Here is a 62,720-nt window from a genome sequence, read left to right on the forward strand (position 1 = left end):
GGCCGCGGATGTTCAATATCGAAAAACTATTATATTAGTTTTTCCAAATTACATACCGTGGGTATTGAGTTTAACCCTGAGAGTGGGTCATTTGAATGATCTGTGTAGCTACATGACTCCTGTTTCAGCATGACTGAATTCATGGTGCCAATGGTTGTTGCTCACAACTGTTTGAAAGAGCTAACATCACACTACTCTCTAATATCCCTTGGGTAGTTGAAGTATGAAACGAGTACGCTACGCCTGAATCAATGAGATTTGCGAGTACTAACACAACCTTAATGGAAACCATTTGGTGTCCTTGTAGGGTCCCTATTGGGATCCCTGTGGACACCTTGTGGGGGTTCCTGTGGTACCCATATGGTGTTCTTGTGAAGTTCCTTTGGAAATCATGAGTTGTGCCTGTGGGATCCCCGTGGAAATCCTGTGGGTATTCCTGATGAAACTAATTTTTCGGGTGCGTAGAAACCCTGTGGGATCCCTGGGAAACCCTGTGGGGGTTCCTGGGGAAATCTTGTCGTTGTTCTTGGCGGGATAACCCTGTGGGGTCCCCCTAGAAAGTCCAAGTTTGTCCTAACTATTACTGTGTTTTTAATTAATAAACCATTATTTACGAGCAGACTGACTTATCAATTTTAATAATCTGAAAACAATGACTTTATTGAATAATGAACTCAATATATTTTTATTTTAATAATAATACCAACATGAGGCTGGCCACAATGATTATATCAGCCTTTAAAGTTATAATTATCTGGAATAAAATGAGCAAAGACGAAATATTAGTAAATACATAATGACCGACACTGAGGTTTTATACTAGTGTACGTCTATTCCCTGAGGGACTTTGAGTGACCAGAAGAGGGACCTACACAAAACATGTTATTTTGGACTGGGCAGGGGTTGTTTCTTTTATTTAGTACTGAAAATATATATACTTTTTTAAAAAGTTGAAGTTCTTTTGACATCGAGTTACATAAGCCAAATTGTAAGGTTAGTTTCAAGTCGGCAAGTAGATAGTATTTCCACTGCTGTTTATGTTACATATTGTTGGGAGTACAAGACGGATTTGTCATTGAGACGTTGCTTACGGCTGCATCAAGCTTCCGTCTCTCACATCCCCTCGAGTATGATGGTTGAACTGCACGCACACCCTTTCAAAGTTGGTGGCGTCCGTGAGATGAAGGTAAGGTCTGGAAGGTCAACATGGGTTCTAGACTGGTCACACAAGCCTCGATAACGAGAACGAAAAAGAAAAAGAGAACGTTAAAAATGCACGCCCTTGATTGGTTGATTAAGGGCATGGGCGGATTCCGAGTGGAGCAATTCAACCAATAGAATGTTTGCGCTGTTTTATCGTTGTCGTTTTCGTTATCGCTGCAGTGTGACTCGGCCTTTAGACATACACGGGTTCTTACAGGCCCAATTATTTCATTTGATACACTGATTTCATTGTGCTGTGACGTATAGTAAGCTTTCCATATGAGTGTTATGATTGTTCCGAGGTGATGTATAAGCTAATTGTACTTTTGACCGTCTGCATGCAGCGTACGAGTGCACAATGTTGTACTTCATGTAGAGTTGTACTCGCTATGTAGGCTAATTATTCAAGTTATGTATAGCCTACATAACATGAGAACCGACTGCGAATCTCCGGTTGAAATGAGTGCGAGATCAAAGGTCAGTCGGTCAAAGGTATACTGCAAGGTCATCGAAGTGTGACGTCAGATGCTTGGCTACTTGAAGGTGGCCTGTGTGATAGATCAACAGATGGAAAGTTGGTGGTTACGTACGACAGGGCAAAAAGTATTAAATTTGTGGTTAAGGAAAGACGTAACTGGACAGCATGATGTATGACCGTTTAACTTAAAGTACTCTACGGGTTATTAATCCGTAATGATAACAACAATAACTTATGCTAATAATAATCCGTAATTTGAAATAATAATCGTATCTCGGGAGTAAATTTTAATAAAACAATAAGCTCTTAAACTTTGGATTTTAAACACCCAAATTTATGTTTATCGAGTGCCTTTCTAAATCCGTATCTGTAGGCTTTGGTTTCATCAAAAGCCGGATTGAATCCCCGGTTCATACTTCCTGCAAATGCGAATGTGATACGAACTTTAAAGACGTCAAAAATTCGCAACGAAAAATTCGCAGCAGTTGACTGTGCTCTACTCCTGCGAAACAAAAACGGCCCCGTGACGTCAAAGTTTCATATCGCATTCGCATTCAGTCGCAGGAAGTTTGAACCAGGCTTTAACTTGTACAAAACAAAACTCATATGATTTTTAAGTAGCCTTGGATTAATGGAATATTTACCCGTACATATCACTGCTAGCGAAACTAAATTCTTGCTGATTGTGTGTATAATTAGGATTTATAAGTCCTCGGATGCTGGAGGATGGGTCTCGGTGGATCTCAGCGAGGTGAATGTCGTTGGACGGCCCCCGCAGGTCGTACCCCATGTTGACTACCCTCGTGATTCGACATTGTTCGGTTCTGTATTAGAAACAATAGGTAAAATAAGATTTTATGCTGGCCCGACGCCAGAAAACAGAGGTTGGGTTGGGTAGAGAACATCCTAGAGACACTTGACATGCATTTTAGGCTTATGAGTAAGGCACGGCGCCTAGAAGTCAAAAGAGGTTGTTTATTGGCCATATGGGAGACTTTGGAACGCTTGGTGACAGCAGTCTTACCAGGTAACGTTGTTCTGAGCACGCGCACAAAACCAATTGACAATTGATTTACCCTGCCACATAGAGTTCCTAAAAGCCCCGCTTTATGTGCGTTGCGCATACAAAACCGATCATTGTTTCAATATTGGTTTGTCTCTAAAATGGCGGCGTTGATGACGTCAATTAAGGTTTTCAAGAGAGGTGAGATAAAGGGTAGGAGACTGAAGTGCATCAGTACGGGTAATTTCAATTGGGCACAATAATTTGAAACGCTAGGTGGCAGCAGACTTACCAGGTTTATTCCATTATTCTCAGTAACGTGCGCATGCTCAGAACTACGTAAACAATTGACATTTACCTAGTAAGTCTGCTGCCACCTAGCGTTCTAAAGTTTCCACTGGTAAGAGCCCAATAATAATGTTACATGTTTGTCAGTGCATTATGAGAGCCAAAAGAATATTGTCGAAAAAGGGTATTTACAGACACAGAAAAAAAACCCAAGACTGCTCTTTTTTTCACTCTTCATTGTGGCCATCTGGAACTCCTTGTCTGTCAGCTTGATGAGGACGTTATTCGTCCTCCCTATTAAAAACCCACCGGGGAAGCACGTGTACTGTAGCTGTCTCAGCAAAACACTAATTCGTGCATAACTCTTTATACATCTTTATTTATTTAACACAACCTTCCATACATTTACAATTCTGTTGCACTTTACATAATTTCAAAGGATGGTTTTTAAAATGTTTAATATAATACTCGTCTCAATTGTTTTTCTAAACTGAATATTGGACTAGATTTTCGTCATTCGCAATTCACTCTTACTGCAGCTGCTGCAGTACTGTCAGTACACGTGCTAACTCTGTGTGATTCTGTTATGTACCTTTCATTCTGGCCTGCTCTTCGAGAATCATTGTTCACCTGTATAGTTCTTTTAATAAATAAACAGAAAAAATACCAATTCAGATTAGATGCTTTCTTAACACTTAGCAGTTCAACAATCCGAATTGAGGAGAAAGTATTGCAGGAATAAAAAACACACATTTCTGCTGGTCGACTTCAGCGACTTTATTTTGTAAAAGTAATTAGCCGTAACGTGGGGGTGGGGTGGGGTGGGGACGGGGGGGGGGGGGGGGGTTATCTCTGGGGGAAAGAATCTCCTGCCACACGGGCACAAAGACAATATGATAGTTATTTCTTTTGCATGCTGTGATGAATTGAGTAAAATAATAATGATTCATTAGCGCCTCCATGTCATGTGATATTCACACACATTATTCGGTCACAAAAAGCTCTTTGTTTTATCTTTTAGGACAGTGCAAGTGTTTCACTTTAAATAAACTGAAGTTCCAAAATAGCGATTACTTTGCCATGCGGTTCTGTCTTCATATTTTGACATTTTCGGACATTCTGTTATAAAATGGCATGTCTGTTATAGTTTTTCTCGTCTACAAACAGTATACAAATTAAACCCAGAAATAGATGCAGAGTGAATCTTTTGGGATTGCCTTATCCCAATATATCAATTTTAATTTAACCAAAGCGTCAAATGTACCTGCGATTTCTTCGAAAAGTAAAGATTAATAAAGCAGCCGATAGTACGACCAGTACAAAAGCCACAGTGCCAACGATGAAAGAAGACAATTCTGCAAAAGAGGGACGGTCATAAACAGGAATTAGAAACAAACACAAACAATGATATGCTTAATATATGAATGGCCACCTTAGGAACATCAACATTATGACGACTCCTTTTTTCGCCAATACAAAATTACAACGTGCAAACGCGATTTGTGATGTCTTTTCTGGCACAGCATCTCTGGGGCACAGATCTCCTGCCACACCGGCCAAAATCATATACCAATTATTTATCAAAACCAACAGAAGAAGATTTTCAAGAATCAAAGTATGGAAATCTAAATTAAACAGACCTATATTGCAAGATCCATCCGGGATCCACTCGCCGGACTGACCATCACACTTTACGGAGTAACTGGCGCCATTTTTCCGGAATCCAGCAGCACACCCGATCGAGACAACTGTAGCTTTTGTGTAGCAATCATCTGCCTCAACAATGCTCTCTGGGTATGTAACGTCGGGTCTTGGGCACATTGGTACATTACAGTGGGCGGTTGCAAAGTCTGAAAAGCAAGCCAGACACAGGGAACCAGTGATAAGATCACCGTCGCTACACTATTAAAGGAACACGTTACATTGGATCGGTCGAGTTGGTCTTTGAAAAGCGTTTGTAACCGTTTGTTATAAAATGCATATGATAAGAGAGATATTTTAAAAGTAGAATACAATGATCCAGACAAGTGTCACTCGAAATTGCGTGGTTTTCCTTTTACCTCGTCGACTAACATGGTCGGCCATATGAAAGTCAAATTTGTGGCGCCCATAAATGGCCGACCGTGTTAGTTCGCAAAGGAAAAGGAAAGCAATTTCGAGGCAAGTTTGTGTGGATCATTGTATTCTATTTTTCATCTTTCTAACCATATGCGTTTTATAGCAAACGGTTTCACACGCTTTTCAAAGACCAACTCGACCGATCCAAGGCAACGTGTTCCTTTAACTTTATTATTTCTTGGGGTGCCTGAGTAGTGTTTCTGGATAACTTGTTGGGTTTATGGGGCATTTCTCGGGTTCTAGACCGCTATACCGCTCGCAGCCGTTTTACACCCCAATGTTAGCTCCTAAAGTCCCTATTATTCGAATTCCGTACTCGAATACATTTGGACGCACTAAACCCATCCTAAGTATAGACTGGTTTAACGCCATTGGACACTTTCGGTACAGAAAAAAACCAAAAAGTTCACAGATTTACAAATAACTTACAGTGTTTACAGAAGGTAATGGTGAAAGACTCCTCTTGAAATTAAAATCCATGAAATGCTTTACTTTTTGAGAAACCATTAAAACAATATCAATTCTCGATAACGAGAATTACGGATTTATTTTAAACACATGTCATGACACGGCGAAACGTGCGGAAACAAGGGTGGGTTTTCCCGTTATTTTCTCCCGACTTCGATGACCAATTGAGCCTAAATTTTCACAGGTTTGTTGTTTTATATATAAGTTGCGATACACGAAGTGTGGGCCTTGGACAATACTGTTTACCGAAAGTGTCCAATGGCTTTAACTCGTCATAACTCGAGATAGGATAAATCCTTGAGCGTTTTGGCGGTTGCGGATCCCCTTACCACAAGATCTACAAGACGCAGAGATATTTCTGCTTTACGGGTCTTTGCAAAGTAGAACTTAAAATATTTACCGCGGAAGCTTTAATAAAAGAGATCAACGTCACCAACTTTTATTACCATGGGTATGTCTAAATGGTTCCCTTTTTAATGGGAAATCCCAATTCTATTGCGCAAACATTTGCTACGTGCATGGACCGCCTTTTGATCATAGGGGAAATCCCAAATCTATTGCGCATAACTTTTGCAAAGGCTAAAAGGGCCGCTAGCAAAAAGGAGGCCCGCCAGTGGACGAGCCCTATGGCCGTATAAACATTAAGTATAATTTATTCAAATTTATTTTCAAAATGACAAAAGTGTAAATTTTACGCTTTTTCTTCGAAGAAGAGCGAATTAAATGTTTTTTATTAAACAAAAAATATGGGTGTTAATTTTGAAGCGTCGACGATGAAGGCATCCTGAAGTCGATCAGAGCACACTGATCACAACGTCAATTTGTCAACCAACGGTTTTTCTCAAAACCAACACTACTCAAATCAAACTTTACACATGGTTTCATTGCAAATTGCATCTGTTTTGTTGGTAAATTTATTGTGCACGGTTATATCATGGGTATACTGCTTAAAAAACATTCCGGTCATCTTGATATCCCCCTTCAAGTTAATGTAACCAAACCGAGGCTGGAAGGAGTAATAGTCTGGTTTCTTGATGATGAATATTAGCATACATTACTGTTATGGGATACAGGGAACATGAAAAAAATGGTGGCAGCATGATAAGCAACGGTGGTTCGTATGTTCGTCAACATTCTTGTTTTCAATGACACCTTTTGGTTGTTATGTTTTAAATATTTCCCCTGAGTAGTTTCAAACAATAAAATAACTTATCTCTTTACCCATTCAAAAGATGATTCTTACTGTAGTTAATTCAGTCCCAAAGACAATTTATGGTAAACAAAAACTACTTCTGTGTTATACCAAAATTAAGTAAATAATGATTTAAAAGAATTGAAGATTACCTGCACCATAGTGGAACGCCAAAACCGCTGTATGTACCGCAGTCATCAACAGGAATCTAGAACCCATCAAGTCCTTTTCGAAGCCAACTACACGACAGAAAGTTCTCTTTAAATCTCACCTGAAAACCAAATCTCGTAAATTTCCTAAATATGAGCTACAAATTGTTAACTTTTACACCTGCATTTTGTCAACAATTATGTTGTTATAATGCAGTTATAAACATGGGTATGTTGTTTCCGGGTACGATGTTCGCGGATGACCGAGTTTGAGGCGTTACTATCACACAACAGTCGTAAACAATTACAAACATATTTCAGTTATAAAAAGGCCATAAAAAGGACACGCATCAATTTGGATAACCTGACTACCTTTGTAATGAAATTCACCTGCCGTAAAATGACGCATGCCACCCAGATACCCTATAGTGACATTGCTGAATGGTACTCCTTTACTGTGCCCAATGCTTACTTATGGTGCCAAATAACACATCGGATCCTTTTGTTGTTGTTACATTATTCCCTACTCTGCAGAAAATATATTTGGGATACCACCATAACAAAGAAAACGTTGTGATGTAGCTTTGTTCTATTGTTAAAAGTAGCCCCCCCCCCCCCTGATATCCGTTTATTAATCGAACTTATTAAAAGTTCGATTTATTTTTAATAATCAATAGTTAAATTTCATTCGTTTTTAATTGTCTACGTCTACAACAAATTGGCGAAACTTTGCTTGTTTACTTTCTTTTGTAAATAAAAAAGTAAAAATTTTGAAATCTTTTTAAATTGCACCTTTGACATGACATAGTTTCCATGTTGTTTTTGTTACTATACATGTGTGCCCGAATTGTTTATGTGCATCAAACTAACGTTGTGATGCTGCAATAATATTGTGCGTCCCGGTGTGGCAGGACGCGGATAGTCTGTCCCCCATTCGGCAAACTGTCTACTTCTTTTGAAAGCTCCCTCTTTTGAACCGTACTCCTCCAGCCCATGTTAATTTCCCATAATATCAGGAAAAGAATCTCCGGTGTACAGATTTCCCTAGTACACCTGCACTTCGGACGTTGGTTCCGTGTGTTGTAAAATAACCACGCTGGTGTTTAAAGGTGTGGTTTCTTTTAATTCATTTGAGTCAAAGGTTTTGGTCCCACAAAATGGCGGACCATGTTAGTTTACTAGGTAAAACAAGCAAACTTCGAGGCACATTTGGATGAATCTTTATGGTTTACTTTTAAAAACATCTTTCCAACATTATCAATTCCATAAAAAGGCCGTTAGAGCATAAATCGCTAAATCCAATGCAACGTGTCCCTTTCAGAGATGGGAATCGCCCCGCAGAGTCTGTCCCACAAGTTGGCTACAGATTGCGTCGGATCACCTTGTAAACCCCTGTACAGGCAGCTATACAAGTGGGTCCTCGTAATGGGAGACTTTGGGATGCTAGGTGGCAGCAGACTTACCAGGTAAATTTCCATTGTTTACGTAGTTCTAAGCGCGCGCACATGACCGAGGACAATAGACCTTTTCGCAAATACTGGGGCGCGCGCGTAAAGCTTGGAATTAGATGCATTGTGGTCTAGCTGGTAGCAAAATTTGATTCATATCTATCCCACAATGCACCTCATTCAACAGTCTGCGCTTGCGCATTGGTATTTGCGATAAGGTCTATGGATTTTACCTGGTAAGTCTGCTGCCACCAAGCGTCCCAAAAGTCTCCCATTAAAACAAAGCTCTGCATATTATATAGGGCCTATACACCGTAAAAAACAACGAGCAGTTTTAAAAGCAAGTTGGGTTTGATCAGATTAAACATTTATTATTTTTACAAGAATTTAAATGGCTGAGCATAACAGGTCAGACCTCTCTAAACTTTATCCACATTTTTTGATCAGTTAAAATAAAGAACCATATTCGTCGTTTACCTTTATGCTTGATGGGGAAATAGTTCAAGTAGTTACGTTAAATTGTACACAAAATATATAAAATACAAATTATAAATTTTTAAAATATAAATTATTTTAATCTGCGTTATAGATTATCAGAGTTGATGACACATTGCAAGAGCCCAACCAAAAGAAGAAAAAACGACCAAACAGACACACAACAACAAACTGCTCTGGGAGAAAACGAGCAAAAACAACAAACTGCTTCAAGGCACCTGGTTGGTATACCCCATCATAAAATGCATCGAATAAACATTGAGAAACTTTGGGCTCAATTGGTCATCGAAGTAGCAAGCAAAAAAAAACCACCCGTGTTGCAATACTAGGTGTGATTTCAATGCATACAAAACTACAGCTGTAGTCTTTTATTATTTCGAGTGAGAAATAACCTTTTTCTCAAAAACAAAAATACCTTACTTAAGAGGGAGCCGTTTCTCACAATGTTTGCTAGCAACGGCTCTCCATTACTCGTTACCAAGTTATTTTTATGCTAACAATTATTTTGGGTAATTACCAAAAGTGTCCAGTGCCTTTAACGAAAGCAATCTCTAGTTTGTCAGCCATCTTGTTGTAGAAAGTGAGATTGGTTCATGTATATCTGCTCATGCGGGTAGTCATAGTTCGCAATTGGGAACGGATTAGGAATGTCGTATTCCTCATCAGTGAAATCATCCTCGTCTGTAAAATCGTCGTCAAAATCATAATCATTGTTGTGCCCGTTTGCAATTTCCTTCCCATGTATAGATCCGTGCTCGATGGTCGGTCTTACTTTGTGGACAGGGGGACGTGGTGCTTGCTTCCCCTTTGGATTGGGCTTCATTGCTCGAACTGGTTTCTTTGAAGAATCCCTGAAGAAAAAAACGAAATCGAAGTTGTATAAGTACTTCAAGTTTGACGGCTTAATTATAGCAGCGTCACTTTGACTGAGGTTTTTGTTACTTCCCTGGTAGATTCACAAGCCCCAAAATGCCACAGTATAACAACACAAGAAATTCAACTGGTTTTAATTCATACCGACTGGTGTCTTGGTTGGATGGTAGCGATGGTCTGGTGTCCTGCTCAAACCATACGTGATTTGCATAGATTGGTTCTGGGATATCCGACTGGTCATAGGAGAATGCTGCGTTCACGAGAGTGACAGATGTAGTCTGCGCCTGCGCAGGTACGTCATTATTGGTGTCGTACAGCCTCGTCCTGTTAACACAAAGTGTCAATGTGATTTAGATATCAAAAACAGAGAGCGTTAACATAATTATTGCAGATCATTTACTGGGTTATTCTGATTTCTTAGTCTGACATTTGTATCACCTTAATCTGAAATAGCGCCCTCTAACTGCATACGAAAATGAGCCTTGAGGAGCAGTAAATGAACCCAGCGACTCGAAATCAAGTCTACAGCACAGTAACATACATTCAGTGACTCAAAATAAAGTCTATACTACATCAATATTTAACATTCAGTTTGCGTGAATGAAAAATGTATTGACGTCACGCATTAGCAGCCATTTTGTTTTGGTGACGAAAATGTAAGACAATAATAAAGTCATTGAACCAGACCATATTCATGACAGCCCCGAACACACTGGTTTATCAAATCAAATGGTGGAATTTATAATTGGTTCCTACCTTCGACTTCTTCGTACCATATAGATCATTGCAACAGTACACAGTAACACAGTAAGTGAGAGACTAGTCGCAACCACAATTGACAGCAAATCTGGAAAATACCACAACAAAATGTCCTCAAAATATAATTGACTAAATGGCAACAAAAGATTTTATTAAAATGCAAAAACAGTTAATACAAAAACCATTGCTTACCGTTATTGTATGCTTATTGCAAATAACAGAGGGTAAACAGTTGAGTGTTCATCCAATTGCTTATGTCTTTAAGGTATATGAGTATCAACCTTGCTGTTTTGAAAGTTGTTAAAGCGTATTTTCACTCCTTTTTGTTATGGGTTTGCGTTAAGTTTTTGCATAGTTTCAAATAGTTTGATACGGAGGATTCTTTTATTCGTGATGTGCCAGAAAGCCTTTGTTAGCAACATGGGTATTCTATGCAAGTATTAGCATAACATCCACGGGCGCCCTACTGTCTGCTGGTTACCAACAAAGCCGTTTTAAAGGAACACGTTGCCTTGGATCGGTCGAGATGGTCTTTGAAAAGCGTTTGTAACCGTTTGCTATTAAATACATAATTATGGTTAGAAAGATGTTTAAAAAGTAGAATACAATGATCCACACACATTTGCCTCGAAATTGCGTGGTTTTCCTTTTACTTTACGAACTAACACGGTCGGCCATTTATGGGAGTCTGATGGCCGACCGTGTTTGTCGACGAGGTAAAAGGAAAACCACGCAATTGTGAGTGATACTTGTGCGGATCATTATATTCTACTTTTAAAATATCTTTCTAATCATATGAATTCTATAACAAACGGTTACATACGCTTTTCAAAAACCAACTCGACCGATCCAAGGCAAAATATAATCTATTTTCAGAGCCAACACTTCCTCCAAAAGAGACATGGTTGTACCTGCAATTTTACTATAATCTATAGATTTCTTCTTATCTTTCACGACATGTAAAGCTTCAAACATCACTTAAAGTAGTAGTCCCACCCATCCGCCCGGGTAATAGTTAAAAAGCAGGACAGTTCTTTTCAGAACTGAGAAGTCTCCCGAACCCCGAGCATCTACTCCGCGGTAGTAGAATAAAGCAAGACAGTTCTCTAAGAACAAACTCTACCTGGCCAGTAGGTATACACACACATGGTGTCACCGCAAACCAAATATATATTACTTAAAGTTGTTTTAGTTCTCAAAAACGAACCTATATCGCAAGATCCCTTGTTGCTCCACTCGCCTGACGTGATATTACACGTTGATAAAAAACTGGCGCCATTTTGTTGGAAACCCTGTGTGCACGTGTAAGTCAACACCGTTGTGTTATCGTAGCAGTCGCCTGGTTTACCGTCATGACGAGCTCTATAGCTAAAGGCTGGACTCTCGCAAAATAAGCCACCAGTGCAATGAGCATCAGCCAATCCTGAACCGGCAGGGGAAAAAAAACAGTTGGTTGAATTTTTTACTTTAACAAGTTTAAATAATGCGCACATTTTAACACACCGTTGATCATTATAAGCCGAGTAGTTGTGAGAGCATAAAGTATATTTATTTTTAGGAACGATTTCAAAATCTTTATTAATAGTGCGACTCAAATAAAGGTATGCATTATTGTGTTTAAACTGGAAAATGCTGAACTTTTTTTTTTTTTTTTTTTTTTCTTCTTCAAATGAAGACAAGCTTTGGTACGATAATACTGGTAGTAATCTGTTTCAGGTGGTGGCTATGTACTTTGCAATCAGTTTGAAGCACACAATACCCAAAATACCTAACTCGTGACTTTCTCTCTCTCTGTGCCAAATTCCTTGAAATGCTTGTACTGTGATCATCAAAGGCACAACCTCACCCATAATACCTGTCGTATTAGCGTGGTATGTTCTTGATTGATCAAGACCCCATTTAAAGATGTCTTAAAGACAATAAACAAATGGAGGATATAACCTTTCCACACCCAACCTCATATTCAAATTGCATCTAAATTCAGCAAATAAAAGAAAGCTATTCTATGTGTACGTATTCAGGCTACTTAAGTTTAATCCTATGCACAATCACAGACATTGGGTCCTCGGAATACGACTGTTTATCTTTCATATAAATCGACCACAATCTTTGACCTTGTCCAATTCAACCGAGAGGTCGAGTCAAATTCGGGTCATAGATTGACAATCTTTCTACCATTGTTAAACATGGATTTGTTTAATACTCTATTTTTTCCTAAAGCATTAATTTTGTTTACAATATCAAGTAAACTATTTTATTATTAAAGTATTATATTTTAAAGGTTTCAATCTCTAATAATCATGCAGTGGTCTGACTACTAACGTCTCTTTATATTGATTGTGCGGTATTCTTCTGTTGGCCTACCCCTAGCCCCCCCCCCTACCCCTAGCTGCCAGCCCCCCCCCCCCCACCCCCACGCCTGTATTTGGTCTGGAAAGTAACACTATCTAAATATGTAAATATAAAAGTAAAATACGTTTTAAATCAACGGACTGGATGTGTTTAAAACTGAGCATTGTGTGGATTGTAAAAAAAACAAAAAACATTCGGATTTATAAGTGTTTAAAACAAAACACTTGAGACGCAACAATGATCAGCCAGTCACGAATTATTCCACCAACACTTGCTAAAAGGTTATCACAGCCAATGACATTTGTTTGGTTCTAAAAGCTGTATAATGAAAGTCATAATTGTTTCTCATACGTGAAAATAAATACCGCAAGTGCAAGCAATTCGGCGATTTTGACAATGATTATTACCATTACAGTTGTACCGAATTATAATTTATATTATATCATAATTCCTACATCACCAATAAATACAATCTTACCTGTAAAGAAGTATGAGCACACCGCAACGTGAATAACTGTCCTGATACTTGGTACGGACAAAGGGCAACACCTTCCTCCCCAAAGACGAAATAATCGAGACATATCTCTCTCTGACTCCAACAGATCGACGGGAACCTTCCCTCAACCCTTTCCGTCTCATAATAAGTTCAATCGCACTGCCCGTGTTTACACATAACTGTGTGCCACCCTATTGTGACGTAGTCCATTGTGAAAGTATACAGCATTGTGTTTTTGTCAAGGCTATTGTAAATCCATCTACCCGTGGAAGACCTATGCGTCAGTGATTCATGGAGGAATGTATGGTGGCCCCGAAGGGACATCGCATAACGCAAACGTGTGCGCACACGTATACAATATCGTGAAACAATTCGCGAATATGTGCGCACACGTATGCAATGTCGTGAAACAAATCGCGAATATGTGCGCACACGTATGCAATCTCGTGAACCAAATCGTGAATATGTGCGCACACGTATGCAATTTCGTGAACCAAATCGTGAATATGTGCGCACACGAGTGCGATTTGTTTTGCAATGTCGTGAATTTTATTGCATACTATGTTGCATACCATTAGGATGATGTCATAGTTGTGGATAATTTGTTACCGATCTAGGGAGTACTGTGGCGCTACAGCAGGCTCCCTCTGTAAAGCATGTGTGTACCCAGGAACTTGGCACCAGGCCAAGGACGACCACACGTCTCGCTTGCCTCACAACAAAGACTACTGCTGCAATGACTACCGCTTATCTCACTGTTGGAAAGAAACCCCCCAGATCATTAGACATTTTATTCAAAGGTATGCAACATGGTATGCAATAAAATTCACGACATCGCAAATAATATTCGCAGACGTGTGCGCACATATTCGCGAATTGTTTCACGACATTGCATTCGTGTGCGCACATATTCGCGAATTGTTTCACGACATTGCATACGTGTGCGCACATATTTGCGAATTGTTTCACGACATTGCATACGTGTGCGCACATATTCGCGAATTGTTTCACGACATTGCATTCGTGTGCGCACATGTTTGCGAATTGTTTCACGACATTGCATACGTATGCGCACACGTTTGCGATATGCGATGTCCCTTCAGGGCCACCATAGGAATGGCTACATACCGCGATCAAAGCAAACAAAAACAACACATCTAAAGTAACACATAAAGGGGGGCAATTCACTTGAGGGTGTGATGACAAGAATGTCCCAACACTAACGAAAGTTTCTTGTGTTTAGTTTTATTTAATTAATTCTAATTTTATGGTTCTACTCGACTTGGGTTTGTAGATCGAGCGCTATCTTGTACACAATGTGTAGTATAGCTAACTTCACAAAAAAGTTGTATATATATAACTTCCATTTAATGACCTTATATGGTAATGTGAGTATGGCTTCTACAACAAAGTGCCTTTTTGATAACAATATTTTGATCGTTGAAAAAAATTATCAATGAAACTCCAATAGAGGGCGGTATTCATAGATTTATGGTTGTAATGCCCTTCTCGAAAACAACCTCGTGCAGTTTAAGATATGTCTATAATCGAGAGGCCGATTTCACATCAGACAGCTAATTAAGGTTCGATCTTAACTTTGAATCAGCTAAGCAAAGTGTGACGCCACATTACAAATCAATGGTACAATTGACAGTTAGTCTTCAAGCCACTGGACACGTTTGATAAAATTGTCAAAGAACAGTAGTCTCACTTGGTGTATTCAAACAAGAAAATTAATGTATAAAAATAACAAGTCTGTGAACATTTGGCTCAATTGGCTATCAAATTTGCAAAAAAAATTATGAAAGAAAAAAACACTTGTTTGCACAATTAAATTGTGTGCTTTCAGATGCCTAAAAAAGGTTCGCAGATTCAAATTATTTGAGGGAGAAATGTCATCTTTCTACCCCAGGACATTCCCGGATATTGGAAATTGCCATCCTAAAAAATGCCCTGCTTTCTTGTTAAGGGTTCTTTTTTTTCGAATCGACTTAGAAAGACAAAAATTTCCCCATTGAAAAGTATTACACGACAGTGGTGGTGCAGACAAAATGCAGTCGGCTAACTGTACAAAAACAACTCTTATGATAGCACCCTCTTTTGAACCATCCTCCTCCAGCCCATGTTATTAAAATTCCCACGAGAACAGATTTCCCTATCACACATTTTTCTTATAGTTCACCCCAAAATCAGTTCCATATCCTTTCGGTATGTATATACAAAAATGCATATTAGTTAATAATATTGTACAATAAACCACTCTCGTTGCTAAGGGTATGTATTTATGCAACCCATGCCTGTTGAGGGGTATTCTGCTTTCCGTTTCTACCGGGAGATTCGAGTCGCCTCCCCGGTGACGTGGCTCCGTTTTCCGGTAGGGTGCCTGCTGATGCCCGCTGCTGGTAACCACCTTTCGTTCCTATTAACTCCTTAGGTACAACTTCTTCAGATAGTGCATTGTTTTCTGAGAGCGCACGTGATATTATATCCATCATTTCAGTATCCTGCGTTGGGTAGATCTTGTTAACTGAACTATAAAAATAAAAATAAATACAAAATATTTATAAATATTTTTTACCGATTTTTATATTCAAATTGCTTACTTTTTTTCTTCAAAAAATGAACGTCATTATTGTTTTTGTGCAATGAGCTCTAACATTATCATGGAGAAATATTAAATAGTGTATGTTTTATACATTGCCTTTTCTCATAAAGGGAATAAATGATACATATGAACAAAGGAGAGAAAGAGGTTGATATATTTTAACCTTTTACTGTGGCAGAAGAGCATCAATAGGAGAACGCACAGCACCACTACAAAGAACGTCATCAAACTTAAAGATGCAACAACGGCTGGAAAAATAAAAGAATAAACAATGTTCGTTATTTGCCTCAGATAAAAAATAACAAATAAATATCAAATGTTAAAGTTTGAACTTCGAAGAAATATAAATTGTTTCTGCATTTTTGTGTGCATTGAAGTTTAAAAGATATCCTACTGTATAAAGTAAACTACTCCTATATCTGTAACTATACTACTCATATGATAGTATTTTTAATTTAAGACTCCTGTGAGCTGAGCTACCTTGCGTGTCACTGCCATGTTAACTTCAACAAAAAACATGGCGGCGCTCAGAGGGTGGACTACCTGACGTCACAACCAGAGTAGACTTGTGCATGTCGCACACTAATACAGTACACCTTTTAGATGTAGTATATAACGAAACTGTCTATGGTTTAACTTGACTAAGCCTATCGAAGACTTATCTATTTTATACTCACTCATTTTGTCAAAAATACTCGGTGCATTTGAAACTAGGCTGGACGTCGCACCTTCTGATGCCAACGAAACATAATCTGAAGTTAGTGTTGGGCTAGTTCCACTAATAACATCATCTGGTGCAGTTGAGTCAACTCCAAAAGTAGTAGATTTCTGGTCGTAGTGTAACGATGTTGATACACTATCTGAAGCCGACGAAACAAAAGCTGATGTTTGTTGTTGGCTAGTTCCACTAACAACCACCGATGTAGTTGATGTAGTAGAGTCAACTCCAAAAGTAGCTGAATCGGTTTGGTCGTAGTGTAACGATGTTGATAGTATAGCTGAAGCCGAAGAAACATAGTCTGAAGTTTGTAGTTCGGTAGCTCCACTATGAACATCATCCGATGTTGTTGATGTAGTTGGGTCGTAGTGTGACGATGTTGACACTATATCTGAAACCGACGAAACATAATCTGAGGTTTTTTGTTGGCTAGTTCCACTAACAACCACCGCTGTAATGGATGTAGTTGAGTCAACTCCAAAAGTAGTTGACTCCGTTTGGTCGTAGTGTGACGATGTTGACACAGTGTCTGAAGCCGAAGAAACATAATCTGAAGTTTGTTGTTGGCTAGTTCCACTATTAACATCATCCGATGCTGTTGATGTAGTTGATTCAACTCCAAAAGTAGTTGAATCCGTTTGGTCGTAGTGTGACGATGTTGACACAGTGTCTAAGGCCGACGAAACATAATCTGAAGTTGCACTAATAACATCATCAGATGTAGTTGATGTAGTTGAGTCAACTCCAAAAGTAGTTGACTCCGTTTGGTCGTAGTGTGACGATGTTGACACAGTGTCTGAGGCGGAAGACACATAATCTGAAGTTTGTAGTTGACTGGTTCCACTAATAACATCCGATGTTGTTGATGTAGTTGATTCAACTCCAAAAGTAGTTGAATCCGTTTGGTCGTAGTGTGACGATGTTGACACGGTGTCAGAGGAAGACGAAACATAATATGAAGTTTGTAGGTGGCTCGTTCCACTAATAACATCATCCGATGTTGTTGATGTAGATGATTCAACTCCAAAAGTAGTTGAATCCGTTTGGTCGTAGTGTGGCGATGTTGACACGGTGTCAGAGGAAGACGAAACATAATCTGAAGTTTGTAGGTGGCTAGTTCCACTAATAACATCATCCGATGTAGTGGATGTAGTTGATTCAACTCCAAAAGTAGTTGACTCCGTTTGGTCGTAGTGTGACGATGTTGACACAGTGTCAGAGGACGACGAAACATAATCTGAAGTTTGTAGTTGGCTAGTTCCACTAATAACATCATCCGATGTAGTGGATGTAGTTGATTCAACTCCAAAAGTAGTTGAATCAGACGATGTTGACACTGTAGTTGGAGACTCCCTTGAATGAATGTGTGTGGTCTGGAGTTCAGTTGAAGCTTCGTCAACGGTCGTCGAGACAACTGTAGATGTTGTCCATGTGTTGAGTGTAGTCTCATCAACACCGCTGCTTGTCTTCGACGGCGCAGTTGTAAAGAGAGTTGGTGCATTTGTTAAATCCGTAGTTACTGATGGCTCGTTGTTAATAGTAATGATGTCAGGTGATAGCATAGCTGTAATGGCTTCGTTTGTCGTCATCAGAATTTCTGAATACAGGAAGAACAAATAATTATTTAATCATAAGTAAATGAATAATTCGCCATACAGTTTGATCTTGTCTTGGGTATTTTTACATTAAAAACTAGTGTGATTTTATCAATTTGATGGCTGGCAATTTGAAGTATCTTTCTAAACAACCTCGTACACTAACTGTAGAGCAGACTAATTGACGTGGGTCCGGTTCACGTTGGGCCTGGCACTTTTCTGGGTCAGATGACCCGGAATTAGTGTCAAAAAGACCCATGAATGGGTCGAACTGACGCAGAACCCAAGTAAAGCTCACATTTTCAAACCAATTTCCTGGTGGTCAGCCTGGCACCCGGAAAGCAGTCATGACTGATCAGTGAATCTTTAGTGTGAACTACTCTGGCGTTAGTTTGTACCTTATCATTAACCGTGACTTAAAAATGCAAAACGAAAAATGTAAAAGTTACCAGTGCACGAGAAGTTGGTCGGACTCCACAAGGCGCTGTGTAAACATACAATGAGTTCATCGCCCTCTGGTTGGTACCCTTCTGCGCATGACAAGATGGCTACTCCCCTGTACTCGCTGGAGACAACTGTGACGTCAGCATTCGGTATGGGTGACGGTTGACTGCAAGAAATGACTGAGAATAAATTCAGACAATTATAAACTAGAAAAATTAACACTGTTTGTTTAGATGATCTTCCCGTCAAGGAAAATCCCACGACAACGACGACGACGACGACGATAACGACAACGACGACTACAGCAACATCAACAATAGCAACAACAAAAAAAAAAAAAACAACATCACCAAAAGCAGCAACAAAAACAAGAACAACAACAACAACAATAGCAACAACACAACACCAACAATACATTGTTCACAACTTTCATTAAAACTATACCTCTGCAGGTGGTTTTCTCCCCACTCCATTGTCCACTCAACAGACACGTCCTAGTCGCAGACCCTTCTAGTTCGTACCCGTCGTCACACCCGAACACAACTACGCCATCTACGTTGAAAGTGCCATTATCTGCCGTCCTATGTCCGTGTAACGGTTGACCTGGGTCACCACACGCAGTGTGAGGGATATCTGTGGACAGAATGATAGGTCAAGGTTATGGGAAGTTTGGGCTGGTGTATGTTTTTCCTGATTCATACCTTTTGCAAGGTACGATGTGACTTTGGACACTTCGTACCTTGGACAATTCGTACCCCTTTTCATCTCGAGACACAATTCGTTATGGAGGAATTTCGTACAATTTCGGGGTTTCTGCATTGTGTTAAAGACAATGGACACTATGGTAATTGTCAAAGACCAGTCTTTTCACTTATTGTATCTCAACAAATGCATAACGTAACAAACCTGTGAAAATTTTAGCTCAATTTTTAATGGTCGTCGAAGTTGCGAGATAACTATGAAAGAAAACACACCCTTGTCACACGAAGTTGTGTGCTTTCAGATGATTGACTTCGAGACCTCAAAATCTAATTCTGAGGTCTCGAAATCAAATTCGTGGAAAATTACTTCATTCAAGAGAATCACGGGGTAAAGCACACCATTCTACGGAACGTAAGCGCAAAATTCCGCGGTATTAAAGTAGAGTCATCAAATCGGACTCGGGTCAAAGGAGCCCAAAAGGAGTCAACGATGAAGAAGATGCTCTCACCATAGCGACAAATGAAGTGGTTTTCCTGGACGCATTCCTGGTTGTTCCACTTATAGCTGGTAACATAGGGTGATTCCATACAGGTTTCTTGTTCCGAATTGGGTTCGCCCGGGAACCATCCTGGCACGGTAACTAAGTCGTCTAAGACAATTATGAGGGGGAAAAACATCGTTATGAGAAAACAAAAAGGAGATTAGATAGATATACACAAACTTAGATCAGGAGAGAAATTGAAGCTTGTCATTCCTAGTCTTTGTCCGAGAATTCAATATCTCATACTCGTAACGTTACTTTACGTAACGTAACGTAACGTAACGTAACGTACGTAGGGTGATAAATCGACAGATGGCGCGCTTTTCTTCTTGAATTGATTACGGTTGACGACTGAAAGCTGTTTTTTATGCATCTGTTTGAAATACACCCATTGAGAACAATGGTCTGTGACAATAACCAAAAGTGTCTAGTGCCTTGAAAAAGAAGAGACAAAAAATTGTTAGTTAAAATAAAAATATAAATCTTACCATCAACCCATCGCCATGCTCGTTCAGTGACCGTCTCATCAACCTTAGCCCCGATCCACCATTGCGCCTTTGCAAAGTCACTGTTCAACGTGTCCACGAGAAAATCTTGAGCGTTCTGGTCCTGGATTTCCATCAACCATCCGCCGTGATTTGTGCACAGACTCAGGGCGCTCGACCACGTTCTTGAACTGTCGATAAAAACGAGGCAGAAACCACGGTAGTCGTACTGGCTGTAATTGTCTAGAGATGCGATTTCGCACATAGAGCCTGTTGAAATTATTGAAGTTGTAGGAAGATGAAAGCAAGTTATTTAAAGGAACACGTTGCCTTGAATCGGTCGAGTTGGTCTTTGAAAATTGTTTTGTGACCGTTTGTGATAAAATGCATATGGTTAGAAAGATGATGTAAAAGTAGAATACAATGATCTACACAATATTATATTCTACTTTTAAAAGATTTTTCTAACCATATACATTTCATAACAAACGGTTTCAAACGCTTTTTATAGACCAACTCGTCCGGACCAAGGCAACGTGTTCCTTTAAAAATAATAAAGATAAATGTCCCCCTCCCCCCCCCCCACACTTTTTGTGTTTTTATTTTAGGAATTCCGGACGATTATTTTGTATTTTTTTTTTTTTTTTTTTGCTCGGCCTTTATATAGGTTTTGTATTACTTTTTTTTATTCATCTCTGCCTTGTAAAATAGCCTTGCCTTTTGGTTACTCCTTCAGAAATTAGTGTTTTGGCTTTGTACTGTTTTCATGACCTATGGAAATAAATGTGAGTTTGAATTGAAAGTGAATTGAATTATAAAACTCACTGAATTGGCATATAGCATTCATACTAGATGCGCAGTTGACGTCATTCCATTGGTAGCCATGTGAGTTGCCGTTTGCGTCGGTGAATGAGCTGAGATGGATGCATTGTTCAGTTCCCAGGTTGTTAGGTTCACCAGGAGCCCAGGGTAAGAAGTTTGGGAACTGTTTGCCTAAAATGAGAGAAAGAAATAATAGTGGGGGGTCACTTCCTGGCCATATATATCAAAGCTGTATATATATATAGCTATATATAGGATAAAGCTATATATATATGATATATAATTTCTCTGAAGAAGGTCCGGATTGGATCGAAAGCTAAGGCCATCTACCCTATTCTCCTCTGAAGAAGGTCCGGATTGGATCGAAAGCTAAGGCCATCTACCCTATTCATTATATATAATTTTGTATAATATCTTATTATAATTGTTTATTATATGATTTTATAATTTCAGAAATACTTAATAATGATTATTCTGTGCTTAGCAAGTTTTATTGTGCTCACGGGCTTTATGAAGTTTAGCCCAGTGTGAACGATGTGGTTAAGATATATGAATAGTGTAAAATATAGTAGTATAAAATAGAATATAACAGGGAAACCTTAGCATGTGTTGACAGCGGTCCACGTAGCAGAGCTTAAACTTACTGTTCTCCCACACCCATGGTCTTGCCTCTTTGCCACCAATCCAGAAATCACTACTGCTCGTCCTCTTCAGTAATTCTACCTCGAGGAATGATTGCAAACCCACGCTGTCGATTTTGACCAGTGAATGTCCGGACGTCTCCTCACACTTTAGCCTAGCGAAGTCCCATCCGAGCAACTCGTCTTCCTTGATGAAGAAGCAACTCGTCTGGTATTGGAGACTGTCGGTGGGACATGGGGCTGAGTAATAACAACATTGACGCCATCTTAAAGAATTTCCTTGTTTTTTTTTGGAAACGTTCGATTGTTTTATGTATTGAAGTATAAGATTTAGTTTAAATAAGTGTACAACCAGATCTCTGCCACTGATGTAAATATTATCAAAACTGGAAATTGCACACAAGGGGCTTGAAGAACCACACAGTAGTAAATCAAAAGCAAATCCAGAACTTCGCAAAAACAATACCCATTATGAAGAAAAAAAACACAGACATAAACAACTTTATGTCTGTGGAAAGAACCACAGGAGGAACAATTAAAAAACAAGCCTATGTCACGAATGATCCCAAGCCTGACACTAATTACACTTGACTCAAGTCCAAATTCCGTGAGAATCCTTTTATTTTCAGTCCCATTGAATACCCAACGTCAAAAAACTCTCCTAACCAGTGCCGTGCCGAGGGATAGGGACTTGAATCTATACTACTGGTATCCACAGATTGAAGTGAGTTCACAGAAAATCAAAACCCTTTTTGTTTTTTAATACAGTGAACGATTTCAGTAGATTAAAACATCCTTTTTGAGAACTCATGAAACGATTGTTCTTACGTCTACAGTAGAGGCTAAGCTCACTCCATGATTCATTGGCATTACAGGTACTTGTGGTATCTCCTTCAACTCCATAGCCAGCATTGCATGCATACGTCACTACACTGCCTGCCGTATAGACAACGCTAGAGGGCGTGCTAAGAACACTGTGTGGGGGCACTGGAGGATCTGGGCAACTCACCTCTGAATAAAAAAGGATAATCAAAACAGTTTTAAAAACATGTTCTATCTATTTTCAACCCCCCCCCCCCACCCCCCACCCCTTCTGTGTTAAAAGGGCATGCAGTAGGCATTACAACATTAAACCAAAAGCCAAATAGATAAAAAAAAATAACAAAATTGTACCGCCTCAAGTTTGAAAAATTTACCAACTTATTTTCAGATTCTGGGGTTGAACAAAGAAAAGTTTACTAGAGTGGGACTCGAACCAACGACCTCTAAGGCTATATATCCCTGTTGGCGGTCTGCCTATTAAAAATTGCTGTTAATATCTTCGTTTGGGTGCCAGTCAGAACCCTAATACTACTGTAGACTGACAAGGACCGCACCTTAATTACCAAACAACCTGGGTAACATCAACCAGGGGATCTCCATTTGACTTTTTGTTTTAGATATCAATATAAACCACAAGGGAAACTGACTGGGTAATAAGTTAATAACTTTGGGGTAGAACAACGCAAAAGGTTCCCCTTGTGGTTTATATTGAAATTATTCTTTGAGCAAAATATTTTTAAATCACAGCAACAGAAATAGTGATGACGTCATGTGAAAAAATGAATCAGAAAAAATATTCACGACCGTATTGTTTGTCTATTAACCTCGACTTTCAGAATAGTCGGTCCTAATTTGAAAATAATTAAAGTGGCGGGGTCGAGACGATCAATGAACGGAAAGTACTTGAAATAAATGATTTTCTGTATTTGCTTTATTAAGGAAGGATTCGGTGTTTACCAAGCATCCAGTTCGCCACAATTTGTCTTACAGCTGGACTGAACAGACGACTTTATGCTGAGCTCTTATAATCAGAAATCAGAAAGACTTGATGTAACCGAAATCTTTGATTATTTCAAACTCGTAATACTGCCATACCCAAGATATTTCCACTGTCAACGATTAATGGTGGTTCCAAATAATATTAAGATGGCGACACTTGGCGTTTGCGAGATGATTATTTTGTTGGTCTGCATCTTACGGGTTCTCCAAGCCGCCTGTCCTCCCGGCTGGTTAACTTGGCAAGACTCTTGCTACATCTTACTGCCTCAGAAGATGAATGGGATTGATGCTAAGAAGGCTTGTGACCGGCCCGGAGTAAGTCTTGTTTTCCCAAATTCGATGGAAGAACACAATTTTTTATGGGAAGAAATGAGTGCATGGATGAGAGAATTAGGCGCCAGTTCGGGTGAGCTGCAGCTGTGGATCAACTGCTACAGACAAGATCACGAGCAGCCTTTCACTTGCTCGGATTATGAGGGAACTTCGAGTTTCAGAAACTGGGACGATAAAAGTAATGAGCCTAACGAATACTGCGCAAGAATGGCAGGCAGTGTAGGAGGCAAGTGGGCAGACCAAAGTATGTACTAACAGTTATTTTGTTGCTTGTGAAATGTCGGCTCTTGCGTACAGGTGCCGTCAGCCAAGCCGCCGTTACATTCACGTACCACAGCAGTGTCTGCTCAACCATCAGATCAAGAGCTATCCGGTCAAGGAGTCCAATGGGTGTGGTCTGGCGTGCTGGGCGGAGCCTCTCTGCCGCTCCTTCAATCTCCGGAAGCAAGCTGATAACAACATCAGGTGTCACCCCAACCATGGCAGTCGTAAGCAGGCTGATGTCACTGATATCAAGTTCGAGGAGAACTGTTACTTCTATGATGAGCCGTAAGATGTTCAGATCATTGCGCCGCATCACGTCTTGAAACTGTTTCAAGTCCTGAGTCAGTGAGAACCGTTACTACTTTGAGCCGTAAGATGTTCAGATCATCGCGACGCATCACGTCTCGAAACTGTTTCAATCCTGAATCAGGATTGTCCAATCTAACTGATAATAACATAACTATAGTTCGTAAATTTCTAGACATGTAAATGGTTTTACTATTTTCTTGACGACGAACCCCTGCAGTTCGAGTCAACTAGACAATTGGATAGCATTGTGTGTGTTTTAGTTCAGTTCTAGATCGATGTAAAAATAAATGTGTAAATGAATTTAGAGATATTGTGGTAAATAGATAACACTTGTTCTGGTGTGTAACTGTATTTTTTATGACCAAACTAAACTACTAACTACATACAAGAAAAAGCAGCGCATTTTATTACGTAAAGACACTGAACACCTTAAGAAAATGTCGTGTTTCCTCACTTGGTGTATGCACAAAATTACAAACCTGTGGAAATTTGAACTCAATTTGTCATCGAAGTTGCGAGATAATAATGGAAGAAGAAACACCCTTGTCACACGAAGTTTTGTGCTTTCATCAGATGCTTGATTTCAATTCAAATTAGTGAGAAATTACTTCTTTCTCAAAAACTACAATAATATTTCAAAGGGAGCCGTTTTTGTTCTACTCGCAACCGAAGTAAGTTTTTATGCTAACAATTATTTTGAGTAAATGCCAATAGTGACCAGTGCCTTTAATCAAACAGTTTGTGTTCCTTAATCAAAATCATGACCTCCCCGGTCTTACTGGACCAAAGCAACGAATAATTCATTGCAGTGCTTCAACATTCCTAGCTTATGGGTTTTGTTTCGAAACAAGAAAAAAAAAATTTAGGGGGGGGGGGATTTCAACAAATTAAAATTAGTTTAAAGTAAATTTCATAATTTATAATGAAAACCAAAAATGATTAAGATTGGGAACTCCGCCTCCTTATTAGCATCACCAGAGCATACAGATTTTATACATTTTGCCTCGTTTTTATTTTCATTGCTTGGTAGAAGTGATACCCCACGAATAAGAAAGTTAAATAAAAGTGGTTGCTTGTATAAAATTGCATACCGTTAATGTCTTTTTTTTTTTGGGGGGGGGGGGTTAATATAATTATACGATGTCACAGAGCAGGAGAAAAAAGTGAATGAACCTTAAGATGATTAGTTGTGACGTCACACGTAATTCAGAAATTATAAAAGACTGGCCTCACTCCACGATCCATTGCCTATACAACCAGCATTGCATGTATACGTCACTACACTGCCTGCCGTATAGACAACGCTAGAGGGCGAACTAAAAACACTGTGGGGGGGGGGGGGGGGCAATGGAGGCTCTGTTAAAGAGAATGGACGAGAAAGTGTAGATTCGTGAATATCATGTACGAGCCGAAAGCGAGTACATTGTTTTCACGAATCTACACTTTAGAGTCTACTCTCTGACTTAACTATTTTCCCCATTGGTTATAATAACAGTTTCAATGAACCGCATGCGTTTCTCAATAGTTGGTCTATCTAGTTTCGTATACGTTAACAAACGACGGTTGGTCACATTTTATAATTACTTTACAAAGTATAAAGGCGCTGTTATTAGAGGCACTATTTAGTGCTTGCATCATTATCGAGTACAACGTCAGTTTGCGCAGCTAACAATAAATTGTGTTACTCAAGTGATTTTTCTATACTGGATTTTTTTTTTGTAAATTGAAAGATAACATAATAGTCAGCTAGTCAATCTGTTGTTGCACTTCATGCTATGCTTCATTTTGGAAAGACAGTAACTTTCAAGTTGAACTCTACTAATGAATATAATGTTACGCTCAACTGTAGATTGTGTTACGAATCTACACTTAAGTGTACAGTCTACAATAGAATCTACACTTAAGTGTAGATTCATAACGAATCGACAGTTAAGTGTAGGCTTGACAAAATTGAACCAATTAAAGGCAAAAAACACCAGATTTTTGTGTTTGTACCGGCGGAATCCGACTACAACTCGCCCAAGGCACTTCAAATTAATATCTAAACACAACAATTTCAAAAGCATGTTTGACAAACTGACCAAATTAATTTTTGATTCATTTTAAAACATGGACACTAAAAGATATCACTAAAAACAAAGTGACGTCAAGTGAAAAGTGAATCAGAAAAAAAATAAAAATATCAATAATTGACCGAGTTGTTTGTTCTTCAACCTTGACGTTCGGATTAAAGCCGCGGTCCTAATCCGAAAATAATAGGAAATGGAGAGTCAAGCCATCAGTGAACGGAAGAAACATGAAATAAATAATATCTTTATCTTTTCATCGCCAAGCAACGGCTCGGTGTTTACCAAAACATCTATCTATTTTTCTCCACTATTTTTCTTACTGCTGGACTGAACAGACGACTTTATGGTGAGCTCTAACCAGACACTAGCTTTCTGATCTTGATAGAAACAAGACCTGATTTAACCGTAAAACTCATACTACCATACCCTAAAGTTTTTCACTTTCAACGAGTAATTTCGATTCCAAATCATATTAAGATGGCGTTTGTAGTTGGCGTTTGCGAGATGATTATTTTGATGGTCTGCATCTTACGGGTTCTCCAAGCCGCCTGTCCTCCCGGCTGGTTGACTTGGCAAGACTCTTGCTACATCTTACTGCCTGAGAAGATGAATTGGATTGATGCTAAGAAGGCTTGCGACCGGCCCGGAGTAAGTCTTGTTTTCCCAAACTCGATGGAAGAACAAGACTTTGTATGGGAAGAAATGAGTACATGGATGACAGAATTAGGCGCCAGTTCGGACGATGAGCTGCAGCTGTGGATTAACTGCTACAGACAAGATCACGAGCAGCTTTTCACTTGCTCGGATTATGAAGGAACTTCAAATTTCAGAAACTGGGACGATAAAAGTAATAAGGCTAACGAATACTGCGCAAGAATGGTAGGCAGTGTAGGAGGCAATTGGGCAGACATAGTATGTACTAACAATTATTTTGTCGCTTGTGAAATGTCGGCTCTTGCGTACGGGTGCCGTCAGCCAAGCCGCCGTTACACTCACGTACCACAGCAGTGTCTGCTCAACCATCAGATCAAGAGCTATCCGGTCAAGGAGTCCATTGGGTGTGGTCAGGCATGCTGGGCGGAGCCTCTCTGTCGCTCCTTCAATCTCTTGAAGCAAGATGGCATCAAGCCGATCTGTCAGCTCAACCATGCCAGTCGTAAGGATGCTGACGTCACTGATATCAAGTACGAGGAAAACTGTTACTTCTATGAGCCGTAAGATGTTCAGATCATCGCGACGCATCACGTATTGAAACTGTTTCAATCCTGACCCAGGGAGAACTGTTACTTTTACGAGCCGTAAGATGTTCAGATCATCATTTCATAGGATTAATTATTAATAATAGCAAAATTAGTTAGATTTCGAACTCCGCCTACACATTATCATCACCAAAAAACACAGATTTTATACATTTGCCTCGTTTTTGTTTCCATTGATTGGAAGAAGTGTTTTCTCAAAAATTTGAAAGTTATTTATAAATAGTTGCTTGTATAAAATTGCATATACCTTTGTTGTCTTTTAGAAGATGTGATTACATTCTAAATTCTCAAAATATTTTTTGTTTTTAAAGCCATTGGACCCTTTCGGTACAGAAAAAAAATTTAACAGATTTACAAATAATTTACAGGGTTTACCAGAAGGTAATGGTGAAAGACTTTCTTGAAATATTAGTCCATGAAATGCTTTACTTTTTGAGAAAACGGTAAAACAATATAAATTCTCGTTATCGAGAATTACGGATTTATTTTCAACACATGTCATGACACGGCGAAACGCGCGGAAACAAGAGTGGGTTTTCCCGTTATTTTCTCCCGACTCTGATGACCGATTGAGCCTAAATTTTCACAGGTTTGTTGTTTTATATTTAAGTTGTGATAGACGAAGTGTGGGACTTGGCCAATACTGTTTACCGAAAGTGTATAATGGCTTTAAGCGATTTTCTCGGGTCCACATTTAAGCGTGAGTGTAAATTTAAGTTGTATGAAGCCCTTATTACGCAAGAGCAATTTAGTAAGGGTTCATTGCTGGATTTTAGCAAGGTTGCGAATTGTTACAAAATGCAACGCGTTGGAAGGAACAAGCATTTTTGCAGTGGCCAAGGTTCCTTTGGTAACGTTTATCCTTCTCGTTACATTTCATAACTATCAACAGATACGCTTAGACTCATTTCAAAAATCTATATAAAAAAGGTTGAACAAATCTCCAGAAGGATAATTTAATACCCAACGCCAAGAGACGAGAGCCATTGTCAGTTTTTATTGATCAACCTTGATTTTGAAGAGGAAATAATAATCAAAATCGATATAGAGCGGCAATGTTAATTATGTAGTTATTTTGATCGTCCATCTCCAAGCAACACTTCTATTTTTACCAAAGATCTCAAATGCTAAAGTTACGTTGTTGCAGACTGAACTGAAGAGTTAACAGGAAGCTTTTACAGATAGATTCAGAAGGAAAAATTTCAAAAGCTGTTCACTTCAACCGCTAAGAAGTGCCTTTTGATACTTCAAGTTTGAAAAAAAGTGTCGCCATTTAGTTATTGCGAGATGGTGTCTCTTACGCTATTGATCATCAGCATCTTACGGGTTCTCCAAGCCGCCTGTCCTCCCGGCTGGTTGACTTGGCAAGACTCCTGCTACATCTTACTGCATCAGAAGATGAATGGGACCAATGCTCAGATGGCTTGCGACCAGCATGGATATAGTCTTACTTTCCCAAACTCGATGTAAGAACACATCTTTTTATGGGAAGAAATGAGTACATGGATGAGAGAGTTAGGCGTCCAAAGTGCAGATGAGCTGCAGCTGTGGATCAACTGCTACAGACAAGATAACGAACCTTTCACATGCTCGGGTTATGAGGGAACTTCGAGTTTCAGAAATTGGTACGACGATGAACCAACCAATGGGCTCAATGACGACTGTGTCAGAATGGCAGGCAACGTTGGAGGCAAGTGGGCAGACATGTATTGTCATCTCCATTACTTTGTCGGTTGTGAAATGTCGGCTCTTTCGTACGGGTGCCGTCAGCCAAGCCGCCATTACATTCACGTACCACAGCAGTGTCTGCTCAACCATCAGATCAAGAGCTATCCGGTCAAGGAGTCCATTGGGTGTGGTCAGGCGTGCTGGGCGGAGCCTCTTTGCCGCTCCTTCAATCTCTTGAAGCAAGCTGATAACATGACGAGCTGTCAACTCAACCATGCCAGTCTCAAGGAGGCTGATGTCACTGATATCAAGTACGAGGAGAACTGTTACTTTTATGAGCCGTAAGATGTTCAGATCACCACGACGCATCACGTCTTGAAACTGTTTCAATCCTTACTAAAGGAGAACTGTTACTTCTATGAGCCGTAAGATGTTCAGATCATCGCGACGCATTACGTCTTGAAACTGTTTCAATCCTGACTCAAGGAGAACTGTTACTTCTATGAGCCGTAAGATGTTCAGATCATCGCGACGCATCACGTCTTGAAACTGTTTCAATCCTGACTCAAGGAGAACTTTTACTTCTATGAGCCGTAAGATGTTCTGATCATCGCGACGCATAACGTTTTGAAACTGTTTCAATCCTGACTCGAGGAGAACTGTTATTTTTTTGAGCCGTAAGATTATTTGATCATCTCGACGTATTACGTATTGGAACTGTTTCAATCGTGACCCAAGACATAGGGCTTGCATAAAATCGCGATCGATGCAAACTGAGCACAAGTTCCACTTGATAAGTTTGACAGTTTCTTGGTTTGACATTTTTTATATAGGAGTACATTATAGTACTTGGAATTTCTGTTTTGTTTATAGAGAGCTGAGTGATAGAGCCATGCATGTGTTCTACGTCAGGAAACATTTTACTGGTTGAATACTTTTCTTTCTTGTAAGCTCGATCAGTCACTGTCCTTAAAATCCCAATTTTATGATTAATGAACAGTTTCGTTTTAAAGGAACGAAAATGTATATAAAAATACTAATCTATTGTGGGTCCATTTCTGTACGTTATTCCAACCGTTTTCGACATCACGAAGCACTATAAGAGCACTGTAAAGTATTTACAGATTTCTTTAGAGGAAAGGTTTTTAGAAAAATCACTGGAAATTATTTGTGAAAAGAAAGAAATTGAGATGTGCCTTTTGGTTATTCTTTAGCATAAAGCAAATACTATAAATTAGACATAAGTCATTGACTGAATTAGTAGATGAACACTATAGCCACTTCTTAGTTTTACACTGACCTTAAATGACATACCTGCGCTTGCAGAGAAAATATGTTTATGGAAAGAATGTCTGCTTTATTCCTTATTTACCACACTTTATCATCTTTGCACCTTCAACTAATTAGTCAAGAGAGCAGTTTCACAAGATGAAAACTCTTCAAGTTTCAAAGTTATTGGATATGTGTTTCAAGACGTAGCTTTGTAATCTTGTTGCAATTCATGTCAATAAAAATTGGCCTGCCCCCAAGAGAAAGGGATGAGATATTTTTGTTTTATAAAGCCCGGTGATTTTATGGTTCTGTTATTGCGTCACTCTTTGTGGCTGGAAGAGACTCAGCGGTTGGCAAGGGGTTGCGAAACACAAACTGCGCAATTGAAAATGGCATGACGTAAACCGAGTTTCCTAAATTGGCCCACAAATTTAAAGTCCATTATTTCCCTACCACAAAGGATTTTTGCGCTTCACTTACAATGCAGGAAATTAGCCTCGTTTCTTCGGCAAAGGTTTCTTAATTGTACGGGATTTCGGCACAGGGACTCCGGTGGTGTAAAATTAGATCAATCTCACGGTAAAATGCACACTTTCAGGTAAAAATACTTCGTTTCTAGGCAACAGCAGCGGATCAACAACGCAAGCCTTATTCTTAAGTTGTTAAATTGGCCCTTTAAATATGCCTATTAATTTGATTATTTGCCTCTAAATAATGGGCTTACCACGCAAACTGGGTTAATTAGGAACCATGCTGGTATTTCAAATATAATAAATTTGGTGGTTAATTGCACACTTCCAGGCAAAAACTAATTGTTTCTATAGGCAACAACAGCGTGTAAACAGCGTCACCAATATTTCGTTTATTCTTGGGTTAAAAAGCCCACACGTTTCACTTGTTGAGTCACAGTCGTCACTGAATCGGCACAGAGTGGTGGTCAAGACTGCAGTATTGACTTCTTTAAAGAAAATTTCTTTTTGGTTTCATTGTGTCTGTCTTGGCTACTCCTGAAGCTGTGTGTCCTCATGGATGGTTGACATTGCAAGATTTCTGCCATCGAAAGATATTGCGTTCCTGAATTGTCAATTTTCAAAATCAGAATCAGCTGTGGTCAGAGTATAATTTAGAAAGCGTGTTCTGATGCTTTTACAAAAGACCATGCGAGGCAGTTTTGTTCTTGTGTAGAAACAAGACAAGTGACTAATCTACGAGCCGTGCAAACTGAAATTATTACTCAGTGTACTCCAGAACACGAGTAACTTTCACTACGAAAACGATAAAATATTGAAATCAAAATGACACCATTTCGTGTGGTGATCTTTGTTGTGATTCTGATGGTCAGCATCTTACGGGCACTCCAAGCAGCGTGTCCTCCCGGCTGGTTGACTTGGCAAGACTCCTGCTACATCTTACTGCCTCAGAAGATGAATGGGACCAATGCTAAGAAGGCTTGTGACTGGCCCGGAGTTAGTCTTGTTTTTCCAAACTCGATCGAAGAGCAGATCTTTGTATGGGAAGAAATGAGTGCATGGATGAGAGAATATGGCGCCACCAGTTCAGATGAGCTACAGCTGTGGATCAACTGCTACAGACATGATAACGAGAATTTCTTATGCTCGGGTTATGAGGGAACTTCGAGTTTCAGAAATTGGTACGACGATGAACCAACCAATGGGCTCAATGACGACTGTGTCAGAATGGCAGGCAACGTTGGAGGCAAGTGGGCAGACATGTATTGTCATCTCCATTACTTTGTCGGTTGTGAAATGTCGGCTCTTTCGTACGGGTGCCGTCAGCCAAGCCGCCATTACATTCACGTACCACAGCAGTGTCTGCTCAACCATCAGATCAAGAGCTATCCGGTCAAGGAGTCCATTGGGTGTGGTCAGGCGTGCTGGGCGGAGCCTCTTTGCCGCTCCTTCAATCTCTTGAAGCAAGCTGATAACATGACGAGCTGTCAACTCAACCATGCCAGTCTCAAGGAGGCTGATGTCACTGATATCAAGTACGAGGAGAACTGTTACTTTTATGAGCCGTAAGATGTTCAGATCACCACGACGCATCACGTCTTGAAACTGTTTCAATCCTTACTAAAGGAGAACTGTTACTTCTATGAGCCGTAAGATGTTCAGATCATCGCGACGCATTACGTCTTGAAACTGTTTCAATCCTGACTCAAGGAGAACTGTTACTTCTATGAGCCGTAAGATGTTCAGATCATCGCGACGCATCACGTCTTGAAACTGTTTCAATCCTGACTCAAGGAGAACTTTTACTTCTATGAGCCGTAAGATGTTCTGATCATCGCGACGCATAACGTTTTGAAACTGTTTCAATCCTGACTCGAGGAGAACTGTTATTTTTTTGAGCCGTAAGATTATTTGATCATCTCGACGTATTACGTATTGGAACTGTTTCAATCGTGACCCAAGACATAGGGCTTGCATAAAATCGCGATCGATGCAAACTGAGCACAAGTTCCACTTGATAAGTTTGACAGTTTCTTGGTTTGACATTTTTTATATAGGACTACATTATAGTACTTGGAATTTCTGTTTTGTTTATAGAGAGCTGAGTGATAGAGCCATGCATGTGTTCTACGTCAGGAAACATTTTACTGGTTGAATACTTTTCTTTCTTGTAAGCTCGATCAGTCACTGTCCTTAAAATCCCAATTTTATGATTAATGAACAGTTTCGTTTTAAAGGAACGAAAATGTATATAAAAATACTAATCTATTGTGGGTCCATTTCTGTACGTTATTCCAACCGTTTTCGACATCACGAAGCACTATAAGAGCACTGTAAAGTATTTACAGATTTCTTTAGAGGAAAGGTTTTTAGAAAAATCACTGGAAATTATTTGTGAAAAGAAAGAAATTGAGATGTGCCTTTTGGTTATTCTTTAGCATAAAGCAAATACTATAAATTAGACATAAGTCATTGACTGAATTAGTAGATGAACACTATAGCCACTTCTTAGTTTTACACTGACCTTAAATGACATACCTGCGCTTGCAGAGAAAATATGTTTATGGAAAGAATGTCTGCTTTATTCCTTATTTACCACACTTTATCATCTTTGCACCTTCAACTAATTAGTCAAGAGAGCAGTTTCACAAGATGAAAACTCTTCAAGTTTCAAAGTTATTGGATATGTGTTTCAAGACGTAGCTTTGTAATCTTGTTGCAATTCATGTCAATAAAAATTGGCCTGCCCCCAAGAGAAAGGGATGAGATATTTTTGTTTTATAAAGCCCGGTGATTTTATGGTTCTGTTATTGCGTCACTCTTTGTGGCTGGAAGAGACTCAGCGGTTGGCAAGGGGTTGCGAAACACAAACTGCGCAATTGAAAATGGCATGACGTAAACCGAGTTTCCTAAATTGGCCCACAAATTTAAAGTCCATTATTTCCCTACCACAAAGGATTTTTGCGCTTCACTTACAATGCAGGAAATTAGCCTCGTTTCTTCGGCAAAGGTTTCTTAATTGTACGGGATTTCGGCACAGGGACTCCGGTGGTGTAAAATTAGATCAATCTCACGGTAAAATGCACACTTTCAGGTAAAAATACTTCGTTTCTAGGCAACAGCAGCGGATCAACAACGCAAGCCTTATTCTTAAGTTGTTAAATTGGCCCTTTAAATATGCCTATTAATTTGATTATTTGCCTCTAAATAATGGGCTTACCGCGCAAACTGGGTTAATTAGGAACCATGCTGGTATTTCAAATATAATAAATTTGGTGGTTAATTGCACACTTCCAGGCAAAAACTAATTGTTTCTATAGGCAACAACAGCGTGTAAACAGCGTCACCAATATTTCGTTTATTCTTGGGTTAAAAAGCCCACACGTTTCACTTGTTGAGTCACAGTCGTCACTGAATCGGCACAGAGTGGTGGTCAAGACTGCAGTATTGACTTCTTTAAAGAAAATTTCTTTTTGGTTTCATTGTGTCTGTCTTGGCTACTCCTGAAGCTGTGTGTCCTCATGGATGGTTGACATTGCAAGATTTCTGCCATCGAAAGATATTGCGTTCCTGAATTGTCAATTTTCAAAATCAGAATCAGCTGTGGTCAGAGTATAATTTAGAAAGCGTGTTCTGATGCTTTTACAAAAGACCATGCGAGGCAGTTTTGTTCTTGTGTAGAAACAAGACAAGTGACTAATCTACGAGCCGTGCAAACTGAAATTATTACTCAGTGTACTCCAGAACACGAGTAACTTTCACTACGAAAACGATAAAATATTGAAATCAAAATGACACCATTTCGTGTGGTGATCTTTGTTGTGATTCTGATGGTCAGCATCTTACGGGCACTCCAAGCAGCGTGTCCTCCCGGCTGGTTGACTTGGCAAGACTCCTGCTACATCTTACTGCCTCAGAAGATGAATGGGACCAATGCTAAGAAGGCTTGTGACTGGCCCGGAGTTAGTCTTGTTTTTCCAAACTCGATCGAAGAGCAGATCTTTGTATGGGAAGAAATGAGTGCATGGATGAGAGAATATGGCGCCACCAGTTCAGATGAGCTACAGCTGTGGATCAACTGCTACAGACATGATAACGAGAATTTCTTATGCTCGGATAATGAGGGAACTTCGAGTTTTAGAAATTGGGACGATAAAAGTAATCAGCCCAACGAGGACTGCGTCAGAATGGTAGGCATTGCAAAAGGCAAATGGGCAGACATTTATTGTCATTACAATTATTTTGTCGCTTGTGAAATGTCGGCAAATGCGTACGGGTGCCGTCAGCAAAGCCGTCGTTACATTCACGTACCACAGCAGTGTCTGCTCAACCATCAGATCAAGAGCTATCCAGCCGATAGGTCCATTGGGTGTGGTCTGGCATGCTTGGCGGAGCCTCTTTGCCGCTCCTTCAACCTCTTGAAGCAAGCTGATAACAAGACGAGCTGTCAGCTCAACCATGCCAGTCTCAAGGAGGCTGACGTCACTGATATCAAGTACGAGGAGAACTGTTACTTCTATCAGCCGTAAGATGTTCAGATCATCGCGACGCATCACGTCTTGAAACTGTTTCAATCCTGACTCGAGGGGAACTTTTACTTCTATGAGCCGTAAGATAATTCGATTATCTCGACGCATCACGTCTTGAAACTGTTTCATCCTGAGGGAGATTTGTTAATTCTATGAGCCGTATAAGATGTTTCGATCATCGCGACGTATCATCGTGTCTTAAAACTGTTTCAATCCTGACTCAAGGCGTATGGAACTGTGATCAATTCTAACAAACAATTCGTCAATTTCTAGACATTTAATAATTTACTAATTTTATTTAGACTTGAAATATCTTTGGTTTTTCTGATTAATCTCATCATGACGTGGAACGTCTACAGTGTGATCCTTTGAGACACCAGTTTAGTGTGTTTTTGACTCAGTTCTAGATAGATGCAGGCCTGTATGCTTCGTTATAAAAAAAAAGGTCACACCGAGGGCACCAAAGCAATGACCAAGAGGCATGAAGGCAATCGCCTTCGTTGCCTCCGTGAAGCATCAGGACCCAACTTCATAGAGCTGCTAAGCACAAAAATTTGCTAAGCACGCAATTTCTCCCATGATAAAAACAGAATTACCAACCAAATGTCCACTTGTTGCATCTTGCCTGTTACTTGTATTCAACTGTTGTTTGCTTATCCTGAAAATCACGTGGAAATTTGCTTGGTAATCCTGCTTTTATCAAGGCACAAATTTCATGCTAAGCAAATTTTTGTGCTTAGCTCCTCTATGAAATTGGACCCAGGCCTGCGTAGATGAGATAAGAGATATTGTGATTGAGAGTGACCCTTGTTCGGTGTATTTTAGCTGTACATTTTATGCACAAACAAAATTAATAATTACAAGAAACGGTAGAAGCACATTATTTGTTAAACTGTTTATAAAATATGTCCTGATCAAATTCATGACAAGATCGTTGATCTCGACTGAAACAAAAAAATTATCGAATACATCAACATTCCTATCTGTTGAATAGATTTTGTTTTCAAGCACGTACAATTATTTCCGGACCCGAACTAATAATTAAAATGAATTCATTCAAAGTAGGATTCATAAAAACTGATTATGATAAAAATATTATCAGCCTTCATGTCAGGCTTACCATCACCAGAGCATAAAGATTTTATGCATTTTGCCTCATTTGTTTACTTCGTAAAAGTATTGAAGATTACTTCTTAAATTTGAAACTTAATTCTTAAGATGGTTGCTTGTATAAAATTGTATACTTTGTCATTATTTTCACATTTTTAATTAACTTTTAAATTGCACACATTATCTGTTATTTATTCATTTGCTTTGTATTATTGATCGCACTTACAGAACCTTCAAACAAAATCATTTTTAAATTGCTTGAATAAAACCTAGATAATAGTTGAGATGAAAGTGTTCATTGTGTAACTATTTCAGATTTCACCCAGAATCCTCCGCGCGCTGATTAGGCAGTTGACACTATTAGTAATTGCTCAGAATAACTATTAGCATAAAACCTTACTTGGTATAGAGTAATGGGGAGAGGTTGATAGCATAAAACATCTAAAGTGACGTCATTTTCGAGAAAGAAGTAATTTTCCACGAATTTGATTTCGAGAACTCAAATTTATACATTTTTTTTTTTAGGTCTCGAAATCAAGCATCTGAAAGCACACAACTTCGTGTGACAAGAGTGTTTCTTCTTTCATTATTTTTCTCGCAACTTCGACAACCAAAGGGGTCAAATTTTCACTAGTATTTATTTTATAGATGTTGAATTACACCGAGTAAGAAGACTGGTCTTTGACAATTACCAATAGTGTCCTGTGTCTTTAAAGCGCATTGAGCGTCTTTGAAGACGGATTTTGGCGCTATATAAATGCTTCTGATTATAAATTGACTAAGCAAGTAATACTGCTTTTATTATTTGCTTATATCTAGGGTTTTCTGCTTACCAATACACACTGGGCTCACTCCATCCCATGACCCGTTGTTACTGCATCTCAGTAGGCCTACGGGTACTGCAGTAGTTCCAGTAAGCTCGTATCCGGGAAGACATGAGCAGTTAGAGTAGGATTCACTACCAATGGCTAGCTGATCACATTGAGCATGTGGGAAAACCGCAGGTAAATCACAAGCTGGTGAAGCTGAATGGCAAAGGAAATTAATTTGATAATTATTAGAATGGATAAAACAACTTTTTATTTTTATTTTATGAAAGCCATTAGCTTTATGTCAATGCTTATAAAACAGTCCACCTAATCCTGACACCATGGTTATACTTAACATCATCTTTGCATTTCCCAACAACTTTTACATCTTAGTGACTCATTTACCTGCCCAGCTAACGTCTAGAATTATTTGGATTCATTGTGGTACTGTACCCCGCAAATGATTTATTTTCCTATTTAGCTAACCTATAACGGCGTGGCAAAAGCCCCCCCCCCCCCGACGTTTTCCCAAATGAACGAAAGGGCAAATATTAATACCATACAATCCATTTTTATTTATTTTTATAAACATGTTTATTTTCAACCAAAAGTACATCAAAAATACCAAATGATATTTTAAAAGCGTGTGACAAGCATACAAGCATACATTTCGTTTTTCCCTAGACTCTCTTGCTTTCTTCAATCAATACCCCACCCCCCTCCCTACAAACAAATTAAAACAAAACAATTTAAAAAAAAAGGTTAATAAGTGTAAGCGACTTACCCGTAAATAACTTCACCTGAGACAAAACGACGACACATACAACTGAAACAATACACATGAGTTTCCTTCGGTTGCTCATCTTGAAAACCTAAACCAAGTCCAAGTGAAGTGTGGTCATCTCATTAACACTAACCCGTTTCCACCACAGAAGCTCCAAGACCAACGGCCTTGTCAAATCAACTGGAAACGGTTACACTTTTCTACGATTTGAATTCATAGTTTGGCAATTGAGTTCAAATAACTGAGATGATTTTGAAGATTTCAAACACTCAGTCATCCAGACAAGTTCTTAAAAGAACTTAATGTACCTGGCAAGCAGATACCAATCGTTACCCTACATTATCGCGTGATGCCGGAGTACTGATTGTACCTACTGATTGTTGGAGAACCATGCACCACCAAGTCTCCTGACGATGACTAGAGCGAGCTCGAAATGTCGAGTCGGAATGAGAACTCACTCCGCGGTAGTGATCGAAGTTTATAACGAGAGGTCTCCCCTGTCCACTACAGCTAAAGTAGGGCGTCCCGGCCTATTTTCTACCTTCCGCCCCTGTAGCTAATAAGCAGGCAGGATTGCACGAACAATAGTATTTTGACGTCTCATTTCCAAAAACATAATATCAAAGAATGAAACAAATAAGTGTAGTTCTCTGTAAGCCAACCTGGACACTATCTATGTGGATTTATTGACATTGTTTGGAGATTTGGTCATATCTATTACCAAGGTTGGAATTATTCATTTGGTTATCATAGATTGTTGTCTGGTTGGTTTATTACACGTAATCCGCCAGAACAGAAATAAACTGTATCAGGGGTAGGCTATAAAATGTGGTCACGATAACAGTTGATATTCGGTTTCATTGGCATTAAAAGATTGAGAATATTTCTATTCCCCCTGCACAGGATGCCAGTCCATCGCACGTTACTCTCACCACTCGATAGTATCTACGTTGTACTCCTGTGCGGAGAGAAGCATTTATGATAAAGTGACTTGCTCCAATGCCTTGCTGAAACCCAATAAAGTGCCTTGCTAGTACCCTATTGTACTCCTGTGCGAAGAGAAGCATTTATGATAAAGTGACTTGCTCCAATGCCTTGCTGAAACCCAATAAAGTGCCTTGCTGGTACCCAATTGTACTCCTGTGTGGAGAGAAGCATTTATGATAAAGTGACTTGCTCCAATGCCTTGCTAAAACCCAATAAAGTGCCTTGCTGGTACCCTATTGTACTCCTGTGCGAAGAGAAGCATTTATGATAAAGTGACTTGCTCCAATGCCTTGCTGAAACCCAATAAAGTGCCTTGCTGGTACCCAATTGTACTCCTGTGTGGAGAGAAGCATTTATGATAAAGTGACTTGCTCCAATGCCTTGCTAAAACCCAATAAAGTGCCTTGCTGGTACCCAATTGTACTCCTGTGTGGAGAGAAGCATTTATGATAAAGTGACTTGCTCCAATGCCTTGCTGAAACCCAATAAAGTGTCTTGCTAGTACCCTATTGTACTCCTGTGTGGAGAGAAGCATTTATGATAAAGGGATAAAGTGTCTTGCTTGAGGACACAATTTTCGCGACTGACCAGGCCAGGATAGAGCAATTTATTCGACGACAGTTTTGATGGTGCACCATGAACTAATGTTCTAACTACAGCTTTTACAAACAAAACTGCAAACAAAAAGTTGGAAGCCGAACACATTTTTTAAAAGACTTACAGTGATCTTTTATTAAAATGGGATACAACAAAACAGCATCGAATCTTACAAGAATAGAGATGTATTGTCACTCTTGACGATCTGTAGTATAACAAAAAATATTAATGTGTATAAAAATATAAATATCTTTTACAAAAATACATCACCCGATAAAAAAATATATTATTTCAATAATGAACGAAGGCAATTATAAGATAACGATATCAATAAGGAGCCTTTGAGTTTACTTAAAGGCACTGGTCGCGACACCTTTCGTAATTGTCAAAGACCAGTACATGTACTCTCATTTGGTGTATCCCAACGTATGCATAAAATAAAATCGAATCTGCAAGAGATTAATGAAAGAAGGTTTTCTGCTGAAATTACCTCTCTCTAAAACACTACATTTCAGAGGAAGCCATTTCTCACAGTGTTTTATACTATCAGCAGATTCCCATTACTCATTACCACGTAATATTTTATGTTATAACACCCCTTGCAAGTATTCTGCCTGCTCATTGGTTTAGAGCGCGTCACATGACATGTCTTAGTTTTGCTAGACGACGGCCGTGTGATAGTGCGTCGGTTTACCATGCGCTAGTCCAAAGACTAGCACACGGCGCCGTGCGCTAGTCCGACAGACTAGCACACGGCGTGCAGTACCCAGACGTCCGTTGCGCGTACGAGGATGATAAATTAATAGTCTGTAACCATTTCGGATTGCACGACACACTACATGCAACACAGTAAGTAAAAGTGTTTGCAATCTGTATTCGCGTCATCCGTGGATTGTAGCATTCAGGTCTGTAACTTAACAATAATAGTACAGTATTTAGAAATGTTTGGGGTGTTATAAAACAAATATTGACTGCTTTTACTCGTGCAATGGTTAAAAACTATGACTCCCTCGGTGATCCCCGGAGCGTTCTATTTTCCTTGGCTTCGCCTCGGGAAAATAGAACGCTCCGGGGATCACCTCGGGAGTCATAGTTTTAACCATTGCACGAGTAAAAGCAGTCAATATTTGTATAATATACAACCATTTTGAATAATTACCAATAGTGTCCAGTGCCTTTGAGGCATAACATTTGGACCCTTGTAAGATGTAAGATAAGTGTTGAGTACCAGGCCTTAAGGAAGGTCATAAATAGTTTCTTTTAAAACGTCTTGTAATCAAACTTTTTTGCAAATAAACAGTTAAAAAGGCATACATCTTAATCAATGCAACACAGCTCTTAATCGTCTCCTTTATGAGTAGGGCTGTAGAGAAAGATATCGGAATCCTCTGATGATGGTCTGAAAATCACCAGAAAGCTGACCCTTAGACAGTCTCTGTTGACACTCTATTTATGACTGCTGACTGTCTCCTGACGGCCGTTGACACTCTCTGGACAACCCTTGACAGTCTCTTGATGTATGTTTAAACTCTCTTGACGGCCGTTGACAATCTCTTGACGGCCGTTGACACTCTCTGTCCGACCCTTGAGAGTCTCTTGATGTCTACCTGACTTAAGATAATTAATGAGCTCTATTTACGACTGTTGACTGTCTCCTGACGTCTGTTGAAACTCTCTTGATGTTTGTTGTTTGAAGCGGACTTTCTGTGCTCACCTATTGGAGGTCACAAGCAGATAAAGTTTGTTTGTTTTCCTGTCAACAGCAGCAGTGCTTCCCTAATGGTAAGTTTTTGTGGTCAACAATTTTTGAATAGTTATCAATCTATTACTGTGCCTCTAAAGGCAGTTGTCAAAGACCAGTTTTTTCAATTGATGTATTATACACTACTATCAATAGGTCTCCCTTGCTCGTCTACCAAGTACGTTTTTATGCGAACAATTATTTTGAATAATTACCAATAGTGTCCAGTGACTTTTAAGCAAGCGAGCAAACAGAGTAACATTTTTTGACTTGCCTTTTCTTTTTGAATGAACTCTTTCCACTGGATACTGTCTGGCATCCTTGGTTCCAGTAGCTTTGAAGTATAACACTACAGATCCAACCAGCAGCACCAGTCCAATAACTGAGGATCAAAATAACAAAACTGTAACATAAATTTGCACATCATTTTTTAGTTCAATACAGAAAAGTCATACAAAGGTTTTTGAACCATAAAGAAAAGTCCTTGTTAACAGAAAAAGTCTCCTAACCGATGTGTGTTAGCACTGTATACTCAGTACTTTCCCGAGTCCTGTGAAAAAATATCACTGAGTATACAGTGCTAACACACATCGGTATATGGGTAAAAACCAAAATTAATGTTCTTTATCCCCGATGCAAATTTAACATCTCTTAGAAAAAGTCTCATTACTCTATATGAAGAATATTTAACAGCCGCAGTGGTGTGACCAGACATTTCAATGTTGGGGGGAGGGGCAAGTGGGGGAAAAGACATGGGGCTATTTAATGAACTTGAAGTCATCAATTGGGAATTTTTTCAATCTCATTTTTTAGTTTTGGGGTGGTTTTGAGGTTTTTTTTTAGGGGGGAGGGGGATTGGGTGAGAGGGGCAAGAGCTCTCAGCTTAAGCCCCTCACCTTCCCACCCTCTGACTTTGTATTTGCCACTGTCTATGAAACCAAAATGCTCTTCACTACAGAGATGCAATTTTAACAACAGTTCAATTGTCATTCAGTCTTAGCTCTTTTTTATACAAGAAACAATTCAGAAAGGGGTAAAGAAATGAAAGCGTTAGGAGGTTCACAAACGAATATAAAGAGCCAAGATTTTGATGAAGTTTCAACTCACCTCCGCATGCAACACCGAGCCATTTTATTTGACTCCACAAGGCACGACGACCCGGTGCCAAACCAAACACAAAGATAGTAACACCTATCAGCAACAGCACACTACCGCATCCGACCAAGACCCATGAGCAGCAACGCCGACGTGAAGCGCTGACAAACCTCATGGTCCCATCCGGCATCTGACGCCCAAGTCGCTGTTCCGACATTGCACTGATGGGTTAATCTTACGTTCTAATCATAATCTCACGAGGGCGACAGATGACAAGACGGACGGACGTTCCTCTGCCACAGCGATGATTCCAAGTTGACACATTGACGTCCAGTCCAACCTAAACGGCAGTTCAATGACTGGCAATTACTAAATCAGTATCGAATTATTTGTAAATCAAAAGTTTATGAATGATCAATAAATTTATAAAGAAGTGATACAATTACAATTGACAACAGACTAGTACAAGTAGTAGTACTACTACTGGCTACTTGTGTAGTTATAGACGACCGATTATTTCTCCAAGTTCGTTGGAACGAGTTACAATACAAGTGTAAGCACAATCAATTCATTCATAAAGACACGCTGAAACTATAACTTTTTTTTTAAATTAATAATTAATTTGTATAGTAATAGGCCTACACTTTTTATTAACTTTTAAGAAAAATATGTCATGATTTATCTATAATATAGATATATATGTATCTCGGTCGAATACTGCAACAAACTCCTCACAGTTGCAGGTGTGGTGTGATGAGGCAAGTGGACAAAATGTGGTGAGCTCCCCTTATCAAAGTGGTCATTTGGATTTTATCTAGCCTTGTCTTGAATGAGTCTATTGAAGGAGTTTTTCTTAAACATACTGGTAGGTAGTTCCATTCAACGAGTGATCTTGGAACAAAGGAAAATTTGTAACAGTCCTTATTGGTTGAAGGGTGGGTGAACGAAATTGTTGAAGATTTTCTAGTGAGACTGAGAGTTTGGCTTCCCTGTGGTTTGACTCGAGTTGATTTTCTGAAGCAGCACTTTAATATTTTAAAGGAAGAAGAAGAAGATACTGGTCCGTGTTGATAGCCAGTTTTATGATGAACCGATTTAATTTAAGTTACAAATAATGACAATATTCTGTTGGTAGAAAATGGTATTTGACATACTCAATCCATTGAATGTAGAAATTGAAACGAACCAGACTCCAGAGACCATGGTACTCCAGAGACCGGCATAACCATGAGAACTTGCAGAAGAAGTGAACAGGAAAATCTCGAACTCACCGGGCCCTCAAGAGTTATGAATTAAATGATCTTTAGGGCGCCCTCTTTCGTCAGAGATCAGTACAGATTTTATTGTGCAAACACTCCCACTCCTGCGTGTACGGTAAGTTGTTTTTTTCTGGTCGTTATAATTACCTTTCTAAGGTGATCTTCAAAGATCGGATTTTTATTTGGTAAACTATTGTGTCATCGTCTGAACCACTGGGCAAGTTTTCCAGTGAAATAAAATGAGAATATTGTACTCACTGGGTCGCCGAAATTCTGGGTGTTGAATTTGACATATTATTTCGACAAGTCACGATCATCATCAAGTGACTGAGTCAGAGTACAGCGTGACTGTGGCCACAACAACAATGCGCATTATTGTAACATGACGTCATCGGTCCCTCACGTACTTCCTCTCTCCTGGGGTCGGGGGGATCTCTGAAACTTCAAGTAATACCTGGCCTTGTCACAAGTAAAACAAATCTTACACACATACACTAAAAATGTAACCCCACAGTGTGTACACTTGATCATGATCATGTTCACATTTCTATTTCTTCCTCCATGTTAAAAAATAAACCAAAAAATATTGTTTAAATTCATTATTATTTATTAGTATTATTATTTTATTTCATGCAGAAAAGATTCATAATATTCTGTCCAAATGATTTAAGGCCACACAGCTAGGCCTCCATAAGCATATAACGAGAATGACAACGAGAATGTTAACAATGCACGCCCTCGATTGGTTGAATAAGAGTGGGCGTATTCTGTGTGGAGCATTTCATTTTCAACCAATAGAAATTATATTAATGCGTTTTCTTTGCGTCATGATCGTTATCATTTTTAGTTATTACTGCAGTGTTGCTCGATCTTAATCCTAAATCAAATTGATTTTTCTGAATAGATGCAGATTCATTCTTATAAAGAAGGAATTAAAACTTCTTCTCATCAGTATCTATCGCTTTGTTTTACGTATGTGATCCGTGGTCAGGGTCCGAGGCCAGTGATTGTCAACATTTTTTGTTGGTGTTCCCCGCAAAATCGTGCCCTGATAATTGACAAAATTCGTTTCGTTTCTTTCAGTTTGCAGTTTTCAAATCTCGATTCAAATCATGACGACCTAGGATGACCTTTTAGTCAAGCGGCAAAGAGAAAAAGATACATTGGACCAATCCTTAAGTTGGACCATCGCAAGTTATTAACCCCAATCAGCGTCGAAGGAATCTTTCTTGAAGAAGGCAGCGAGAGAGAGAGAGAGAGAGAGAGAAGATGTCGTTTGGTAAGGGGGACTTCGGAGGAACTGGAGGAGGAGGAGTAGGTGGAGGTGGGTACAATGATGGAGGTTATTCCACGTACTCATCTGGATCAGCAGGTAGACAATCCTTGGGCTAACTGTCTTTAGAAGTTTTGTGATGTCAAACATTATACTAATTATTGTTAGCTAATCCAATTAGTTGAACAACTCAAGTGAAGAATCTTAGGAAACTCAGTTTGCAATTTCAGACATGCACCTTGTCAGTTGAGAAGCTGACTTTCTTGTTTTCTTTCATCTTGGGCAACTGTCAAACGTATTTTAGTATTTTTCTGCATCTCTGCATGATCTACATCTAACAACTGTTTGTTATTTCCATGTTGTTGAATTGTCCTTAATTTTTGTAAGAACGCCTGCATGACACTTGAATTACAGCTTATTTCTTCATTTTTATAACTCCTTGTAGCTATAACAATCATCAGCCCAATTGTGGTTCACGTGCGGTGTGTCATGGCCTAGTGGTTTAGAGTATCGAACTCAAGCTCTAGTGTTTCTGATCAGCAGAGTGTGGGTTCGAGTCCCAGTCGTGACACCTGTGTCAATAAGCAAAACACTTTCAAAACCATTATGCTTTGTCCTTCGGATGGGACGTGTAGCCATTGATCGTGTGTGTTGTGTAATGCACGTAAAAGAACCCAGTGCACTTAATGGGGTTTGCCCCAGTGTTCCTGGTTTGATTGGCTGCATATTACGCCACTGCACCTTGTAAACCATTGCATTGTGCTGTGTGAAAGGAGTAGGTCTGATAATTCAAACGTAGTCCCACATACCTTGCAGCATAATACTGAATGTTAAAGTGCCTTGAGTACCACTGAGTGTAGGAAATAAGAGCGCTAATTAGGCCTGGGCGAATTATTCGAATATCCGGTTAATGGCGAATAGGTTTTCCTATCCGTAACCGCGAATGCCTTTTTTATCTTAACCGGATATCCGCATAGGGCGCGAATACCTATTTACAAACCGGATAATTCTGTAGTTACAACCGAGTAACCGGATATTCTTTAATATCCGAATATCCGCGGACGTCGGGCGACAACTGATATGAATGTTTTGTCTGAATCCTTATGAAACTTCTATTAAGACAGCATAAAACAGCATATATTAAGTATTTAACTATGCTCACCTCCGTGAAGAGTTAAAACAATGACATTTCTGACGTAATTTGTTCAAAGATTACAAAAGTTTTCCTTCACGTAGAGTCAATCACGATCAAAAGAAAAAGCAAATCGCCATCTTTAAATTAGATCCGGTCATTTTTATGAATGAACCGAGTGACACTGTCTAAAACTAATAAACAGCGCCCTCTAGCGGCGAAAAAACTATTCGAATATCCGGTTAATTTCGGATAGTTGGCCAGCGGTATCCGAATAACAAAATTTCACTATTCGCCCAGCACTAGCGCTAATATACGAAGCCTCTTTATTATTATTTTGTATTTTTTGGTTTGTTGAACAGGCAGAAACAGCTCCACCGCAGACTACAACAGGTTGACACAGAGTATAGGTTCTAACATACAAAAAATATCTCAAAATGGTGAGTTTAAAATAGATAGTATTTGCTCAAACTTTACAATAGATAGAGTTTTGCGAAAATATGATCTACCAATGTTGATCAAAAAAGTATGCAGGTCGCAAAATATTTCAGAGCACCCTCAGCATTTGCCATGGTGCCCTGTGCTTTTACTGTAGTGCCCCTATGCAAAGTTCCAATACATACATTTCCCTCAAGGAAGTACCCCTTACCGGACGAAAATTGCTGTGCCCCTTCAAGAGTGAAGTTCAAAATACGTTGTCTTTAATTTTCTTATTTTTTTTTACGAAATCAACTGATGCAGGGTTTTTTTCAATTTGTTTTTTAGATTTTCATACACAAGCCTGAATATGATTTCAGTTCCGGAGGATGTATTCCTTTAACTTTTACTAGTGCACCAGCAAACTTGATTTGTTATTGTTGCGATTTGTGTTTTTGTAAATTTATTATTTTGGTAGTTATTTTTTTCTTCTGTTTTTCCTCTTTTTTTCCAGTGAGGGAAATTGAAAGAATAATAACCAGGCTTGGCACATCAGACGATAACAAAAGTCTGCGAGCAAAGCTGTAAGTTTTAACATTTTGCTAAAAAATATCTTTGAGTAGATGATCAGTACTCACTCTTAACATTAAAGAATATAATATTAATAATGAAAACTTATAAAGCGCATAAATCCATAAGTGTTCGTGGTGATAAATACAAACAGTAACATGTACACATGGACAATAACTTAAAACTCTGAGCTAAGATGAAATCCAGAATACAGTACATGTGGTACATATGGTAGAGAAATACAAAATACAAAATATAAAAAAAAAAGTAAAAAAACAAACCATTTACTCAAATACTTGATTGGGTTAAAGAAACAGATGATTTTATTAGCGCTGGCAATTTGTTTTATAGGCGTCGGGCAGCATGTGAGAAAGATCGGGAAAGGCATTTGTTTTTATTTTTTATTTTGTTTAAATTTGATTTTCAGTGATGAGGTACAGCATTACACCAACCAGTTGGCAAAGGACACCAATAAAATGTTGAAGGATTTAAGCTCCGCCCCTCCTCCAATTTCTCCATCTGATCAGGTAAGTTACCGATGACGTAACCATATTATTATTTGTTATTATTATTTTTGTTTTTTTATGAGATATCGCTAAGGCAATACTTTACTGATTTTGGCTATCAACCTGAATCAAGTGCCACCAGGGGCACGTTACCATATCATCTTCTGGGGCTGAAACGAGGTAACCCCCTTCACTGTCCGCAAGGATGAAGGCATGTGGGTATCATCTACTATAATAACCTGGTTGGTGGGGCTGAAGCACTTATTATTATTTATTACTATTTATTGCTCACAGAGACAGCAGAGAATGCAGAAAGAAAGATTCACAAGTGACTTCACAGCGGCTCTTAATCAGTTTCAAAGGGTCCAACGAGAAGCAGCCCAGAAAGAACGAGAAGGGGTCAAGCGTGTCCGAGCTCATTCAGGATTGGCTGTAAGTTTTCCTTTTATAGTTTTTCCATGATGAGTGGCTTCTGCGTTTTTCCTAAAGAATAGAACAAGAGGCAGCCAAGAACGATCTAGAGAGGGTCAAAAGTGACCGAGTCTTGTTCAGGATTGGCCGTCTTTTTAAAGTTCTTTACATTGTTTGTTTTCATTAATGTTTGTAAATTGTTCATGCCCAATCAGTCGATATCAGTCAAATTAATTCTGTTTCATATGGGAAATAATAAACCATGTTTTTTTTCTTCAATTTTAATGCATGTCATTAAATTTATGGGCTTTTATCAATTGTTTCTGTGTCCATTATTTTATATTTTAGGAGGATTATGATGAGGGTCCCAATGCTCTGATCAACTGGGAAAGGTAAGTTTTTTTTTCTTTCTTTTTGCCGATTTGTTTTCTAAAAGTATAAGAGAAAATATAATTAGCTGTTGCAAACAACTTACCAACCAAATGGACCGATGGTATAAATGCAAAAAATAGTTAATGGCCTGACGTTTCGACCCTAGCAGAGTCTTTCCTCGATATATTTTCTTCTAAGACATAACTGTACCATTGCAACCAGAGTTTAATTTAGTAGAGCTGCGTTAAGCACAAACAGTACCTGAACGCAACAAAAAATATCCCGGTCAAAATTTCTGTTTTTGATCCAGTCAAGAAATTCATTCGTTTCTTTTTCTTCTTGTTTCTTTTATTTCACAGCTCCAACCAGCCACAAGCAATGCAGCAAAGTCAATTACAACAAGAAGACTTTGAAGCCTTGAAGGAGAGAGAATCTCAACTCAAGAAACTTGAGGTTTGCTTACCATACAAAACACTCTTTACCTAACCCTCCTACTCTTTGTACCATTTTTTAGATGGTTGACAAACCCTTTGAAACCTGTCAAGTGCACTGGTTTGTATAGTGAATCTCAACTCAAGAAACTTGAGGTTTGCTTACCATACAAAACACTCTTTACCTAACCCTCCTACTCTTTGTACCATTTTTTAGAGAGTTGACAAACCCTTTGAAACCTGTCAAGTGCACTGGTTTGTATAGTGAATCTCAACTCAAGAAACTTGAGGTTTGCTTACCATACAAAACACTCTTTACCTAACCCTCCTACTCTTTGTACCATTTTTTAGAGAGTTGACAAACCCTTTGAAATCTCTCAAGTGTACGGGTTGTGTATAGTGGTACAACTGTGCACAAGTGTGTATTTTATTCATCGGACGATCCAGACCCACCTTAAGGCACTGCTCACCATAAGCAATGAATTGGCTCTTACGAAAGCAGAAAATTTCGCGCTTACCTCCAGTGTATTTCCAGGATAAGCAGGAAAGTTTTGCTTGTGTGCGTGCTTAAGTAATCTTCGGTAAGAGACATTTTTTGCTGAACACAACGCGCTAAGAAATCAGGTGCTTGCACAGTAAGCGGAGAATGATGATTGAAAGAAAATAATTTGGCGGTAGGAAAGTTAAGACATTCGCCCCCAGATTGCAGGCTGGAATCTATCAGCAAATGCTTACTTGATAATATTGAATGGTCAAATAGTAGGAGGGTTCAATGTGTATTGTCTAGATAATTTCACTTTGTTGATTCGCATTTAAAAAACCTTTGTTTCTATTTTGCAGTCGGATATCGTAGATGTGAACACCATCTTTAAAGATCTTGCCACCATGGTCCATGAGCAAGGAGATATGATTGGTAAGTTTTAGATTGTCTTAAACCTGCGATGGAATTACACTGTGAGGTACTGCATAAAGCGTGCTTGGTTATATGGTTAGAGTTGGGGGTTAGGGTTATAAGGTTAGAGTTGGGGTTAAGGTTAGGGTGGGTAGGGGTAAGGATTTGGGTTAGGATTGAGATGAGGGTTAAGGTTTTGAAAATGTTTAGACCAGGAGTGTCGGAACATAATGGGCTTAACCAATCAAAGACTGTATATTTGGTTTGCGGTAACACCATGTGTGTATCTCCTTGCCAGGTAGAGTTGTTCTTAGAGAACTGTCTTGCTTTATTCTACTGCCGCGGAGTAGATAATCGGAGGTTCGGGAGACTTCAAAGTTCTGAAAAGAACTGTCCTGCTTTTTAACTATTACCAGGGCGGATGGTATAGAAAATAGACTGGACTACTACTTTAGCTTATAGGATCGTAATTAACTGTACTGCCGCGGAGTCAGTTCTGAATTGGTCTCAACGTTTCAACTAGCTTGCTCTAGTCATCGTCAGGAGAAAGACTTGTATTAATAGAAATCTTTTTTTCACTTTGACTTTAACAGACAGCATAGAGGCTAATGTGGAATCAGCAGAGGTCCATGTCGACCAAGCCAATACTCAGCTTGTTAAAGCTAGTACCTACCAGGTATGTATTCCTCTATAGTTCTTCCCGCATGAATTTTCCTTTGACTTTGTGGGTGATTCCTTATCCTTGTTTAAGTTCTGTGCCCGATTGCTCTATCCATTATCATGGTTGAATGAATGTGCATGAAAGAAAACTCCAGTGCGTTGCATTTTGTGGAAGTGGCTTGCCGGAATTCAAACTCTTGTGTTTCTGATCAGCAGAGTGTGGTTTCAATCCCCCAGCCTTGGCACTTGTGTCCTTCAGTAAAAAAAAAAATTGCATTTTGCGTTTTCATGAAGAGCTAAGATGCCATCTAAGAAGGATCTAAGGGTGAAGCGTGGCAAATGTTTTGAAAGTCCTAAGTTGTTTTCAGAAATCACTTCTCATTGAAGATAACAGAAACATGACCTAAACTTTGTCAATAATGAAAACATTAAAAAGAAACATTAAGTAAGTCCACACGTACCTGTACCTTTTTCTTTTTCATTTATTCTTTTCTTTTGTTTGTTATTTATTTACTTTCCTTTTGGTATGTGTTTTGTTGATAGTCCAAGGCACGAAGGAAAAAAATAATGATCGTGATATGCTGTGTCGTACTTCTAGCCATTGTTGGTATCATCATCTACTTTGCGATCCCCAAGAATTAGACCATCCCCTTTCTCCAACCTGCTTTATTCATTCAAATGGTACGTGAAAACTTTTCAAGCAACGACCCAATTTCAGAAAGTAGAAAATATTCCAAAACCAATTGCTTTGTTAAAAGGTATGGATACTTTTTGTTGAACACAAACAGACACAGATTTACATTAAACTTGTTCACGGTTTGAAGAAAGTGATGGTATTAAGCTTCTCTTAAAATGTTACTTACCGAGGTGCTGTACTTTTGTAGGAATGAGTAAAACAATGACACAAAAATAATTTTTGTCTCGGTAAGACAACAAATATTTTAGCATGTAAAACATTTTTACAGATTTTGGGAGTTAATATCAAAACTGGTAAATACGGTGTACAAGCTAAAATTTAGACAAAAACTATTTTTGTGTCATTGTTTTCCTCATTTCTCAAAAACTCGGCAAGTAATATTTTAAGGGAAGCTTTCTACTATCATTATCTTCAAACTGTGTAAGTTTAGTGTAAATAATGTGTACATTGTGTTATGTGTTGTAAAAAGTACCCAAACCCTTTAAGCAAAAACAATAATTACCGGTACAATAACAATACGCAAGGTACCGGTTACAAAAGTGTAAACTTAATGATATTCTGGCTGGTAACCTGGTGGTGATTTTGTATGTTTAAAATTTCTGTGAAATTGACGTCAGAAAGTTATTTTTTGCTGGTTCTGGTAAGCATGTCGTTGTTGTGTTTTGCTACTTAAATTATTTTAAAAACTGCATAAGCTTTCGTAGCATCTGATGAAGTAATTGTTGCTACTTGTCTGAAAGCTTATGCAGCTGTTTATGTAATTAATTAGTCTTTAAAGACACCAAACATTTGGTAATTTTCAAAGACTAGTCCTCTCACTTGGTCTTTGACTGTTACCATAGGTGTCCTTGGGTCGATTTCACAAAGAGTTAGGACTAGTCCTAACTTAGGTCTACCCTATGAGATATACAAATTGCATGGATAGTTCCAAGTTAGGACGAGTATCTGGTCCTAACTCGAGATAAGACTGGTCCTAACTCTTTGTGAAATCCACCCCAGTGGCGTTAAGGACAAACTTGTCATGACTGGGACTTTAACCCACACCCTGCTGATCTAAGTTCTTTTCCTGATTGTACTTCTTCTTTTTTTTTTGGCAGAGTAAAGCCCGTCGGAAGAAGATCATGCTCGTTATCTGTATCATCATTCTCCTAGTCATATTAGCGGTGATCATCTACTTCGCTATTCCAAAAAACTAATCGTATCGGTAAGATTTGGGTCAAGTTCATTTCGCCCTTGGGGTAGTTTAGGACTCGGGGGTAGGTTCTGAAAATCACCTCTGGCTTATCACTACATGAACAACCCCAACGAAAGGAACATACAAGATAGAAAGATGGGTAAATGTTACAGGTGTTATCAGCATCCTCACACCCCTACCCCCTCAACAAAAGAACACACAAGCGCGAAATGTGTATATGTTACAGATTTTCCTTCAACCACTCCCTCACCCCTCCAATAAAAAAAATGAAAAACACCAGCAAAAACACACAAGAGCAAGATATATAAATAATATATCAGTTGTCATCTACAGCAATTCCCCCCCCCCCTAAAAAAAACTCTTTTACATTTTATATTTGTACTTTGTTGTCTATTAGCTCTACAGCGCATAGGGACATGTTTAATCACTATGTGTGATGCGCTACATACAAATGGTTAATTATTGTTATTATTATTAGTATTGTACAATTAATAGGATTGATTAATTTTAAAAGCATCTTCATCGCCGATGAATTGTGATCAATTTTAATCAACCCACCCCCTCCCCTTGTAACTTTCCTTTCTAGAAAAATAGATGTAGAAGTTTGGAGAAGTAAATAATTACATATATAAAATGGTATGATAATAATATTTTATAATGTGTACCACTGTGGTAATACACCGATCTATTAGGCTCCGCCCACAGCGCGTGTGTAAGCAAGAACACACGCTCCCCTCCAATGTCATTCTGCACAACTCATAGATATAGAATATACATGTAATTCCTAGATCGGCTGCGCGTACATACGCGGGTTCTGGCATGGGGGCAGCCATTAGTCTATCTCCAACGTTCATCTTCTACCAGCACGTGACTTTTAGCGCGTCCATAGCGTGGTTAAAGACCCATCTCCCATGTTCATTTTCTGCGCGTTGCCACCAGCACGTGACTTTTTAGCGAGTCCATGAAAAAACCAGAAATGTTTGTGTATGGCTTATGACGCGTATGCACGCGCGGCCGATCTAGGTATTATATCCTATAACTATGGCACAACTCTGCCGCGCTCGCTAAGCATACGCGCACGCATGTCAGACTTTATAGTGTCAGACTTTTGGTTGTGCAATGGGTTGTGATTGGTCAATACGCAATGGGGCGGAGCTTAATGGATCAGTCTATTAAATGTCCGGCTGTAAGGGCATAAATAACTATAATTATAATACTCTACCTGTAACACACGCACAAACTAAAAAACGAATTGTAAATTTTGACAGTGTTGCAGGCTTGTAAATATGAATTATTATCACTATTATTATTACTATTGGGGAGCATAATTCAATCTAATCCACTGGTATTTGAGTATGTTTCGTCTGTCATAAAGATAAATATGGCTGGATAACTAAAATAAAATAAAATAGAATATCTGGATAATTAAAATAGCTGTTGTGGTTCTGTACATACATTTCTTCCATCATCTGATAGCGAAAAATTAGTTAATACACTTGATGGAAATGTACAATTAAACAAAATCTGCGATAAGTGGTAAATCATGAACAGGTGCTGAGGGTCCGTTCAGAAAAGTAAATATAAAAGTTTTCAAAATGAAAACAAACAAAAACGAAATTAGGGCGGATGTTTTGTTCAAAAGAAAATAACTGAAAACTGAAATTCAGTTTTTATTTAAAACAAATATAAATACAATGTTTTATCAAACAAAAAAGAAAATAATACAAATATTCAGCTGGCCGGGATCATTAATCTCATTCCTTATTAAGCTTCAATGCAAGGAAAAGTCATTAAAAATTACTGATTTCTGGAGTCCTTTGATCTCAAATATCTGTTCATTTGAGGCATTACTTTGTTCTTCAGCGTATGGATGGTTTTATGGAGTTATTTAGTATCGAAATTTGGGGTGTGGATGGGGTGGATCAACATAATTTCGAAAAATCATTTTTTTAACTATGGCTTTTCTGAATGGCACTTTAAAGGCAGTGGACACTATTGGTAGTAACTCAAAATAATTATTAGCACAAAACCTTACTTGGTAAAGAGTATCGGGGAGAGGTTGATAGTATAAAACATTGTGAGAAACGGCTCCCTCTGAAGTAATGTAGTTTTCGAGAAAGAAGTAATATTCCACGAATTTGATTTTGAGACCTCAAGTTTAGAGTTTGAGATCTCGAAATCAAGCATCAGAAAGCACACAAATTCGTATGACAAGAGTGTTTTTTTCTTCCATTATTATCTCGCAACTTCGACGACCGATTGAGCTCAAATTTTCTCAGGTTTGTTATTTGATGCATATGTTGAGATACACCAACTGTGAAGACTAAGTCTTTCACAATTACAAATAGTGTCCACTGTCTTTAAGGAGTGGTATTTTTGTAACTAGTTGACGCCGGGTGTTGTCGCTTGTTTCCGTTGCTCGTACTCATCAAGCTAATATGCAATAATCATACACAGTTGTTATAGTTAGTTTTAAAAGGAACTTCATTTATTTTTGTGCAACAGTTAGTTTCTGTAACTGGTTTGTGACCTTGAAAATGTACCTTCTTTTTCTTAATACTTAGATAATGATATACAATCATAGGTTACTTGAAAATTAAGGGGTAAAACGGGCCCACAGTCATTGTCACTCAGAAAAAAAAACCTGTATTTTTTTAGTTTTAATCAACAGAATACTGTAGGCTGATTACAATAATTTGATTAAGTTAAGGAGATCCCTAGCCTGGTGGCCTTACACTTTCGTATTGTATCTGTGTACAGAGAAAGAGTCCTATATAGGTCTAAGGAGATCCCTTGCCCTGTTTCTAATTTAAGCTTTTGGATGACTCAAACTAGTGTTGTTACTTATGCCTCGAAAATGGCATTAAAGATGAGGTGTATACATGTATACGTGTGGTATTAAAGGCAGTGGACACTATTGGTAATTACTCAAAATAATTATTAGCATAAAACCTTTCTTGGTGACGAGTAATGGGGAGAGGTTGATGGTATGAAACATTATGAGAAACGGCTCCTTCTGAAGTGCCATAGTTTTTGAGAAAGAAGTAAATTTCCGCGAATTTGATTTCGAGACCTCAGATTTAGAACTTGAGGTCTCGAAATCAACCATCTAAACGCACACAACTTCGTGTGACAAGGGTGTTTTTTTCTTTCATTCATATCTCGCAAGTTCGATGACCGATTGAGCTCAAATTTTCACATGTTCATTATTTTATGCATATGTTGAGATACACCAACTGTGGAGGCTAGTCTTTGACAATTACCAATAGTGTCCACGGCCTTGAAGCCTACATTTACATAAGCTTTGTAAGGTATAACGCATTTTGAGAAACAAATTCACTTTGGTTAATATGAAAAAAATAAAAATATACAAGTTTTTATGACCCACAAGTTTAATCTGAGAAGCGTTACTGTCAGAAACGTTTCTCAGAGAGTGTTTTCCTGGTGCCCCATTCTTTAAAGGGCATGGGCACCAAGGCTCATTCTCCTAGTCTCATGCATGCATGAAGGGCACCTCTAGATGGAAGTTTTAAATTTCTCGAACAGCCAATATCTCTCATATAAACATGACTGTAGTGTGTTTGTTTTAATGTGACCTCTATCAACGCTTATAATAAAACATGACCTATGGTACCGGTATATTTTAGGCATAATTTACAAGGTAAATAAAGGGTATACGGAATAAAGATACGACATTGCGTAACGCTGTTTGATTGAAGATGTTATCACTGTCGGTTGCTCGAAAGGAACACAGGTATCACCAACGTTCGATCAAAGAGCAAGGAATCGATGTTGACATTTATTATGCTTAATGCTTTGGGTACAGCTATCAACTTTCCATCTGTTTGGTGTTTGTGCAACACACTCACGAACACCTGTTTCTAAACGAAAAGTTTGAAGCACAGAAATCTCAAGTTCAGAAGAAAAAAAATATCATAGCATGTACACAGTAAAGATTTGCGTGACCCTAACACGTTATTCTTCAAAAGATTTATATAGGGTGCATACACATACACATACAAAAATTATGATAAGCTTGGCACATGAGTGGTGCAACCTGACGATGGGTTCGCGGTTTCCAGAAACGCCCTCTATCAGTGGAATAGTCGTGACGTGTGTAGTGTTGAGTGAATGTGCGTACACTGGCTTAGTCTAAATAAAATAAAACAAACTACAAAATAAGATTTATTAATAAAGTATGATCACAAAATACTGCAGAAACAGAACAAAATGAGTTTTCAACAGGGATTTTTAAACTGATCTTCAGTTTTCCAGAATACAAAATAGTGAGTGTGAAAAAAATAGCAACGACCAATTTTTTTTACGAATACTTGTGATGTATACGTGATGTAGAGAAGAACGACTGGAATCGAGACCAGCACCAAAGTATTGCTGTCTTAGAGGCAAAAAAAAAGAGTGTGAATGAAAAAAGCCCAGAGAGATGGTGTTCAACTAGAATTAGCCTTACTGGTTCCCTTTTTCTTTTTTAGTACACGTCAAGAGGGATATGAATGACGGGTACCAGTAGATCTTCCAATGCAATGTTGCTGCCCCCCCCCCCCCGCCCCTGTCACCCGTCAAAAAAAAAAAAAAAAAAAATCGCAAATGAATGGTTGTATATAATATTACCCCTATGTGTCTTTGCCCCTGCTTGCCCCTCCCCCCCCCCCAACCAAATCAAATAATTGTTTACGACAGTGGTCCCGTGAATCACCGACGCCAAGATCCCCCACACCCCCAACATCCACACCCATTTTAAGCTATGCTTCTCATGCTCAAAATTTCACGGACGGCATTTCAGCGACCGTAGAACACTAAATCCTTCCGCGCACCGGTGAAAGTAGTGCGCCTTTGCAGAGGAAACAGGACAAAGGACAAACACAATTAAGTTTTCCCCAGGTTATTTTATTCCGGTTACTTTTGAAGAAAAAAAGCTTCACGTTTATTAAAAATGTACCTTTGGATATTTTTTTTCAACAAGTAAACACGCCGTTTAAAGACAGTGGACACTATTGGTAATGGTCAAAGACTAGCCTTCACAATTGGTGTATCTCAACATATGCATAAAATAACAAACCTGTGAAAATTTGAGCTCAATCGGTGGTCGACTTTTCGAGATAATAATGAAAGAAAAAACACCCTTGTCACACGAAGTTGTGTGCTTTCTAATGCTTGATTTCGAGACCTCAAATTCTAAACTTGAGGTCTCGAAATCAAAATCGTGAAAAATTACTTCTTTCTCGAAAACTACGTCAAGTCAGAGGGAGCTGTTTCTCACAATGTTTTATACCATCAACCTCTCCCCATTACTCGTAATCAATAAAGGTTTTATGATGATAACTATTTTGAGTAATTACCAATAGTGTCCACTGCCTTTAAACGTGCCTCGCAACCTCGGTTTGGTTATGTTGGTTTGAACGCGCAAGGGGATGAGACACTATAGGCCTACATGTTTATCCTTCTATTATAACAATTATTCTGAGCCAGCATGATGCACATGGGACTTGAGTAGAATTGATTATTATGCCAGCAAGTATATTATCGCAATGTTACTCGTGGATGAAAAATTAATTGTGAAAACTATAAAGCATTTTGTCCCACTGTGCCAGCAAAGTCTGTATGCGTTGTAATACATTTTGTGCCTCTATTACTTTAGTTAGTCACACCCTTGGATTCTTTGCTAAAAACTTAAACTCGTAATGTCACAGTGGAATTATGAGGGACTCACCCTCCTTTTTCCTTCAGTCATACATCGTTCAACACCACTTTAAAGACATTTTGAAACTTTTGATAAATTGTCAAAGAAGTCTTCTCACTTGGTGTATCTCAACATGTGCATAAAATATAACAAACCTGTGGAAATTGAGCTCAATCGGTCGTCGAAGTTGCGAGATAATAATGAAAGAAAAAAACACCCTTGTTATGCTTGATTTCGAGTTTCGAGACCTCAAAATTCTAAATCTGAGCTCTCGAAATCAAATCCGTGGAATATTACTTCTTTCTCGAAAACTACATTACTTCAGAGGGAGCCGTGTCTCACAATGTTTTATACTATCAACCTCTCCCCGATACTCTTTACCAAGTAAGGTTTTGTGCTAATAATTAGTTTGAGTTATTACCAATAGTGTCCATTGCCTTTAAAGTGCCATTCAGGAAAGCCAATGTAAAAAAAGAAAATTGAAATAGTATTTTGGTCCACCCACCAGACGGAGCATTCAGAGGGAGCCGTTTCTCACAATTGTTTATACAATCGACAGCTCCCCATTACTTGTTACCAAGTAAGGTTTTATGCCAATAATTATTTTGAGTATAGTTTCCACTGCCTTTAACAACAATCATATCAAAGTTACCTAACTAAAATAAATGGCTGGACGAGAGCAAATGAATAATAAAAACACTTCCTAAAAGAAAACGACTTAAATACGTTAGCGGTTCCCGCCACAGCTTTCTGGGCCGCGCCATCTTGAAATTCTATTTACATTTGGCAATATTTACAAAATGGTTAACCAAACTACAGCATGAATGGCAGATTCTAAAGACATTCATTTCTCAAACTCATGTCTATATGAACCACAAGCTTAGATAGTAAACTTAAACAACTTAGAAATAGAAATATGTAATACAAAAAGGGAAAATTTACCTGAAAGAATTAAGACCATCAAAGTACGGTAAGACGGCTGTCTGTCTTCATAGGAATTATGGGAGCACCCGAAAACCTGACGGTGAGGGCGCTCGATTAACAACAAGAATTTGGTTAAAGTTGATTAAACCAAAACATAAGGGGGCATGCTTTATACCTCTCACATAATTTAATTGTACATGAGCGAGTCTTGTGTTTACTGATCTCTCCCCCCCCCCCCCCCCCAATTACCCACTCATGATCTGAAATCGAGAACATTGCCGGTGTCAGATGCAATGGACACAATTGCATTATGCAGCAGCATATGCAATAATGTCCTCCGGATAGTATTGCATAGAGGACATACAATGTACTTGCATGCGACACCGGTCTCATCAGAATCTCGCTGTTTGTGTCAGCGGCTGTACCAACATGTACATGTACTTGTAATGAGACTAGGACCTGACCTTAATCGAAGCCCCAAAAACTGTACAAGTGCACCTGGAAGAAATGGTCACGTGAAGATAGCTTAAGTATTCATTATGTTTTTTTATTATTTAAAATTCACAACAAACGTGTAAATAAATAAAAGTATGCAATCATGTTAACTTTAAAAATTAAACGTTCCACGCATTGTCAATGAGTTATGAATTAAAATCAAACGAGAAGTAACATTGCAGCGGCGATACCATAAACATTATTAATTAAACAATTGAAATAGTTAACCGGAAATACTGGCCTTGTGTGGGTTTTCCTTTGGTTTGACATAAGTCAAAGTTTTAATTAAAAAAAAAAGCACTTACAAGAGAAATTGTGAAATTATTTGTTTTTTAGAGCAAGTGAAAAATCGAGCATGTGCCATGTACATGTAGGGCCTACATGTAATGCAATTTTTTTTATATGGTCATGTCACAGAAGGCTGGCGGGCAACCAGTTCCAGGCAAACTCCCCGAAGAAAAACATGTTTACATTTCATTATTTTTATTGGGGAGTCTAAGGCATTAATTGAAGAATGACTCATGTGCTACCAAGGTGGTCCTGTGGCAAGCATTGTAGTTGGTTGCCTTCAATTTGTCTAGTGTGGTAAGACCCTTCTGTAAATAATGCTGCGGCAATAATGTTGGTCTATTCCGCTGTATGACTTCTCATTTACATTAACTTTTTACATCATTGAAATAGCACTAGAAAGCCTCAACAGTTTTATAAAAATATTTTTTGCGTCGTTTACAAAACGAGTTTTTTGTTGTTAGAACTATATAATAGACAGATACAAAAACGTATCTGTACGCTACAGAACCCTGGAAGTGACATGCCTTCGTTTTCTTGGCGAAATAGTGTTCACAAAAGTGTTTTCTTATCTAAACAACTTTCCAAATTTTCATTTTCTTTTAAAATTATTCTTTTTTTTTTTTTTTTTTTTTCAATATTATTTAAAAAATAATTCACTTTCACATACCAACAAACCAATAGAATTATTTTAGGCATGTCATTTCCCTGGCTTCGTAGAACATGGTCACCAGTACCAAAAATAACTTTTTATAGAGATCAACTCTTTTCACTTTTAAAAACAAACTTTATAAACATGGACGGAGTAGTTTAAGGCAAATCCAATGCCCGTTTCAAAATCTTCCTATCTCGACAAAAATCGCCGTTATTTCTATACTGAGACTAGTGAGATTTATAACAATTTTTATTGTTAATCCAATCTCAGAAACAGTAGAGTTTGCATGGGTACAAATCCTTCAATCTTCGTGCTATTTCTGACCCCAAAGAGTCTGCCTCCCCCCCCCCCCCCCCCGTAATGGCAAACTGTAGTACAGTCATTGTACATGTACATTCTACTTCTTATAGAGTCCTCTTTTGGTTCATCTTTATCAGCCCATGTTAATTTCAACATGGGAGACAGAATTTGGGGGCTCATACCCATGATAACGGAAATTTTGATTCGTCTCTGCCAATACATTAATGGTTTAAAACCAACAATCATAAAAGCCAACCTCGTTCATGAACTTTGCGTGTATACAATAAAAATAAAAATTACTGTGTCGTGATTCGCTTCAAGTTTTGTGAGCCCCTTTGTACAAAAGGTCAAAATATTTGGGAGAATGTTTTATTCTACTATAATTTTTAGAATTTTCACGTAACTTTTACCTCACACAAGACTTTCTTTCTTTCAGCACACAATAATTCATACGAAAATACTTTTTTAAGACTGACCATAAATCGCGTTTTGAATTTTTGTTTGGCACACGTTAGCTGGAAACTATGTATCAACCCATCCTTGGATGTATTGTCTACGGTTGTTTTGTCCACATCTTATTTCAGAATGTATAAAGCCTGAGAACATCATCTCGACTACGTCACGTTGCATCCAAGGATACTTCTCTTCTTAGAGAGTCAAAAAGGAAATAACTTTGCTTCTTCAGAACTCAATGCGAGAGAGTTGCTTTTGTTCATCAAACAGCCGGCGTTCCATTACCAGTGACATCATCCTTCGACTGTTGCATGTCTGTTTCCTGCGAAGGACCTCCTTCGGCTTGTCTCGCAAGTCTTGCAAGACGAACTCTCTCGGCGTGTTGTTTCTTCTTCTCTAATTTCTCCTTCATGGCCTTGAGACGTGCCTCCTTGTTCTCGGCTACCCGGTCCATGTCGCTGGCGCTCTTGACGGACACTTCTTTTTTCTGAGCTGCCTCGGATGCGTCTAAACATTCTTGAACTTGTTTCTCTTTAGCGGCTGTGTTGAGTTTCTCAATCTTTTCGGCCTCTTTGCGCTGTTGAATAATAAAATCAAAGAATACACAATAAGGTGTTTTGAATACCAAGTTTGCCATCAATGTGAAGAGGATTCAAGATCTCCAAGATTTGCAATCAGAAACAACGATTGTGAAGGCGATTAACGAAAAATAACAGGTTTTTGCAATGAGAGACAAATTAGGGGCTAAATACTTAAAGAAAGAATTACAAATAACATCGTTTTTGCAATCAGAAAAAAAAACAGAAATTGTTCCTTACCTTTCTCCTCTCCTCAGCTGATTTCAACTTTGCCTCTAGTTCCTCTCTAGTAAGAGTCCTTTTCTTTGACTTTCTCTTCTTGAGTTTTGCCAGGCGAGGTGGTGGCTTCTGAAGTATACCGAACTCGGGAGCGATCATGACATCGAATGCCATACCGCTCTGAGCAGCTACTGGCCTAGACAGTAAACCCTGACTCTTCAGCTCTCCAATTATGTCCTTTCCTGTGCGGTTTTCCCGGTCTTTTCCACTCCTCTTTCGGGATGAGATCTGGGTGCCACTTAT

General features: G+C 38.8%; 7 protein-coding genes across 10 annotated transcripts in view; 1 reads left to right on the forward strand and 6 right to left on the reverse strand.

The window, feature by feature from the left end:
- Positions 1–722: 722 nt before the first annotated feature.
- On the reverse strand, positions 723–7,152 carry LOC139952295 (uncharacterized). The gene is made up of 6 exons (XM_071951380.1): positions 6,903–7,152; positions 4,613–4,822; positions 4,237–4,327; positions 3,565–3,612; positions 2,326–2,505; positions 723–1,751 (listed from the first exon to the last, which is right to left on the reverse strand). The coding sequence occupies exons 1-6, from the start codon at positions 6,967–6,969 to the stop codon at positions 1,709–1,711; spliced, it is 639 nt and encodes a 212-aa protein (XP_071807481.1). The 5' UTR covers positions 6,970–7,152; the 3' UTR covers positions 723–1,708.
- A 1,266-nt stretch (positions 7,153–8,418) lies between these two features.
- On the reverse strand, positions 8,419–13,511 carry LOC139952294 (uncharacterized). Its single transcript, XM_071951379.1, has 5 exons — positions 13,305–13,511; positions 11,682–11,897; positions 10,472–10,562; positions 9,860–10,039; positions 8,419–9,693 (listed from the first exon to the last, which is right to left on the reverse strand). Exons 1-5 carry the CDS (start codon positions 13,405–13,407, stop codon positions 9,402–9,404), a joined length of 882 nt encoding a protein of 293 aa, XP_071807480.1. The 5' UTR covers positions 13,408–13,511; the 3' UTR covers positions 8,419–9,401.
- A 1,575-nt stretch (positions 13,512–15,086) lies between these two features.
- On the reverse strand, positions 15,087–20,625 carry LOC139952728 (uncharacterized). The gene is made up of 7 exons (XM_071951928.1): positions 20,416–20,625; positions 19,895–20,035; positions 19,129–19,317; positions 18,690–18,863; positions 16,605–18,242; positions 16,091–16,175; positions 15,087–15,854 (listed from the first exon to the last, which is right to left on the reverse strand). Exons 1-7 carry the CDS (start codon positions 20,546–20,548, stop codon positions 15,605–15,607), a joined length of 2,610 nt encoding a protein of 869 aa, XP_071808029.1. The 5' UTR covers positions 20,549–20,625; the 3' UTR covers positions 15,087–15,604.
- A 740-nt stretch (positions 20,626–21,365) lies between these two features.
- Positions 21,366–38,912, reverse strand: LOC139952732 (beta-2-glycoprotein 1-like). Its single transcript, XM_071951932.1, has 5 exons — positions 38,573–38,912; positions 37,813–38,004; positions 22,704–22,886; positions 21,833–22,115; positions 21,366–21,405 (listed from the first exon to the last, which is right to left on the reverse strand). The coding sequence occupies exons 1-5, from the start codon at positions 38,649–38,651 to the stop codon at positions 21,366–21,368; spliced, it is 777 nt and encodes a 258-aa protein (XP_071808033.1). The 5' UTR covers positions 38,652–38,912.
- A 2,343-nt stretch (positions 38,913–41,255) lies between these two features.
- LOC139952063 (uncharacterized) lies at positions 41,256–44,266 on the reverse strand. 2 transcript variants are annotated; one of them, XM_071951001.1, is made up of 4 exons: positions 44,179–44,266; positions 43,005–43,332; positions 42,172–42,279; positions 41,256–41,870 (listed from the first exon to the last, which is right to left on the reverse strand). In XM_071951001.1, the coding sequence occupies exons 2-4, from the start codon at positions 43,207–43,209 to the stop codon at positions 41,788–41,790; spliced, it is 396 nt and encodes a 131-aa protein (XP_071807102.1). In that variant the 5' UTR covers positions 43,210–43,332; positions 44,179–44,266; the 3' UTR covers positions 41,256–41,787. The 2 variants fall into 2 exon arrangements, with proteins under 2 accessions (XP_071807102.1, XP_071807101.1); XM_071951000.1 differs by having other exon boundaries at positions 44,147–44,266.
- A 63-nt stretch (positions 44,267–44,329) lies between these two features.
- Positions 44,330–56,510, forward strand: LOC139952071 (syntaxin-7-like). Of its 3 annotated transcripts, none has more exons than XM_071951014.1 (12): positions 44,330–44,366; positions 45,335–45,623; positions 47,019–47,096; positions 47,588–47,657; positions 48,071–48,170; positions 48,444–48,581; positions 48,909–48,952; positions 49,292–49,385; positions 50,204–50,276; positions 50,849–50,931; positions 51,459–51,596; positions 52,710–56,510. In XM_071951014.1, the coding sequence occupies exons 2-11, from the start codon at positions 45,521–45,523 to the stop codon at positions 51,555–51,557; spliced, it is 882 nt and encodes a 293-aa protein (XP_071807115.1). In that variant the 5' UTR covers positions 44,330–44,366; positions 45,335–45,520; the 3' UTR covers positions 51,558–51,596; positions 52,710–56,510. The 3 variants fall into 3 exon arrangements, with proteins under 3 accessions (XP_071807115.1, XP_071807116.1, XP_071807118.1); XM_071951015.1 differs by having other exon boundaries at positions 45,335–45,579; positions 47,017–47,096; XM_071951017.1 differs by having other exon boundaries at positions 45,335–45,575.
- Positions 56,511–59,955: 3,445 nt separating this feature from the next.
- LOC139952070 (uncharacterized) overlaps positions 59,956–62,720 on the reverse strand; it is a 4,121-nt gene continuing 1,356 nt past the window's right edge. Inside the window, exons 2-3 of the mRNA XM_071951013.1 lie at positions 62,439–62,720; positions 59,956–62,197 (exon numbers count right to left, since the gene is read on the reverse strand). The exon at positions 62,439–62,720 is cut by the window's right edge and continues 8 nt beyond it. Coding sequence (XP_071807114.1) covers positions 61,883–62,197; positions 62,439–62,720 — 597 coding nt within the window. The 3' untranslated portion in view covers positions 59,956–61,882. The remainder of the gene's footprint in view (positions 62,198–62,438) is intronic.

This window comes from Asterias amurensis, chromosome 20 (assembly GCF_032118995.1).
Source record: "Asterias amurensis chromosome 20, ASM3211899v1".
NCBI classification, from domain to species: domain Eukaryota; kingdom Metazoa; phylum Echinodermata; class Asteroidea; order Forcipulatida; family Asteriidae; genus Asterias; species Asterias amurensis.

Bases quoted from the DNA above. Each gene is read 5' to 3' on its own strand.
- LOC139952295 (XM_071951380.1), bottom strand. From the start codon at position 6,969: ATGGGTTCTAGATTCCTGTTGATGACTGCGGTACATACAGCGGTTTTG. The intron at 3,613-4,236 runs GTACATTTGACG...ATTTATTAAAAG, and splicing joins ACTTTTCGAAGAAATCGCAG to AACTATACAGGTGAACAATG. The intron at 2,506-3,564 runs GTACATAACAGA...TTTCTAATACAG, and splicing joins AGAGCAGGCCAGAATGAAAG to AACCGAACAATGTCGAATCA.
- LOC139952294 (XM_071951379.1), bottom strand. From the start codon at position 13,407: ATGTCTCGATTATTTCGTCTTTGGGGAGGAAGGTGTTGCCCTTTGTCC. The intron at 10,563-11,681 runs GTTCGTTTTTGA...GGTATTTTCCAG, and splicing joins CAAGGGATCTTGCGATATAG to ATTTGCTGTCAATTGTGGTT. The intron at 10,040-10,471 runs GTAGGAACCAAT...TTGTGTTAACAG, and splicing joins ATGGTACGAAGAAGTCGAAG to GACGAGGCTGTACGACACCA.
- LOC139952728 (XM_071951928.1), bottom strand. From the start codon at position 20,548: ATGGAAATCCAGGACCAGAACGCTCAAGATTTTCTCGTGGACACGTTG. The intron at 20,036-20,415 runs GTAAGATTTATA...TAATTGTCTTAG, and splicing joins AGCATGGCGATGGGTTGATG to ACGACTTAGTTACCGTGCCA. The intron at 15,855-16,090 runs GTTAAAATATAT...TTATTTTTATAG, and splicing joins CTCTTCTGCCACAGTAAAAG to TTCAGTTAACAAGATCTACC.
- LOC139952732 (XM_071951932.1), bottom strand. From the start codon at position 38,651: ATGAGCAACCGAAGGAAACTCATGTGTATTGTTTCAGTTGTATGTGTC. The intron at 38,005-38,572 runs GTAAGTCGCTTA...TTTGCCATTCAG, and splicing joins TCAGGTGAAGTTATTTACGG to CTTCACCAGCTTGTGATTTA. The intron at 21,406-21,832 runs GTTTCCCTGTTA...CTCTCATTTTAG, and splicing joins CGCTGTCAACACATGCTAAG to GCAAACAGTTCCCAAACTTC.
- LOC139952063 (XM_071951001.1), bottom strand. From the start codon at position 43,209: ATGTCGGAACAGCGACTTGGGCGTCAGATGCCGGATGGGACCATGAGG. The intron at 42,280-43,004 runs GTGAGTTGAAAC...TTTGATCCTCAG, and splicing joins GCTCGGTGTTGCATGCGGAG to TTATTGGACTGGTGCTGCTG. The intron at 41,871-42,171 runs GCAAGTCAAAAA...GACCTCCAATAG, and splicing joins AGTTCATTCAAAAAGAAAAG to GTGAGCACAGAAAGTCCGCT.
- LOC139952071 (XM_071951014.1), top strand. From the start codon at position 45,521: ATGTCGTTTGGTAAGGGGGACTTCGGAGGAACTGGAGGAGGAGGAGTA. The intron at 48,953-49,291 runs GTAAGTTTTTTT...TTTATTTCACAG, and splicing joins GCTCTGATCAACTGGGAAAG to CTCCAACCAGCCACAAGCAA. The intron at 50,277-50,848 runs GTAAGTTTTAGA...TGACTTTAACAG, and splicing joins TGAGCAAGGAGATATGATTG to ACAGCATAGAGGCTAATGTG.